Source organism: Schistocerca americana, chromosome 2, assembly GCF_021461395.2.
Source record: "Schistocerca americana isolate TAMUIC-IGC-003095 chromosome 2, iqSchAmer2.1, whole genome shotgun sequence".
In the NCBI taxonomy this organism is placed as follows: Eukaryota; Metazoa; Arthropoda; class Insecta; order Orthoptera; family Acrididae; genus Schistocerca; species Schistocerca americana.
Window position 1 is genome coordinate 341927983 of NC_060120.1, and position 66031 is coordinate 341994013.

General features: G+C 43.3%; 1 protein-coding gene and 1 non-coding gene across 2 annotated transcripts; one reads left to right on the plus strand and one right to left on the minus strand.

The window, feature by feature from the left end:
• The first annotated feature begins 13994 nt into the window (after window positions 1-13994).
• On the plus strand, window positions 13995-52570 carry LOC124595246. The gene is made up of 8 exons (XM_047133907.1): window positions 13995-14130; window positions 29582-29722; window positions 38658-38981; window positions 48425-48661; window positions 50365-50460; window positions 50556-50675; window positions 50843-50926; window positions 52088-52570. The coding sequence occupies exons 2-8, from the start codon at window positions 29615-29617 to the stop codon at window positions 52298-52300; spliced, it is 1182 nt and encodes a 393-aa protein (XP_046989863.1). The 5' UTR covers window positions 13995-14130; window positions 29582-29614; the 3' UTR covers window positions 52301-52570.
• Trnae-uuc lies at window positions 46645-46716 on the minus strand. Its single transcript has one exon. It is a non-coding gene; the product is annotated as a tRNA-Glu (tRNA).
• Window positions 52571-66031: the final 13461 nt, after the last annotated feature.

Genomic DNA, 66031 nt, shown 5'->3' on the forward strand with positions numbered 1-66031 from the left:
AGCACAAATGTTTATTAAATGTTTTGAAAACCTTTTTTCTCCTACCTAGTGCATTGTTTTACTATGGCCTCAATTTAATTTCAAATACCTTGATACACTAATTATGTACGGTATTTGAAGATGACCTTTTTTATAATCTGAATTCGTCACGTCATTTTACTTCCATATGAAATTTATACCACAGCAGTTGATCGTTACGAGGAATACACACGGCCGTGAATTGTCAGCACTGGAAGACAAACTAGAACACATTCCCCTCACATCGCAATGACTGATCCATCTGCCTCTGCACCCAGTTTCGCCTTTGAGGTGGCCAGTCAAGTTTATGCACGCCTGTAATAATTCCTGCAGTACACTTTTGATTCGACGAAAGAATCAGGTACAGCCAACGGCACCAGATGGTAAGTATTTTTTATTCGCCGGTTTCGGATATACGTAAGTCCTTCTTCTTCAGAAGCTTCAATTAAAATTAAGAATTTCTTAAAATATCACTGTCTCTGCAAGTATTTTCATTTGTTACGGAGCTGGAAATTAATTCTATTAAGAATCTCTTAGCATTAGTTGACGTTTCGAATTCGAAATGGTTCAAATGGCTCTAAGCACTATGGGACTTGACATCTGATGTCGTCAGTCCCCTAGACTTAGAACTACTTAAACCCGACTAACCTAAGGACATCACACTTATCCGTGCCCGAGACAGGATTCGAACCTGCGACCGTAGCAGCAGCGCGGTTCCGGACTCAAGCACCTAGAATCGCTCGGCGACAGTGGCCGGCTTCGAATTCGACTATTAGTTTCTACACGCATATTACTGCTGAGAACTGCGGGCCGCATGAGTATATGATTCGGATTGCAGTTTGAGGAACACTGACTGAAGAGGCAAAAGACTCGACGTAAGCACACAGCATACTGATACTGCTGTGATACAGAGGTCTAGTAAAGCACCTCTTTCATCCTGTACGCCTGCTGTGGGCGCAGCTCACCTAACCACATGGAATTTCTCTCTCTCTCTCTCTTTGGAGGGCACGAGGGGAGCAGATGGGGGCCGTCGGTCATCGCAGCAGAACATTGCACCAGTCTCATCTGAGAGTAGGACCTACACCCAATTCTGAGATGTTGAAACTTCCCGGTAGATTCAAACTGTGTGCCGGACCAGGACTCGAATACAGAATGTTGCCTTTCGCGGACAACGCTCTATCGTCTGAAGTATCCACTTACGACTCACAGTTTCACTTCCGCCAATTCCTCTCGGCACAGGCTGCTTACTTGTAGGAGGGTAACAACAGTTTCTGCAAACAAAAGGTAAACATCGGGAACAGTATGTCTGCTATGACGAGCAACCTCTGCTTACAGGATGATGGAGCTCACAGGTACACCCTTGCAGATGCGCGAACACAGCTAATCATTGACTATGGATGTCGTTGGATGGGACGAGCAGGAACCATTGCGAAGGCGGCGCTTTCGTCTGATTTGATGCAGGGTTATATTTTTCTTTCGAATTGGGGGGAGAGGGGTTTCAAATGGGTGGTACATAAAAACACATTTTCCAACAGAGCTGAGCTAACGACCGAACTAACACGAAACAGTATCCCTCCATTGTTGATTGAGTTGGTCTGTCATTGTTAAAAAGACATCGATAATTTAATGAGGCTCAGGGAACACTGTTTTAACATTTCATAAATTTCCTGAATTTATTCAACCCTATCTTTAATTAAACGTAATTTGTTTGAATCACTTTTATTCAGTGTCAAAAATTTCAGCGAGAGAAATTTCAGAGGGGCATCCCGTACCTAGGGCCACGTTTAACGATGTTTCTATAAATGAAACGTCAGGGGAACAACTAATACAATTATCACTCTGCTGTCACTAAGAAATTAACTCACTGAGACCACCGATAGCTGAAGCATACTGCATGAACCAGTTGTGAGATCCTTGTCAGCTGTTGCAAATGCATTCCGTTGCAGCTCATGTACAGCTGTATGTGACAGGAAGATTGAAATTTCATTGTCGTGCTTTAGTCCGTAAGGCTCTGTTCCGAAAAAGGAAAGTGATTGTGAGAATCATCTCGCTGTCGTCTCTCACAGCGTCAATAGACGATCCACACAGGCTCCATCTCTGATTATGCACACCGTCCACAATGTGCTCCACAGAGAGCTGAAAAATGACATGTGTCTACGGGTTAATCATCACCGGCCATGAGGTCCTTTCCAAAACGATGCCTGACCCACATGCGTTTTAAATGATAGCGAAAACATTATGACCGCTGCCCACAGTGACGTTCGATGCCGCCTGGTGGCGTTGCGGGCACATTACGCGGTAACGAAAGTATGTAAGCGAAGAAGACTCAGACGGGGTATCACCCCAGTGAAGATAGGGCTGCAAATGGGGAAAATCCATTAGATAAGCTACTTTGCCAAAGGGCAGAGCATCTTGAAAACGGCGAAGCTGGTCGATTGTTCACACGCTACTGTCGTCAGCGTCTGTGGAAAGAGGCAGAAGGACAGTGGAATTGTCACTTGCGCTAAAAGGTTGGACGTTCACGATTCATCACAGAACGTGGGCTTCGGAGGCTTGGCTGCTGGATGAAGTAGGACAGATGGTGATCTGTGGCAAAAGAACACAAAGCTGATACACGCACAAATGTTTCGGAGTACACCGTTCCTCATACATTGTTGAACACGGAGCTTCGCGGCAGAGCACCTCTACGTGTTCACATGCTGACACAACGACATCGTCAGTTATGATTGGAGTGGGTACGGGACCATCGGGATTCGACCGTCGATCAACGGAAACATGTCGGCTCTTCGGGTGAATCACATTTTTGCAACACTAGGTCGATGTTCGTCTCTACAAACGCCGTTCTCGAAGTGAATTGTGGCTCGAAACGCGCAGCGCGCCATGAATGCAGACTGGTGGGAGCTGTATTTGCAATGGGAGACATTCTCCTGTGCTTGCATGGAACCTTTGGCAGTAATCGAAGACACGGTGACAATTGCGAACTATCTGCATCCCTTCACACTTGATGTCTTCCCCATCGGCGATGCGATGCCACCTTTCAACAGTAAAATTGTCCGTGTCTCGGAACTAGAACCGTGCAACAGGGGTTTGAGGAATATTAAAGTGAACTCACGTTGATGTCTCGGCGACCAAATTCGCCTAATGTAATTCCTATGGAAGCCATATAGGTCGCTGACGGGCACTGTCACCGTGTACGCAAATCAGTGGCCTGTTATTTACGCGAATTACGTGACCTATGCGTACACATCTAATGGCACATACCTCCACAAACTAACAAACTATCAGATCCCTCATACACAGAGTCAGTGCAATATTTCGTTCCAAAGACGGACTAACAAGCTATTAACCAGGTGGTCAAAATGTTTTGGCTCTACATCTACATCTACGTGATTACTCTGCTATTCATAATAAAGTGCCTGGCAGAGGGTTCAATGAACCACCTTCAAACTGTCTCTCTCTACGGTTCCACTCTCGAACGGCGCGCGGGAAAAACGAGCACTTAAATTTTTCTGTGGGAGCTCTGATTTCTCTTATTTTATCATGATGACGCATTTCTCCCTATGTAGGTGGATGCCAACATAATGTTTTCGCAATCGGAGGAGAAAACTGGTGATTGAAATTTCATGAGAATATCCCGTCGCAACGAAAAACGCCTTTGTTTTAATGGTAGCCACTCTAAATCACGTATCATATCTGTGGCACTATCTCCCTTACTTCGTGATATTACAAAACGAGCTGCCCTTCTTTGTACTTTTTGATGTCATCCTTCAGTCCCAGCTGATGCGGATCCCACACTGCACAGAAATACTCCAAAACAGGGCGGACAAGCGTGGTGTATGCAGTCTCTTTAGTAGACCTGTTGCATCTTCTAAGTGTTTTGCCAATTAATCGCAATCATTTATGCACAACAGTGTATAAACACAGCAACATACTGATTCAAGGGCAGTCTTCATCTACTCAAGTGGAAAAGGGTAGTTTCGTGGCTAAAACTGTCGTTAGACGGGAAAAGTTAGAGCACCGTTCACGTGGTGCTCTAAGACTTTTGTGAAGTCACTTCCTGCTATTTCATGTGAAGAGCCATTTCCTCGCGTAAAACACAAAATAAGTCCTGCGATACTTCACCGACGTGCCACCTAGAGCAGAACCAATAGGAAGCAAGAACGCTCCCTACATCACAAGCGGAAAAGGAGATGCTATATTATACTTGTCGTGTTCTGTAGAAAGCCATAATCGGTGGGTTTTATGTTATACCTTACACTGTATGAATATCTGCTGTTTCTAAGCACCAGCACATTGATTGTCTCGAGAACGAGTCGTTTTTGGTACGATTTCTTGTAATAAAAAGATGGTAAACGTCATATTAGTGGTTAAGGCAACAGCACTTTGAAGATTCATGAAAAACATGCCGTTCTTGTTAGGATTCGTTATAATCAAATGTCAGTTAATAACATTCCGGCGATAAAAGCCTTCAGAAGACCGTAACATAAAATGCACTGTCTCTTACTGTACAGCTTTCGTATAGTGTAGTTTATACAGGTGCCACGCTATAGAACAGAGGCAACGGAGTTCACGTTCTGCAGTAACAAATTTTTTTTCATATTTGCATTTTCGATAAGGTAGCGTGACTTTCTAATGAAATTAATAGAAATAATATTGATGTTGTGCGCTCTCTGTCAGAAATGAGATTTGGTGAACATTTATAAGCTTATGTCGTTATTGACACGTGAGCCGTGCACGGCTCGTGTTCTTGCCATTTATTGTTTGTCATCTTCTATTACGGTACTGCCACTTCGTTTTCTTATTCCATTAGCTGGCGTCACTAACTTCCTGCCTTACTTGCTCGTGAGCGGCGGCAGCAGCAGCAGCAGCAGCAGCATCACGTATCGATAAGTGCACAGTCTCGTGCTGGCGGTCGTGGCGCTCGCTTCGCTCGCCAGTGCGCAGACGCCCGAGGCAAAGTTGTCGTTTTCGGCGAGGGGGCTCGCTGCTGCTTCACAGCAGACTTGCCGCCGTCGCTGCTGCGGCCGCTGTCGCTGCCGTCTGGCGGAGAGGTACCGCTGCTGCTTCGCCGGCAGCCGTCCACCACCGCCGCCAGCGGCGCCGCCTTCAAGGAGAAGCAAATTTGTCGCTAGATTTGTCTCTCGCAAGTAGGGGTAGCGTCTAGCAATTCCGGACATCTGGAATTTAGGGCTGGTTAGAGTTAGGGTACGCTGTAGAGCCAGGGCCCCCTGCTGCGGCGGGGTCAGCCCGCGTTCTGCCAGGCCAGGCCAGAAATTAGGGTTAGTGAAGATTCTCGCGATCAGGTGTGTCCATCTCCACTGTTAGGGTCTACCAACCACCTCAATGTAATGCCCAAATACATGCCACCACGTGTAATGGAAGAAACGAGGAGCAACCAGACCACTCAGAAACCACCAGACAACACCGCAGTAACACCATCCCCAAGCGGTAACGACCGATCACAGGAAGGGGCCGAAGGCGACTGGCAAAATGCCAGATCACCTAGGCGTAGGCGATCATCCACATCCTCTCCGGAACCGGTTCGAAACTGAAAACCTGTACAAGGTCCTTGACCTAATAGAAGAGCTCCCTGGCGTACTGGCCACACAAAATGAGCCCAAAGAGGGAAACCAGTCACCAAAAACTACACCACAAGAGGAAGTACCACACGATAGTGAAAGCCATATCCCACACACACGCTTCTCCAATATACCACCGATCATTGTCCACCAGCCGTGTGATTATATCAAACTAAACAAGATCCTGAAAACAAAACTAAAAGGCCCCCTAAAAGCAATCTTCCGTGGGGACAACACCAAGTATCACTTTGACTCTGTCGAAGATTTCCGCGCTGCGGAGAAATTCCTCAGAGAGGAAAATGTTCCTCATTTCACACACCAGCTGGCCACAGACAGACAAAGGAGATTCGTGATGAAGGGCCTCCCCCCGCGGACGCCCGAGGAAGACGTAAAAACTGCACTTGAGGAAAAAGGCCACGAAATAGTATCAGTGTTTGAGTACAAGAAAAGGAATCATGAAACGAGGGAGCTGATTCACGAAGGAACTTATCAAATAAACACACCACCCAGACCCGAAGCCGACCGCCTGTATGATTAGCGCTTCCTCCTGGGGATGAAGATTCGTATCGAATCATACAAGCCCAGAATTGGACCAAGGCAGTGCCGCCGCTGCCAAAGGTTCGACCACACGGCGAACTACTGTACTCTTCCCGCCAGGTGCTTGATTTGTGCCGGACTACACGAGGCGAAAGATTACACTAAGCCGCGATCAGTGTGCGCCAACTGCAATGGTGCGCACCCTGCAAACTACAAAGGCTGCGAAGTATATCAAAGCAAGCTGAAATCCTTCCTACCAACTACACGAACTGTACAACACACACACCCACCAAAGCGGGCTAGCCAGCTCCAAAATACAGTGCAGCGCCAAGGAGCACCTGAAACCACAGGAACCCAAGAGGCCAGGCAAACTACCACCCAAACACCACAACCAGAAAGCAGCAGGACTCAGCAGCAACTCGATCAAGCAACAGCCCGCACATATGCAAGCGCAGTCTCACCGAAGCAACTGACACCAGTGCACACCCAGGTGGAAAACAGGGATAATACCAAGACGCCAATTCAAGGGCTCTCGAAACCACCGCCTACCCCCAAGCCTAGGGAACATGTGCGAATCCCGAAGCCAAGGGAGCCAGGACACCGCCCAAAATCCACCGAAGTCGAGCGTGTGCCACCATCAACAACTGAGTCAACACAACTAGAAACTACACACCTCCAAAGAAGTCATCCAGCGGAAACCACAACAGTACCCAATCAGCCAACTGCTCCTGAAACTAAACAACCTACCACCCCAGAAACCGAACAACCAGCACCACCTCAAAACACCGAACAACCAGCACCACCACAAAATACAGAACCAGGCCTAACTCCCTTTCAAACTGAACTGGGAGCAGATATAGGCGAAATACTCAACACCCTCAAGCTCTTTGACAAGCAGCGACTGCTGAACACAGTCAAACTCACCGCCCAAAAACTCCGAAAATCAAATGACAAGGCCACCAAAGCGCTAATACTGATGGAGGCAGTATTCACCATCATGGAGTAGCTATGGCGGGCCGCAGATCACCCAAACGGAACATGACATTATGCATCTGGAATGCCAATGGCATTAAAAGCAAAAAGACTGAAGTACAAGCATTTATCACTGAAAACGACATCGATATAATGCTCGTAACTGAAACCCACCTACGTGCACCTAACACCTTCCGATTAAGAAACATGGCTACTTACAGAACCGATAGACAACACCAGAGAGGCGGTGGCACGGCGATCTTTATCAAAAACAGCATTACCCACGACACAGTAGAAATCCCTGCACTAGAAGAAATAGAAGCCACCTTGTTAAAAATAAACACAACCCTCGGAGTTCTGCTGGTTGGGGCTGCGTACCTAGCTCCAAATAGAGAACTTCGGGAAAACGAGCTACGCCAGATATTTGACCTCCATCCAAGGGTGATACTCGGAGGCGACGTAAATGCAAAACATCCCTTCTGGAACTCCCGAGTGGCAAACCCCAAGGGCAACAAATTAGTAAGCTTAGAAGAAGCACTTCAGATCACAGTCTGGGGTCCTGACGACCCCACCCACGTCCCGCTACTGCCACAATAGAGGCCTGACGTCCTGGACATCGTTGTGGCCAAGGGAATTGCAGACAACATCCACTTGGATGTGCAGGACGAACTATCCTCTGACCACAAGCCTGTATTGGTTAATTTCCACAGACTCACGCCAACTCCGCCACCACAGCACCAATCATTCAAAACCGACTGGGACTTATACCGAATTTCCCTAACGGCGACCATCCGCCCAGATATCCAGCTCAGAACAACGGACGACATCGACTCAGCGATCGAATCACTCACCACACAGATCCAAACAGTTTCGCGCCAGTCATCAACCATTACAAACCAACCTAGAAATGAGTTCGAACTCCCACCCCTCCTTCGTGATCTCCGTCACATCAAAAACAAAGCCAAAAGGCGCTGGCAACAAACTCGCGACCCAAGAGACCGTACTACTGCAAATCAACTAATGCGCGAACTAAATAAACGGTTAACGGAGTGGCGTGCGGAAGTATGGACGGACAAAATGGACTCATTTAACCTTCAAACAACCGACGAGTGGAAGGTAGTAAAGAACTTAAGAGCCACCCAACCACCCAAAAGGGCCATGATAGGTAACCAGGGCACAATTTACGACGCCTTGTCGAAGGCCGAGTTACTCGCTGACACCTTTGAAGAGCAAAACACCCTCCCATCCCACGACGTACAGACACGCGATGACCAAGACCTAGAAGACAGCATCAAACAGACCATCGACACGTTGAGGAGTACCCCACCATCTGCAACACCGCAGCTCACCACCCCAACTGAGATCAGAAGGGAAATACGAAAGAGAAAGGGGGGTTCTGCACCTGGTCTCGATAAAATATCGCACATGCATCTAAAAAATCTTCCACGCAAGCCAATAGTGCTCCTGACCAGGATTTTCAATAAATGTTTGTAACTGTCGTATTTTCCCTCCTAATGGAAAATAGCTAAACTAATTACCATACCGAAAGCTGGCAAAGACCCCAAAATCCCCTCAAACAACAGACCTATCAGCTTACTACAAACCATGGGGAAGCTGTTCGAGAGGATCTTACTACAGCGTCTCCAACCATCCCTGACTGACAATAACACACTAAGAGCCGAGCAATTCGGTTTCCAAAAGAAGGTGTCAGCGGAACTCCAAGTGCTCCGCGTCACCGAACACATCGCTGCAAACATGAACCTGCAGAAGTCTACCGCAGCTGTGTTCCTTGACTGGGAAAAAGCCTTTGACAAGGTGTGGCATGACAACTTAATCTGGAAGATACTACATCAAACATCTATCCCAGACGTCTACGCCAAGCTACTTGACAGTTACTTAAACGAGAGGCATTTCGTGGTCGAGGTGGATGGCAAACGTTCCTCTCGTCGCCAACTGAAAGCGGGCATCCCCCAAGGGTCTGTCCTGTTGCCGACTCTATTTAACATCTACGTCAACGACATTCCCTTGGAGGCAGGAGTCCACATCGCCCAATTCGCCGACGACACGGCGTTCTACACCAGTGAACATCGGCAGAACATATCCATCGACAGACTACAACGACAGATCAATAGCGTGGAAAACTGGTGTAGAGCAAACAAACTTCATCTAAACGCTGCTAAAACAACCGCCATCTATTTCACCCGAAAGCGACCAGTCCTGCAGAACCATCTGCGGCTTAACGCCCTGGAACTACCCTGGAGGGACGAGGTCAAGTACCTTGGCGTGACGCTGGACAGAAGACTGTTGTACCACCATCACATCAGAGAGAAGAAGACAAAAGCCCTGAACCTAGCCAAGGCGCTCTACCCTCTCTGTAAGAGCAAGAACTTGAAATCAGAAACAAAACGGACACTATATAAGACAACGGTGCTGCCCACAATGACATATGGATGCTCATCATGGGCAGTAGCTTGCCCAACAAGGAAATGTGAACTGCAGGTAGTACAAAACAAGGTGCTCAGGTGGATCCTAGGAGCACCCTACTGGACTAGAATATCCCAACTACATGAACAGCTGGAGATGGATACACTTGATCAAACAATTAGGAAACTGACTACAAAAATTTTCCAAAAAATAGACAACATGAGAAATAGCTGCAGACACCTGACAGACGTAGGCACCAAACGACCAAAAACCTGGCACAAACAGAGTGTGCCACGATCTATCACAGAGGACCCCACAGATTAAATCAGGAAATACACCCCAACACCCAGTCAGAAGCAAAATTCAACCACACAAACCACCTTAAACCAGACCAAGTAGATCGTATTGCGAGAGACAATCTAGCGGCAAGCAGACGCCGAACTACCATGGACAAAGAAGAAAGCGGCATCCCAGCCGCAACAAATACCAAGGACCAAGAGGAGAGGAAAGGAAAATCAAACACCAAGCCTTCTTGCAAGGCGCAGTACCCCACCAAGGGCAGCGGATTGGTGAACTTTTAAGTTCAAAAATCACAATCCTGACCCCCAAAGTGAATAAATGGTGCCCCAACAGCACTACCTAAACACAACTACATCAATACACGGAAAATCGGCGAAGCCGATAAGCCTGTTCAACAACACTGTGACACTAAAAACAAAACTGTCGTACCATCTCTGGAGCGACTGATAGTATTTCCGGATCGTCGTGTGTCTGGCAGTCAGTTCGGGACGGACCAGCAGTGCAGTCGGGATGCAGCAGCAATGAAGTCGAGAACGGAGCGCCGGTGAGGCGCCGACAGCCAGTGCTCGGCGACGCCGACTGCTGGCGACACACATGAACTGTCCGACGGAGGGAGATTGGCGCGGGACGACCGTTGGGTGGTCGTTCGGTTGGTCGTCTCATCGGCCGACGTATTTTTCGTCCTTTCACCGTTTCCGGGCCTGGGAGTTGGTCAGTTGGCATGGAGCAGCGAGGGAATCTCCGCGGCGCGTAGTTTAGCCGGGCCCGCTGGTGGCCTCTATGCGGTGTCGGAGTGGGTGGTACTGTTCCCATTGCTACGAGGTTCGTGACTCACTGATCCTGGACATGAAAGTTGAGTTTTTGCTTAATCTACCAGCAGTCACGAATGTTCACACTGTGTCGTTTGGAGTTTGTTATTGGGATATTCCCACGAGCAACAACATGTGTGTTGAAGTTGGCAAATTTTAGACACCCTCAGGTGGAGTTTAACTGCACTTGGTTATTTGAAGCGAAGTGCACCAGCAGAGTCTTCTGCCTTGTGACCATTAGCATTCCGGTTACCTGCCTTGGCCATTGACGTAAATTTAGGCAGTGTATTTTCCTCATCGTGTTGTCGCTGTCCAGCATGGTGTGTAGCTTGACAGCTCAGTGTATAATTGGTTGTGGCCGCCAATACATTCTACGTTGTTCCATTGAACTCCCTGTTTGGTGCTGATCGGGTGAAGCGGAGGTTATCTTGTCGGTGGGTCTGTTGACTGTCTGTCGCTTGGGTTGTCGTCGGATCGACAATGGTTGGGCCAACTGTCTGTCTCACTTAAGCAAGTGTTAGTGTTTGAAGTCCAGGCCGACCCTCGGAACTTCTGAGCATCCTTGGGTGTACTGCCTTTTCTTGTTTGTTCTTGTTGTTTGTACTGGTATGGCTTCTAGCCAATTTTTAAATTAAGATTGTTTTGCCCTTAAGGTGTCAGACGGCTTGAGCCTTCAGCCTAATTTAAGAACTGTTTTACGTAAAGCCTTTGGCAATTTTTTAAATTTCTGATTTTGGTTGAGCTTTAAGTTATTGGCTTTCAGCCGTTTTAAATTAAAGTAATGCCATTAAGGCATGAGATTGTATGGCGCATTCAGTCGCTAATTAAGTTCCAAAACTAAAGCTGTGTTTTTTTTAATTTCTTGGCTTTTGTAACGTTTGATCAAATAAAAGGTTGTATGTTCCAGTGTAAAGGAGAACCACTCATTTTGGCCCCTTTCCACAACTTAAACTACCTATCCTGTCCTGCGGGTTTAGTAGGACGTTTCAGCATGAAACTTTCCTTTTTGTCTTATTACACGTACACGGGTACTGGAGTTTTTATTCATCTACACCACAGACAGAACCACGTAAGTTTTAACAGAGCTAGCGTAGAAAGTTTACGTGCGTCTGTTTTCGTGAGCTAAATGTATGATTTGCGAGCCAAATAAAACCGATAACTGCCGATGGAGAACACTGAGAGAGCAAAATCATGTTAACCGGCTCGTCCCGTGTGCCAACGAAGCTGTCTCTCACGACGTTGGATTTCCCCACTTGTGTACACGTCAACGTTATCAGTCTTATCCCGTGTGACGACAGCGTAAGTGTAGGACTACATACACTACGTGATAAAAGTAACCAGACAAGTCGCTGAAAATGACTTACAAGTTCGTGGCGCCTTCCATCGGTAATGCTGGAATTCAATATGGTGTTGGCCCACCCTTAGCCTCGATGACAGCTCCCACTCTCGCAGGCATACGTTCAGTCAGATGCTGGAAGGTTTCTTGAGGAATGGCAGCCCATTCTTCACGGAGTGCTAACTGAGGAGAGGTATCGATGTCGGTCGGTGAGGCCTGGCACGAAGTCGACGTTCCAAAACATCGCTAAGGTGTTCTGTAGGATTCAGGTCAGGACTCTGCGCAGGCCAGTCCATTACAGGGATGTTATTGTCGCGTAACCACTCCGCCACAGGCCGTGGATTATGAACAGGTGCTCGATCGTGTTGAAAGATGCAATCGCCATCCCCGAATTGCTCTTCAACAGTGGGAAGCAAGAAGGTGCTTAAAACATCAATTTAGGCCTGTGCTGTGATAGTGCCACGCAAAACAGGGGTACAAGCCCCCTCCATTTAACGCGACCACACCATAACACCACCGCCTCTCAATTTTACTGTGTACACTACACACGCTGTTAGATAACGTTCACTGGGCATTCGTCATACCCACACCCTGCCATCGAATCGCCACATTGTGTACCATGATTCGTCACTCCACACACCGTTTCTCCACTGTTCAATCGTCCAATGTATACGCTGCTTACACAAAGCGAGGCGTCGTTTGGCGTTTACCGGCGTGATGTGTAGCTTATGATCATCCGCTAAACCATGAAATCCAAGTTTTCTCACCTATTGATGTGGAGTACCTGGCAGTAGGTGGCAGCACAATGCACCTAATACAAAAACATAGTGTGTATAAAGGTTTGAAGTTGAATCCTCATCAGGTCGATCCGTCTCACAATGAGACGATTTTTTTTCTGCCAGCAACGAGTCTTTAAATCCTGACCTTTTTTCCCCTCTCTCCAAAAACTACCCTACAAGCTCCTCCCGTAAAAGTGACCGCAATAATTACACCTCGCAAAGACGCATATAAGTAACCATTCGTTTTTTGGTCTCCTATGACATTATTTGGATGTCACTATGGTGGAACATAGGGTATCTCAACGACGTCTCGGCCGTTAATACCGGCTTTTCCAAACCGGAGCCATTTCTGTTACTTTCAGTTGATCTTCAGCCATTCTTCAGTTTTCCTCCGGAGGTTAGATACACCTCATTGTAGTCATTTCCCCTAGCACGAGAACAGCATCTTGACTTGTATAACGGTACCTACAGCTTAACGTGGAATCCTGTTCAATGTGCAACTTGGCATATTTCACTTGTACAAATCATTGAAAGGAGTAGTAAATGACCGAAACATGGAGGAAGACAAAGACATACCATCTCCAATATGACTATGCCTAGGAACGCAGTGTGAGGCTAAAACCAACCTTCAAACTGTAGACAGTTTCTGTTAGTAGTCGTTTTAGTTTGGACTCGCTTTGGTCGACCGAAAAAACGGTTGCAGATGTATGTGAAATCATTTCAGACGTCAGCACGCTTGTCACACTGTAGCAACAAAATACAGTCGGACGTTTTCTGTATTGGCAGGATAATACTACTATCCAACGACCTTCGCATATAGTTCCGAAAAAATTTAGATGGATCTCCTAGACTGGTTTGCTTAAATTTCCAATCTCCAACTCATGGGACGTCTTTGAAGTAAACGTCAGCGTCTGTAGCGTCCCAGATCCATTTTTCCTACTAGCCCAGCAATAAACGCCGTCTTCAGTGTTTCAGAACTCGGTAGGAAGTATTATCCCGAAGATGAAGCATTGTAACAGAAGCGAATGGAGGTCCCACAAGGTAATAGCCGTATGACTAACGTCTCTGGAACCGAGAGGAACGGGTGTCCTGAGACGTGGGTCCCCGTGCTGTGGACTCCTGTGGAAGGAGCGTGAGCTGACGGCCGCGGGCCCCGCACGCAGCACGCCACGGTGACCCGCCGAACGGCGGCCGCAGGTGGGGGCTGCGGGTGAGTCAGTCACCCCGGCTGACCGCTGTTACCTCCGCCGCTTCGCTTCTCTTCTCACGACGGAGCCACCACGACCCGCTATAAAGCGGCCGCCGGCGCCCGCGACGCCAGTTTTCAACCTGAGTGCTCCGCGGACGGCCGGCGCAGCACACACACACAGACACAGGTAGGCGCTCCTGCTCACTGCCTGCGCTTGTAATCACTTGTCAGTCCAAGATCCTAGTCGCCTGCAGTTCAGAGCTGCATAATATCAAAAATAATCGGCCACGATACTTCTACACCTATTTATGCAACCGGATCACCACGGTTCCTAAAATATTTTAGGAAAGTCATATTCACCGAGATAAGTTGCTGGTTGGACCAATGATTTTGTTTACAATTAGTTTCGATTCCACAGATAACCACCAGGTATTAAAAGATGTTACTTCTGCATATTTAACAGATAGTACTTGTATGGCAATCACACATTCGTGAAGTGAATGTGCGTCTTGAGTGTACAGGATTTGAAGATTGACAGTAACAGATTCGTAATAAACATGTTTCACAATTTTTAACGTGACGCCATACGACTATCACAGCCATGATGCTGTTTGTCGTTATTAGTTAAAACAGAAATCCACAGATTATATTCCGTTATTGACGACAGTTGAGTATTCTGGATTGGTATGTTGATGTGTGTAATGGATACGGGTAACTGATAAAAAATAAAAAAATAAACCCTCTGAAGTCTGTCTTGGCGACTATGGCAAGCTTCAAACGTCTGTCTAGATTTCTTGCCCGACAGCTACGGAACTGTGCATACAAAAGGGTACCCCCACTGATATTTATAGGGGGTGATCAAAAGTTTCCGTTTGAAGGCTTTGCTGAAGCTTATATGCAACGTAGCGCGACTCCTATGCCGATATGTAAGCACTCACGTGGCGACAAGGGATTACTGTAGCATTCGGGTCTTTCTGATATGCGTGCGGTAAATGCGGGAAAGTGAACTATGCCGACGTTATTACCAAATGCGTCCAAACGAGACCAACGTGTTGCTCTTCTCTTCTAGGCTGTCGGAGAACGAACACCGGTAGACATCCATCGGAGAATGAAGAATGTGTACAGGGCAGCATGTCTGTCGGAAACCGGGAAACTGTGACATGCTCCTTCGTGATAACGCACCTCCCCATATCGCCAATGTTGTAACGCGGAAGTGAGGTCAGCTCAAGTGGGAGACACTCCAGCACCCGGCCTATAGTTTTCATCTCTACCTATACGGTTACCACCACTTGGTTCCCTTAGGAAAGACCTTGAAAGATCGATCATTCCTGTCAAACGATGACTTCTTCACGCAGCACGGCACGATATTTTACCAAGAAGGTATCTTCAACCTAACTTTTTGTCCGCCCCTTATACATCAGTCCGTCTTCGCACACTACTATGGCTGTTGTTTAGATGCAAACAATCTCCTGCCCCGTCGTCGCATAGCAAATGTTAAGTTATCCATTCCACATCAGCAACAAAGGATTTATCACATTTATCCGAACCTATATGTAACAATCTTCGTGTTCGTACTAGACACTTGACTTGCCAAGTAATTTTTTTTTTTTTTCCTTGGTGAGACAGCAGCAGTATGCTAACACAGTTTCCTCCATACTGACGTCCAACTGGCGCCGTAAGAGATCATGAGACGAATGGCTACTTATAGCATTTAGTCGTCTCCCATTCAAAGGAGCCAACCCAGTATTCGTCTTACTAGCTTTACACAAGAAGCGGAAAACCTAAACCTGGATGTCAGAAAGCAGCTCTTCCCGAATGTGAGTTGAAAAACTTGACGAAACAGTCATCGCCATCAGTTGATTTCTTAATCAAAACACGTCCTCGAAATTTTGAAAGTACTTTTCAATGAAATAAGCGGCATACTTCTTGACGCGCTTGCATGTCCAAATTTTAAACCGTTCCAGTGACATTTTACAGGTAAACATCGGGTCATTCATGATTTCCTTTGCGTAGGTATAAATCAGCTGTGTGACCAAACTAATATTCATCTCACACAAAGTGAGCAGTATTCAAATACAAGTATTATGATTTAGTGCAATTTATTTCCTACATGAATTACACTTCCTCATATCTTGCTAACGAACTGAAGACTGCCAATTTATCTATTGTCAAACCTGGGTCTTCATCCCATTTAACAAATTTTGCTATTATATACGTGAACATCATGAATGATTTCCGACTCGCTGGCACTGTAGCTCTAGACTACTAACATGTGGCTACTAAATTTCCACGCGAACTTCCTGAAATAGTTACCAATGTTATTAAGATACGCCAATATTATTAAGATGTTACCTTATATTTAGACAAATGAACGATATCAAATTCATGTGTTCGCATATTAAAAGAGAGCACCAGTAAGCAGAAAAGGATAAGACAGCTGCAAAGGGTACAAAATCGGCTATGAGTTTGTTAGGGAATCAGTCAACCACTCGCAAGAAGTTATTAGCGAAAGTACGACAACTCTACATTATGAGCATGGCTTCAAGGGAGTAATAACTACTGCGTCAATTCCACATTCAGACATGTCTGTAAAACCAAGTAAAAAATCTTTTTATCGACAAATCTTTTTTATTTCGCTACTTATGACTGGTTTACTTACGAGTAAGGTGCGACTTTTACAGCTTCTGCTACTTCTATTACTAACATCAGGGGGGGCGCCCCTAAACAGCATAAAAATATAAGTTCATTTGCACACAGAAAATGTGCTGTGACACCCCCCCCCCCCCCTTTCCCTCTCCTGCTCATTCTATGGGCAACCACGCTGTATACGCGGTTGACCCGCAACGACCTACGACTTCGCCATCCTCTGCTAAAAAATCACATCTCGCTGGGAAACGTACAAACAGTGAAAAGCGAACTCTCAGATGCTGCATTGTAGATGGTATGCGACTGACGTCTTCATCAATTCGGACGACTGCTATGCCTCCTGGACGAAGTGCCAGTACATTCATATGCACATGGAACCGCTCCTCAGCCGTGAGCAATGCATATCAACCACCATAAACAGGACTGTTCCAGCGCACGACTGATGGGCAGAACGGATTCCGTACCGGTATGACCTCCAAAGGTCGGTCAGTGACATCTGCGGTGTCAGCGCAGCAATGGAATACAGTTACCACAAGGTCCTCTCCTTCAGCAAACATTACACTATTAAGGCTACCGCTGACTACTAACGAGCAACATTTTCACCACCAAGAGTACAATGGAGTACTGCCAAAAAGTTGTATTTCTCGCTAGTGTGTCCTTCAGTTGGTCATCCTACGTTACATGTGCTGATTTAACATCAAATGGAAAACTTTCCAGCGAAAGGCAAAGGTCCCAAGTTCGAGTCTCGGTCTGGCACACAGTTTTAATCTGCCAGGAAGTTTCACGAACAACATACTTGATCGCAGCAGGGTGTGAGAAGCAATGGGCCATAGGTTATCCATGACATCATTCTGAATTTCATGTGAAGCGATTACGCGCAACGACACTGATCTTCGTCTCTAGAACGAGAGTAGACCTTGGTCACAGATACTGGCTGCCTATACAGCGCTTCCCACATTAAATGAAGGTTGTTCAGCGGCCAAGACCTTGCTTAAGATTCAGGAGCCGGAGCAAACACCTGGCGTGTTTTGCAGAGCGCCTTGGTCACTGACTCGGCAGGCGACGCTACGTGCGCGGAAAGTGGTAGGCAGCGAAAAAGCCATCACGTTTGGCTCAGACTTTGTGCCTTCCCTGAACTCTTGAGTAGCAACTGTTTAATGGAAGAGACTGTGACGATTGCTTGTAGTGTTGATTTGTCTTTATTGTGGCAATGGCAGAAGTTGAAACCCCAGGCCAGCATACAACCTTTTCATCATGAATAATAACCGAGACTATTGAGTTAAATGTCCCCATTCAAAGGAACGGTCTCTCCACAACATATTACGGAAAGATTTGTAGTTCAGTCCAGACCCTTGGCGTGATGTATGGTGGCAAAAGCTTTCCGACACAATTTATCCTGCACTTACTGGCCAGATACTGGTTAAAGTAGTTTTCTCCCGCAATGAGGATACAATTGGGCAACCAAAAGGACGACTGCCACAGCACTAATGAGTGTTAAAAACCTCAGCTACTTGTAGCGACCAGTTGTGATTACGGGCAGCAAATGTCTGTCACCAAACAAACGACTCTTCCTTTAAAAAAGTTTCCCTAAGAGCGAACCGTGAGACGTACGCGCACTTCATCACAAAAACAATTACCTGAAAACATACAGAAATAGACCGTTGCGAAAATTATTTAAACAACTTAATTACCATGATTACAACAGCACTTTCGGATTTCCTGTTGCGAAGTTGGCCACAGATGCTCGATAATAGTCAATTATCAATTTCTGGGCTGGTCACGTGACCTAGTCAAAATGCGGGCACAGGTAGCTCTGTGATTTGGGACATTATCTTCTTGGAAAACGATATGTTTGATGTTGAACACCTTCCTCTTAAACTTGACTTTGTGGCACATGATTCTCAAAAACAAAAGCTAACCTGAAAGGACGATGATTTTGTACAGATGACGAGTTTCTGCAGGCATAGTACGATGAATGTGTGTATCTACAGAAAACAAATGGATAAAAATAGTTACGATGAAAGAAGGAATATGTTCAGTTTAGTAGAAAATTTCTTACAGAGTAACGTAAATTTAGTTGTACTGCGAAACTTCTCTAGTACCCTCTGCACAAATGCAGTTTCAAAGTTAAGTGATAACATTTTTATTAAAACGTATTAATTACTCCATTTTCTGACACTTGCTGATGCCGGTCAGGTGTCCCGCTGTTTCAGCCTTTTAATCACAATCGAAATGTCGAACATATCCTATAGTCGCAAAAGTTGAGACTACGGAATGTTGGCCACGTATGTGACATGTTTGGAGATCATTAATGTAAAAATTGTAGGTTACTAATATTGAGTGGCTTAGAAACAAGTTTTGCGTTTCACTACATCTTCATAGACAAGGTCCAATCACATTAATGTGAACACCTGTGTTCGACGTCAACCTGTGCAATAACCGCTCACAGATAGCAGCAGTAGCAGTAGAGGACACACAGAGTGTCTGGGGACGCGGAAAAAAGTGCACTGGTTGTAATGCGGAAACGGAGCGATTTATTTGACGCCTAAAAGAGCGTGATCATTTGCTTTAGGGTCAAGGGTGGAAGCATTTCCGAAACGGCTAAATTTGCAAATTGCTCGTGCGCCGCATGGTTAAGGTATAACGTGCATGGGAAAATTGCGCTATCCAAAACCGGTGCCGAGGCAACTATGGTGCACACTGGATCCGTAGATGACAGGGGTGAACGACGGTTCCGGAGTAGTGTATGTGCGAATAGACGTGAAACTGTTGAGTAACTGATCGCCCAAGTGAACCAAGGGGCTACGAAGAGTGTCTCCTCAACGACTGTTCAGCGAACTTTGCCGCATATGGGCCTTCGCAGCGAGCACCTGAATTATGCACCCATGCTGACTGCTGTTCGTCGTACGCCAATACCACAACTGGACGTCCACTGAGTGGCGACACGTGATATTTTCAGACGAATCGCGTTTTATGCTCCGTCGGGGAATTGGCCATTGGTGTGTACGGCGAGAAACGCCTGAAAGGAAACACCCTGCAACAATCGCCGTACGGGTCGAGGCCGGAGGACGTAGCGTCATTGTCTGGGTAATATTTTCGTGGCATTCTCTGGGCGACCTCGTCATTCAGGAAGATTCAGTGGATCAACACAAGTGTGCATCTCTCCTTTGGGATCATATTCACTGCTTCACGCAGTTTGTTTTTCCTCGGCACGATGGCATCTACCATACAGTTTGTAGTGTACGTGGCAGTTCGGAGAGCACGGCGATGAGTTTACCGCACTCTTCTGGCCACCAAACTACCCAGATTTTAATCCAATCGAGTCTCTGTGGGACCGCTCCGATTGGGCTGTTCGCGCCATGGATCCTCAACCATGAAAGCTAGCACAGCTGGGCACGTTACTCGAATCGGAATGGCTCCATATACCTATCGATACCTTACATAATTTCGCTAACTCTCTTCCTGCACGTTTTGCAGCGGTCTGCAAAAGGAGATTGTTCAGGCTTGTGACAGGTGGTCATATTAATGTAACTGGACAGTATAAATTATCCGTAAGCCAATGTACAGTGGTTCGTAGCAACATTGGCGACTTACTATCCTATTCTGTTCGATTATGGAGCGAGGAAAAAGTTATTGTCCATATATTTTTATATGCCATACATTATTCTCGTCGCCTCTACGAACAGTATACGGTGGAAGCAGTTACCCCACAATTATCCTCGCGAACATGTTGCCTGAACTTAGCCATCTGTTCCGAGAGACAGCGTCTTCTTTCTTCTAAAGGATTCTCGTTTAAGTTTCGTGGTCTCTCTGTTAAATTTCTGTATAGACTATACCAACATATTATGATCGTAGCAGTACGGCTCTGAATGCACTCGCAGTGTGCTGCCATGCCTATTTCATGAGGACTCCCAAACCTTCGAACATTACTCGAGAATTGATCTCGCTGACATCTTGTGCTGAATTTACTTGTTAAAACCACTTAATATAGCGTTTTGCTATTACTCGTATTTAATGTGTATGACAGGCTCCAGACGTTTAACTTGTGATTAGGGATTACTTATTCTCTCATTCTGCTGTGGTCCTTAACTTACATTTGTCTGCATCTTAACAGAGAAGTCACTCGTGACACTAAATGGAAATTCTGCTACGTCGTAGTGCATCTCCTTTCTATCATCCAGCAACGATACTTCCCCGCAGACAACAGTTCCCTCAGCGAACCATCTGACAGTGCTGTACTTCTGAGTTACCTACATGTTCCATAGGTCATTTGGACGATTCTTCTATCGAAATTATGTTTTAAATAGTCACTTTACAGGATCTGTATGTACTTTACTAAGAACACATTACAGTATTTTAGTCCTCCTCACGCAGCTACATTTAAAAACAAGTGTTTTTTCTCCAGGCTGTCAGTTCCTAAAAGGGAAACTCGACCACGGAATTGAAGGCGTTGTCCAGGAGAAATAATTTTAGGTTAGATTTTTAACTTGTTTTGCCATCTATCAGACAATTTACGTTACTGGGCACATGATCAAAACCTTCTGCTGCTGTGAAGTCATTTTCGAACTACCGATAGCTTTAATAATGTATAATAAATGTCATTTTTCCTCTATTGTTTTACATATGGACATTACTATTCTTCTCAAATTGTGATGGATTATTTACGACGAATTTCATTACGAACGTATGTATTGCGATGGTGCAGTCAAAATGCCATGAACAGGTGCCTACACTACATCTGGCGAATACCGCATATTATTCTTACTCCTCGGTTTTGTGTAATCAATACTTTCCGTCTAAGTGACTAGTTACCGCCGAAAATTATTCAATAAGACGATATTGAGTGGAAATATACAAAATACGTCCAGAGGTTGATCGTTTGTTTCGAAGACTGGTACTTATATGAAGAGCAAAAATACCCGTAAATTGCTTGAGAAGCTCAATAACACGCTTCTTCCAGTTCAAGTTTTCACCAATATGTACACTCCAGAATTTGGATCACTATACCATCCTTAATGACCCCTGTACACATGCATACCAGTTATTGCTACGGCTCTTTTTGTTGTGCAGAACTGAATATAGTGCGTTTTCTCAAAATTTAGGGAGAGTGATTTCAGAGAACTGCTTAATTATTCCAGAATTGCTTAATTATTCTTTGGAAAACTTCGGTAACAATCTCTTCCGTTGCTTCCTTCCTTACTGACCCTATCCAACAAATGGCTTAAGCTTACTGAGAACATTTGTGAGCCTATTTCGCGTCCTGAGGCATACTTGATGTTACTTTCCCTTTTGTTGAACATTTTTCGCCTAATACAACGTACTGCTCATGAACGAGTAACTGAGTTGCCACTCCCCGAAGTACCGGAATTCTTCACCAAGTCTAGTTTGCATGTTTACTGATATCAAACGCTTCAGTTTCCAATATTATTGTTGTTTTATTCACACGAATTTGATTCATCTGAGAGTCATTCTGTAGTGTGCTAAGTAGTTACGCCGAAAACAGGAAGGTCAAACGATGAAATAACAAACAAAACACTTGATACATTTGAGGATGGCTAGTGACTGCGTGGAAACTGGTTTTGTGACTAAAACAACATAATACCTGGCAACTGAATGCTTTAATTTCAACAAAAATCATGGACTCTGATAATCAAAAATTCTTCAAGCAAACCACATATCTATGAGCATACTCTGTACGATCATATTTTTATTATTAGTCGACAATATGGTGATAGTGTGGAACGCCTATCGAAAATCTATAGAGGCAGTACATACATCTGCTTCTGCAAGATACACTATACTTCAAAGTGGCAGACGGTGCGTTTGGCACATTCTCCCCTCACTTCCCTGTGGCATTCGCGACATGTACGTGAGAAAAACCGCTGTCGAAAAACCTTCGTATGATCTCTAATTTCTCTGATTTTCTCGTCGTGGTCATTTCGCAAAATATACAAGTATATGGGAGAAAGTAATAAATTGCGAGACTCTTCTTCGAACTACGCTCTCGGAACTGTAACAGTAAACCTCTTCGTGATACACAGCGCCCCTCTCTCATCTTGTACCGAAGGAATTTTCTGAATGTTCCCGTAACGCCCGTGAAGAAACCTGCAACTCTTCGTTGAGTCTTCTCACTCTCTTCTACAAATCTAAATTGGTAAGGGTTCCTGACTGACGAGCAGTACTCAAGAATCGGTCATACAAGTGTTGATTCTTTCATATTAGCCAGTATGCTATGGTTTGGAAACACAGTCCATGCCTCTGGTGTCGTCACGCCACACTGGAAAGCCAGTAGGTAACATGATATAATGAACATTTGAACGTACCTTGCAAATCAGTAATAAGAGTTGGTAAGCTTCGTTCCATTTGGGTTTATGAACAATGAGACAATGTGGAAATAGCTAATGCTTACCGTCACTGATCGTCCCCGCTGCCCCACCTCTGTATCAATGAGCGTCTGAAAAGAATACCAGCGATCATTGAATAGTGGCGTGGGAGAACGAGCAGTACAGCGATGACGCAGGGTTTTCGCGGCCTATTTGGTGATTCCAGGCGCACTGGCGCACTCGCACCTGCATGCCTGTGCCTGGGACGACTGTGCGTCAAGTCATTCCAACGGCGCGGCTGGTAGCGGGCCAGAAACGGAGGCCGCAGGCTCGCGGGCAGATTCTTGAGACACTGCCACCTTACCATTAGCATAGCGCTCGTCCGGGTTCGTTAGTCCGTAACAAAACAACTGGGACGGAGATCGAAAGCCCAATGCTCGCACGGAAAACGCTACATCAAGCGGGAACCAACAGCTTCCAGGCAAGTGGGTCAAATATGGTTAGAGAGCGAGTATTATGCACTGATTCTCATTCGGATCCTTAACGGATGCTTTCTTCCTAGTAATGCACCCCGTGTAAAGCTCTCGCGCACGAAATTTGAAGCTTCTTGCTCACAAAACGGGGAGTCTGGAGTTTTCAGCTCATGACTCCAGTTAATTTGGCGGCTACCATTTCCTTGTGCAGTTAATGGTGAATAGATGTGGAAGAAACTATTTGTTTGTGGATTGAACACAAGCAGATGAGATATCGAAGAATAGTACCACTACATTGTGTTCACCCATTTTTAAGAAGCGGAGTTCCTTTAAACTTTACCTTTTAATTTTAATCAGGGTTGGAGAACTACGAACCAATCCCTTTCAATCGCTTCAGAAAATCAATAAAATTTAAATCTATGATATACGTTCGCGTACTGTACGAGATGCAGATAAGTTTCGAGCTTGATTTTTTCAGATTATTTCATGTATGAAGGAAAAGTAGAATGATATCATAAGAGCTGGCCACGTCCATTAGGCGTTCAGAATAATGCTTACTAACACATACTGCACGCTTCACGCGGATAACACAAATATACATTCCAAATCTTTGTATGGCCTCAACGAATGTCGTAACTGGGTAGCTGCGGTACGACCACGACTAACAGAACGTATCGTGTGTGCGACGATGAAATTATTTAGTCCCCTACCTACAAGAAGACTAAAGGCTTCCTCCTACACCAATTGGTATATTTTTGTAGGTTAAAGACTATACTGGGTGTTTTTCTTAGGCTTAATTTATTTGAGGGGCATCAGACGCGAGTTACTTTTAAGTATTAATTATAAAATGAATTACTTTTTCATGGTAGTGGGCGCTTAGAATAATATTAGCACTCGCTGCGTCATATATTCTGGTGCAAATGGTTCAAATGGCTCTGAGCACTATGGGACTTAACTCCTGAGGTCATCAGTCGCCTAGAACTTAGAACTAATTAAACCTAACTAACCTAAGGACATCACACACATCCATGCCCGAGGCAGGATTCGAACCTGAGACCGTAGCGGTCGCTCGGCTCCGGACTGTAGCGCCTAGAACCGCACGGCCACTCCGGCCGGCTTATTCTGGTACATAACTTTTCTTTACAGCCCAGACCGACAGGCATTGGGACACTTGGAACGTGTGCGGTGTTTTGCCAGGGCTGGCGCCATCAGAGACAGCAAATGGAAATACGCTCTAAGACAAAAAACAAAAAGACGCGCCACGAAGGAATTATCCGAATAGGACAGAAATCGGTACATGTCACATGTACAGACAAACAAATGATTGCAATTTCAGAAAAACGGATGATTTATTCAAAAAATAGAGCTTCACAAATTGAGCATGACAATAACATGCTGGTCCATCTCTTGCCGTTATGCATGCAGTTATTCGGATTGGCATTGGCTGTTACAGATAGTGGATGTCTTCCTGGCGGATATCGTGTCCAATTCTGTCAACTGGCGCGTTAGCTTGTAAAAAATCCCGAGCTGGTTAGAGGGGCCAACCCATACTGCTCCGAACACTCTCAATTACTGGGAAGAGGTCCGACGATCTTGCTGCCCGAGATAGGGTTTTGCAAGTGCGAAGACTAGCAGTAGTAACTCTCGCCGTGTGCGGGCGGGTATTATCTTGCTGAAATGTGAGCCCAGGATGGCTTGCCATGAAGGACAACAAAACGGAGAGTAGAATTTCATTGGCGTACCCCTGTGCTGCAAGGGTGCCGCGGATGACAACGAAAGCGGTCCTGCTATGAAAAGAAATGGACACTCAGACCATCACCCCTGGTTATCAGGCCACATGGCAGGCGACAGTCAAGTTGGTATCCTGGTACTCCACCGCCGTCCGGGGCGTCTCTAGACACGTTTTCGGCTTGGAATCTCATTGATTGTCTTCAATGATTAGTCCCGCTTCGAGCTGTGACCCGATGACCAGCGAAGGCATGTCTAGAGAAACCCCAGAGAGCGGTGAGATACCAACCGATCCCACACCATACGACCCGACAGCCAGGAGTGATCGTCTGGGGTGCCATTCCTTTTCATAGCAGGACCGCTTTCGTTGTTATCCGCAGAACCCTTGCAGCACAGCGGTACGTCGACGATATTCTACGCCCCGTTTTGTTGCCCTTCATGGCAAGCCATTCTAGGTTTACATTTTAGCAAGATAATACCCGCCCGCACACGGCGAGGGTTTCTACTGCTGGTCTTCGTGCTAGCCAAACCCTATTTTGGCCGGCAAGGTAGCCGGATTTCTCCCCAATAATTGAGAACGTCTGAAGCATTATGAGCAGGGCCGTCCAACCAGCTCAGAATTGTGACGATCTAACGCGCCAATTGGATGGAATTTGGCACGATATCCCTCCAGATGACATCCAACAGCTCTAGCAATAAACGCAAAGCCGAAAAACTGCTTGCATACGGGCCAGCGGTGGACTAATGCGTTATTCACTTGCTCAATTTGTGAAGCTCTTTCTCTTGAATAAATCATCCAGTTTTTTCTAAAATTGTAACCATTTGTTTGTCTGTATATGTAAGTCAGATCTATCAATTTCCGTCCCATTAGCATAATTCCTTGGTAGCGCGTCTTTTTTTCTTAAAGAGTGTGTAAGGCAAACGCTCTTCCCAGTATACAATTTGGCATCAAATAAAACTTATCAAAAGTTTGGTAAGAAGTGAACCATTTGGAGTTATTTCTATTTTACTGCTAGAACACCAATTAGCCAGAAAAAGCTTCGCCCACGACACACCAATTCTACGAACCGCATGGGTTCTAAGAAATTATGTATTACTATGTTAGGAGGCACTCCTCCCACACAGCTCACTGCTGTCCCATACAAACGCGCCATAAATAGTAACGGTGCTACAACAGTACTTTCGTGCCTTTAAAGTAACTGTGTGACTGACGTAGCAAACTTGCTCAACGAGAATGTGTGTGTATCGAGTGAAAAGAACCGCTTTCTTCACTCACAGTTCAGATATTAGGGTAAGTAAGTAACCTCGATCAACTTCATACTTCTAGAAGACTTTACTGTCTGCTTCAGGTTTTCATCCCACAATAATCAACTAAATAAAATGCTTAAATGATTCGTTTGGTTGCCCGAGTGGTTTCAGGTTTGTTTTCTTCGTGGGAGAGTAACAGAAATACTGATTTCAACTGGTAGACATTCAAAAATTCTAATACCTCACAGATTTTCAGGGCGGCACCTGCAAACATTCTCCAACCTCTGCAAACCGAATCTGTGAAAATAAAACATGAATAATAACATATTGTACAGTGGCATACAAACAATTACTATTCCCGCGGTCCACCCGTAAATGGAAGAGGACAAAAACCTTAATTTATTGTACAACAGAAGATAGCCTCTGAGACGCAATATCACATATTTCGATTCGTTAACGAAAGTGGAGGTTCCACTTATATTAATCCGCGAGATATGACGTAATTCCCTGTAGAGAATTTATGAATTACGCAACAGTTATTTCCTTCATTGTACTTATCACAGAAGCAAAACGAGATTACGACACTCGAGATTCCTTCCCCAGTTTCAAAATTTGATTTATTACAATACTGTTGCAGTCTCTTGTAGTTCCTATAAGAATTTTTTCGCTATTTTGATTCAAAAATGTGGTTCAACGACGATTGTTCTGAAGCAATTAAATAGTTAATGTCACACTTATTCTGGGTGTTTGGAGAGCAAAATGCAGGAAGACAGCACTCTTCCGGGAAACATGGAATAGAGACAATTGCCTTTCTCTGACGATGCGGTGGCTTCGAAAGCGAGTGTGTCTAGTTCGAGCTAATGGAAAGATCTGCGCCATCAATGCAAGCCCGGTGAGCAAAATGAGCCAGTACCCATATATCCTCCTCACCTGCATCATTGTTATAATCTTGAATGTAGCATTTGAAGCACCTTGCTTGACGTGAATGGATTACCACGAATGTAAGGAAACGATAATAACAAAAAATACAATGGAGAGCTCTACCATAGAGTCTCCATATCGTGGGCGATCGACAACAATCATGACTACTAAACGAAACGCTGCAGACAGGTTTGAGGTCTAGTGTAGAACAGCCTCCACGTGCAAATTCGTGAACGTAAATCTTTTCATAAGTTCTAGGTAAATAAGGTTTCAGGGCAGTGCTATCATCGGGGATTCGCTAGTAGGCCTACGAACGATTGGTGTTCTGTATCTTGAGATTCCTAAATTAGTACGATCGAGCAGTTGGTTATATATGTAACATCGAGATCACCTTGTTCTTCAGGCAAAATTGGTTGGCCCTCCCCTCCAAGTGTGCTTCCACTGTGTTCGCGAACATACACAGAATTACTCACAGTGTGACCAAATTGGCACGTTTCGTTGATGTGTGTAAAGTCTTAGCAATAATTGGATTTTATTGACGTAAGGCATTATAACACACCAGAAACATAGAACGTAAAAAAAATTCTGAAATTTCAGATTTGATACGTTCTCACACAAATAGTTAATTCGATCTGATGACACGAATAGGAAAAAATGGCAAAAGCCGACAAATCAGTAGACTTACACAGAAGCCAAGTACAGTATAATATGGTAACATAATCAAGAGAAATAATTCTTAACACAATCACGAGAAACAATTTAAGTCGTGCGCTCATATTCCTGTAGAAGACACAGTGTATAGCAATCACAGGTGCTGGCAATGCGTATTCTGCTGTACCTTATACCTAGCAGAGAAAAACGTCAACTTCTTCTATGAAGTTTGTTTTCTGAAAAACAGTTCCTTTCATGCTGAACGTATTATGTCATTTTCCACTAGCAAAAGGTTTATATTTCGCAGTAGAACTGTTTCATTGCGGTTGAAACAAGCATGGTGGTCACGTGTGGAAGCAGGTCAGCTTTGCAGGTCAGAACGTCCGATTTCATCCCTGTATCTCATACGGTGAGTCGATGTGATGCAGCAATAATAATAATAATAATAATAATAATAAGACTGTACCAGCCATTCGGAGACAGATGTTTAAATTTTGGCCCAGTTATTCTTATTATGCTTTCCAGATTTTTTTAGTGGTTTAGTACATCATGGACAGCAAATTATTTGAGATGAAGTGTTAGGGCAGCTAGACAACTATGTTAAACAGGACTGGACATATTAATGAAGCCACCACCCTGGCGTTCATCATAAATACCAGCGTGAATGCAAACACTGTGACTAGGATGACAAACAGCCGGCCGATGTGGCCGAGCGGTTCTAGGCGCTTCAGTCTGGAACCACGCGACCGCTACGGTCGTAGGTTCGAATCCTGCCTCGGGCATGGATGTGTGTGATGTCCTTAGGTTAGTTAGGTTTAAGTAGTTCTTAGTTCTAGGGGACTGATGACCTCGGATGTCAAGTCCCATAGTGCACAGATCCATTTGATGACAAACTACCCTTCACTCCTGCCCTACCTCTTACTACCACAAATTACCCTTCATAAACTATACTATTGTCAGAAATCAGAACTCCTGTCTGTGACAACCGCGCTTTCCACGGGACTGTAAGCCCAAATAAAAAGAGGCCTAAACGTAACCGCTAGTGACAACGTATCTATAACGCGGTTAAGGAAAGTTGCATTGCACCGTTAGGTGGGACACCTTAAGAGGAAGGATCAGGTGTAAAGTCGGAAAAGTTTTTTCTGTCTTCGTACACAATAGCAACTCCCGTTCGTACAGTTTTTGAATTTTAACTGCAATGACCAATAAGTGCGTGCAGAATTTAATGCTGGATTTGTTTTTTTCTTTTTTTATGACGATGAGAGAGAAGTGAGAGGGTTAAATCCTGTGCTAATCTACTTCTCTCCAACAGCTTCAAATGGACTTCCGCCAAGCTTAACGTCCCCATCCGACAAAGGAGTCACCATGCTCTCACTCTGAGACGCTACGAAGAACTTTGGGGTTTAACCCAGGAAACTGGTGCACAGAATGATACCCGCCACTATCGGCCACATACTAGCGGTGAAATTTTATTCTGAGCGTCTAACTGTGAACTGAGCGACACTGCAGTAGCTTGCGTTAGTGACCGCTGAAGCGGTGGTTTGCCATGCTGTGAATGACACAGTTTAGGAACCACTATAAACCATGTTACCTTTACAAATGCTACGAGAAAACCGACCCAAGTTAAGAACTGTAATACTGTGTGCAGGGATCCCTCTGACAAGAGCGCTACACAGCCGAGATGCAGCTGGTGGCAGCGGCGGCGGTCACGTGGTTGGCGGCAGTAGCCGCGGTCGACGCCTTCGGCGGCGGCGAGGACAGGTTCATCAGGAAGTACGCCATGATGAAGGTAAGTGGCGCATGCAAAGCGAGGCGCTGGATACAGCTCTGCCGCCCATTTAATTTTTCGAAATCCCATCAGCTGTTCGCAGTTACCAATGACTAACACAGAAAATTTAAAGACACACAAGATACATACACATTTCCTGCAACTAATAATGCTTTTCAAACAGTGTACATTACATCAATAAAGTGTGTCCAAACCCTTGAAAAATTCTAGAGAGTGCATGTTATTAATGTCCTCGAACGAGCGCTTGACAAAAATTTACAAACGAAAAATTCAAATACGAATGATAGAAAAACTAAATTTTCCAAGCGTCTTCCTAGGAATAATGCAGCTCTGTTTCTTGGTTTTTGCAAACAAATATCTGCTGCGATAATCTACCAGGACGCAGTTCCATTTGAATACAGTGGAGCCTTCTACCATCGCCAATGGTAAGGCATATTGTCCTTGTACTGCGTGTTAGGAACGTAATCAGTGCCAATGTACGCCTTTACCACATGTTCCGTTGCTTGAAAAACCAGAAATCACTGCATAATGATCAACTGGTTATGAGGCAGAGATGCCGAAACTTGTTTGCGCTCTAACAATAACAAGATACCTCTGTAAATGCAAAAGCCAAACAACAGACAAAATCTCACCAACTGGTTTTACCAACTTTCCGGCTTCGCGATAAGAACGAATTTTTGCAGTTACGTAACTTAGAAAGTCATCATCTTCCATCACGTATGTCGTCTCCGAAATTGAATCCCTGTTTGGGTTTTTCCACGAGCTGAATTCTATACGTTTTGCAATATGTGAAAGTACGTTATGTGATGCCAAACTACGTGGCCCAGCGCATTTTTAACTCTTTAGCTGATGTATACGTGGAAATAATGGTTGATATGCGCTGCGCAAATAGGATTGAAGCTCACATTACGCGGATCAACACGTTATTTTTTGCGGAACACTTCAAAGCGGACACAGACATGTGTTTTTTTCCTTGATTCTTTTCAAGAGCTGTCGAATGCCGCTAAAATTACTTCCATATTCCGATAGATAAAAATTTATAGTTATTAACTACGCTACACTTTACTTCGCTCTGCACGCACTACCACTAGCGAAAAATTGTTTCCAGTAACTTCTTTCCTCTGTGAAATATCATTGTTGTTCATGTTATGTGGTATCATGTATATCATACGAGAGTTTCATGAACAACAATGTTCTTATGGAGATTCTATCAATCATTTGTGCGGGGAGAACAATATCTGAATGCCAAACCCATGGGACTTACTTTGTTTCCTCTATCCAGTATTACCGTTGGGTTTTGCCATAGATTTTCAGTGACAATACTGACTTTTTTACGGGAACACTTTCATGGAACGAAAATTCGGGTTTAACGTCCCATCAATGATAACATCGTTAGAGACGGATTTGAAAGCGTTGAGGAATCCAGGCATTCGTCTCAAGCTATTTAGACCCAAATTTGAATGGTCAAAGGGCAATCTGAAAACCATTCCTCCCGAACGCAAGGTCAACTTTTTCACCCCTGCAGCATCTTGTTCGCATCGTATTTCGTAAGCATTTCGTATGTCTTCTATGGTAGAAGCGCCTAGGATACATGTCACGTGCTGCTATCGAAGAGTAACTATTTTTATCATTAAATCATGGCAGGAGTTGTGTGTTGCAGTCCAGCTACTTATGGCAAATAAAATTATGGCTGTCTTATTATAAGACAGGAGAGAAACTTCCACCTTCACTAAAATGTCAAAGTAACACAAGAATGTTGCCACACCTTGTGTGTATAAGGAAGTAATAACGATGCATAACTCTTCTGACAAGCTGTTACCGTGTACAGTGTAGGGAACCAGACACAGTACTTACAATGGAAGAGTGCGGGAGTCACGTCCCACTACTTACTGCAGAGTGTAACATGTTTATGTTTGTGAGTTAGTAACATTAATAATTGATGGCACTGAAAAGGATTTGAAATGGTGTTCATTTTTTTTTTTTCAGGCAATGTAAATAATGTTTCTAACTCGAGAACACCAGGAGTCCTCTCCTTCTCAACAACCAACCCATTAATATCTTAACACAAGCCTACGAACTAACTGTCCCAGCCTTTCAGATTAGTCAGACGTGATAAAGTTCAACCGAGTGAAGTGTAAACCCTTGGGTACAGCTACTTGGTTTAGTTGTGGCTCCCAAAATCGGTTTTCGTTAACTAATTTTCTAATACGCCTACTGACTGCTAATGTAAACAGTCCAACATCTTTCTTCTCCTTTTTCCTGGCCTTTATCCCATACCTACAACTGGTTCGACATGTTATTCTGGATTTGGCAATGTTAGTGGTAGAGGATGACCGGATGTCCTTTCTGTCACCAGCATCTCCCCCAGGACCAAAACTGTGTACCTCATCTGTTTGCGTCTAGTGTTATCCACGTGAAAGTGTGAGAAAGTTTTCGAAATGTTTGAGAATCGTGTAAATAAATCTGGGTGTGGGAAACAGCCCAAAAATCACATTCATGCTGGCCAGCACACCGGTCCTCGTTGCTAAACCGCCATGTCTCCCCGAAGCCCGAAAGCGGAGTGCTGACGCGCGCGGCTATCTGGACAGGTCATAAAAATTATTTTCGAAATGCGATTCTAGTTGCCGTATTTCCTCTTCCATAATCGATCTTCAATCCCACAAAAACACTCAACAATGTTAAAAACATGCTTGGATTGTTAGGTATCGCGTAATCTAGACGGAGAACTTTTTGTGCGGCGAAGGAGAATAGGAAATGCGGTGTAAGATATGTAAAAAACCGTCGCTCCACGAAGGAATTATCCGATTTGGATGCAAATCGGTAGATGTGATGTGCATGTTCAGACAAGCAAATGATTACTATTTCCATAAAATTTGATGATTTATTCAAAAAGAGCTTAACAAATAGAGCAAGCCAATAACACATTGGTCCATTTTTGGTCCTTATGCAAGCAGCTTGGCACTGATAGATACACTTGTTGGATATCCTGTCCACCTAGTGCGTTAGATCGTAAAAATGCCAAGATGCCTGAAGGACCCTGTCCATAATGCTCCAAATGTTCTCAACAGTAGAGACGACATTGCTAGCCGAGGTAGGGTGTGGCAAGCACGAATACAAGCAGTAGAAACTCTCGTCCTGTGTGGACGTGCATTATCTCGTTGAAATTTAAGCCCACGATGGCTTGCCATGACAGGCAACAAAAAAGGGCGTAGGATGTCGCCGACATAGCTCTGTGCTGTAGGGTTATTGTGAATGACAAAGGGGTCCTGCTATGAAAATAAATGGCGCCCTAGACGATTACTCCTGGTTGTCGTGTGACGCCCGACAGTCAGGTTGGTATCCCACTACTGTCCGGGACGTCTCCAAACACGTTAATCTCTCATTGACTGGAGTAGAACCACCTCACTGACGAGTCCCACTTCAAACCAAGCCCCGATGACCAGCGAAGACGTGTCTTGAGACGCCCCGGACAGCGGGGAGATATCAATTTGACTGTCGCCCGCCATACGGCCTGACAACCAGGAGCGATGGTCTGCGGTGCCATTTCTATTCATAGCAGGACTCATTTAGTTGTCATCTAGAGCACCCTTACAGCACTGTGGTAGGTCGACGACATTCCACGCCTCGCTTTTGTTGCCCTTCATGTCAAGCCATCCTGGGCTTACACTTAAGCAAGGAAACGCCTGCCTGCACAAGGCGAGAGTTTCTACTGCTAGTCTTCGTGCTTGCCAGATCCTTCCTTACCCTGCAAGATCATCGGATGTCTCCCCAACTGAGAACGTTTGGAGCATTATTGGCAGTGCCCTTCAACCAGGTCACGATTTTGAAGATCTAACACTGGACAGAATTTGGCACGATATTCCTCAGTAGGACGTCCAACAGATCTTATCGTCACATCTACCAATTCCCGTCCCATTCCGATAATTACTTCGTGGTATGTCTTTTTTTTTTTGTCTTGGAGTCTTTTACACTGGGTAAGACGTCATCCATCTCTTATAAATCATGAAGGAGGAACTGTTATCGCCCTAACCAAACTGGAAACCAGAACAGCTGCCTTCCAAGGTACAATCGTATAATTCAACTGAACGTCGGAAAACCCAGATATGACAGAGCTAGCAAAATCTGTTCAGGTCTTAAGATGGAAACACGGCAACGGAAGACAGTGACGCATCTGTAAGTACTGTCGCGCGGCTAGCTCAGACGGTTTTGCCGAACAATGAGAAATAACGCACACGCAACAGAAAGAGCGCCAAAAAATAAGAATGAAGCTGTTCCTTTTAATTTTACTTTTATGTAACCGCCGAGTCTTTCCTGGCAGGCTTGTTGTACAAACTGTTCTCGGTGCAGACGTCGCGTTAATTCCCAACGAAGATACGAGATTTCAAAAACATCCGCCATTGTTCTCCCCTCAACTGACTGTCAGACAAGAATTTACGCGACAAGCGCACCGAGAGTCATTTATATTACTTTTACACTACAGGTCAGAAGATTTAGATCACCTATCACAACTATGTATTTGTCTTTAAAACTGGGATTTCGTTTTGATGTTCTATGATATCCCAATTCTGATAATAAAACAAGTATCAACATGCAAAGACTAAGCGCCTCCGTTGTGTATTTGACTGCTTGCTCGCATAGAAGGGCTCTGATGAGTATCCACAACACCGACGTGTCTTCAGCTAAGACGGTTCCATTCGAACGGGCCTCATTCCATCAGCTCCTTGTGTCGCTATCACTTCGCATTACGCTACAGTACATTGTGTGCATCTAGCAGTGTGTTTGTATACCTGATCAGATTCATACTATATTACCTCCTGATGGGACGGAAGCAGGAAACCGGAATTGAAAAACGCGTTATAACTGTAGCTTTGCATCGGAAAGGTTACTCTAGTAAGACAATAGGAAGAAAAGTTGACGTAACGCTATCTACAGTGCTGTATACATTGCAGCGGTACAAGTAAACTGGAGCCAATGCAAGTGTTTCGCCATCTGGAAGACCGACCCCGAGTCACAACATACAGGGAAGATACAGGGTGTTTCAAAAATGACCGGTATATTCGAAACGGCAATAAAAACTAAACGAGCAGCGATAGAAATACACCGTTTGTTGCAATATGCTTGGGACAACAGTACATTTTCAGGCGGACAAACTTTCGAAATTACAGTAGTTACAATTTTCAACAACAGATGGCGCTGCAAGTGATGTGAAAGATATAGAAGACAACGCAGTCTGTGGGTGCGCCATTCTGTACGTCGTCTTTCTGCTGTAAGCGTGTGCTGTTCACAACGTGCAAGTGTGCTGTAGACAACATGGTTTATTCCTTAGAACAGAGGATTTTTCTGGTGTTGGAATTCCACCGCCTAAAACACAGTGTTGTTGCAACAAGACGAAGTTTTCAACGGAGGTTTAATGTAACCAAAGGACGGAAAGCGATACAATAAAGGATCTGTTTGAAAAATTTCAACGGACTGGGAACGTGACGGATGAACGTGCTGGAAAGGTAGGGCGACCGCGTACGGCAACCACAGAGGGCAACGCGCAGCTAGTGCAGCAGGTGATCCAACAGCGGCCTCGGGTTTCCGTTCGCCGTGTTGCAGCTGCCGTCCAAATGACGCCACCGTCCACGTATCGTCTCATGCGCCAGAGTTTACACCTCTATCCATACAAAATTCAAACGCGGAAACCCCTCCGCGCCGCTACCATTGCTGCACGAGAGACATTCGCTAACGATATAGTGCACAGGATTGATGACGGCGATATGCATGTGGGGAGCATTTGGTTTACTGACGAAGCTTATTTTTACCCGGACGGCTTCGTCAATAAACAGAACTGGCGCATACGGGGAACCGAAAAGCCCCATGTTGCAGTCCCATCGTCCCTCCATCCTCAAAAAGTACTGGTCTGGGCCGCCATTTCTTCCAAAGGAATCATTAGCCCATTTTTCAGATCCGAAACGATTACTGCATCACGCTATCTGGACATTCTTCGTGAATTTGTGGCGGTACAAACTGCCTTAGACGACACTGCGAACACCTCGTGGTTTATGCAAGATGGTGCCCGGCCACATCGCACGGCCGACGTCTTTAATTTCCTGAATGAATATTTCGATGATCGTGTGATTGCTTTGGGCTATCCGAAACATACAGGAGGCGGCGTGGATTGGCCTCCCTATTCGCCAGACATGAACCCCTGTGACTTCTTTCTGTGGGGACACTTGAAAGACCAGGTGTACCGCCAGAATCCATAAACAATTGAACAGCTGAAGCAGTACATCTCATCTGCATGTGAGGCCATCCCGCCACACACGTTGTCAAAGGTTTCGGGTAATTTCATTCAGAGACTACGCCATATTATTGCTACGCATGGTGGATATGTGGAAAATATCGTACTATAGAGTTTCCCAGACCGCAGCGCCATCTGTTGTTGAAAATTGTTAACTACTGTAATTTCGAATGTTTTTCTGCCTGAAAATGTACTGTTGTCCCAAGCATATTGCAACAAACGGTATATTTCTATCGCTGCTCGTTTAGTTTTTATTGCCGTTTCAAATATACCGGTCATTTTTGAAACACCCTGTAAGTTCATTTGTGTGCAGAGTAAACGTCAGAGGACTCGCACTGCACCTGAAATTCGAGAGAAAGTAAGTAGTAAGGGAGCAGCTCCAATCTGTCTCAACAGTGTAACGCTATCTTAATGAACAAGGTTTAAAGGGGTGTACAGTGGCCACAAAACGTTTATTAAGCAAACCAAAATACGGTTTTGCAATGGGCGCAGCAACGTAACAACTGGAGCATGTGGCAATGGTCCAAGGTGTTATTCACTGACCAAATCTAAGTCTGAAAAATTTGGAAGCCGACGGTGAAGCATGGTGGACGGTCGATCATGGTGTTGGGAGGTTTTTTGGGTGATGAAGTTTGTGATACAGTAAGAATTAATGGAACATTATAGTAGGAAGGATGTCACAGGATGCTGATCAACAATGTAGTTCCATCTGGCAAAAAACTTCTTGGTCGTGGGTTTGTACCGTAGCAGGACAATGATCCCAAATATGCTTTTAAATTGTGCACAGTGTGTGTCAACAGAAAAGAGAAATATGGGGTGCCGAAGAATATGATTTGAGAAAGTCAGTCAACTGACTTAAATCCCATCGAGCTCTTATAGAATGAACTCGACAGGGAAGTCAGAAAATTAAGGTTATCTAATGTTGAAGATCTACGGAATAATTTACAGGTATGTTGGACTGCAATGCCTGCAAAGACAGTACAAAACCTTAGCTCCAGAATGACAATAGTTTGTGCAGAGAGTCAGCCCAAACAAATAATGCTCATAACGTCTTTCATGCGACGCCCAGTGTCGACGAAAGTGACAGTTTGTTTCCCGTTACAAAGAAAGTTAATTTTAAAACGGAATTTTACGTGACCATTCGTTTGAGCGCTCCCAAATTAGACCAGTGCGATGTATGTTTTATCGATATGAATTAACACAGACAGTAAAACAGGGTCCCGCAGCGACTCAGCAGCGCTGGATGCGGTAAAAGTCAGCGCACTGCTGTCGCTGCTGGAGTACTGGTTATTCATCGAGTTTTACGTCCCTGTTGATACAGTTAGACGAAACATATATCGCCTTAGTCTAATGGGACCGCTCGTTCGAATGGACGCGTAAAAATTTCGCTTTAAAAATCATATCTTTCACGGTAAACAAACCGACGCTTTCCGTTGACAATGGGCGTCGCATAAAAGACGTGACGGGCATCATTTGTTCGGGTTGACTCAAGCTACGCAATGCAAAAACGTAATTGCAGAATATGCGCCTGGCGACTCTTTAGAGAGACACCCTGTATTGTTTTTATCACGAGTGATCGAAAAATTTTGACCAGAAGTAGTGTCATCAAATATTTGTCTTTATTTCCCCCACGATATCTACGTTAGCCGCGCGGTCTAGGGCGTCTTGTCACGGTCCGCGCGGCTCCCCCGGTCGAAAGTTCGAGTCCTCCCTCGGGCGCGTGTGTGTGTGTGTTTGTGTGTGTGTGTGTGTGTGTGTGTGTGTGTGTGTGTGTGTCGTCGTCGTCTATACCGTAAGTTAGTTTAAGTTAGATTAAGTAGTGTGTAATCTTAGGGACCGATGATCTCAGTAGTTTGGTCCCATAAGACCTAACCACACACATACACACATACACATACATACATACATCTTCTTAACCCTAGAGCGGGCTCTAATTTTCGTAACAGGAACGGGCGCTTGACGTGCTTTGTACACAAGTGAAAAATAGCTGTTTTTATGTTACCAAGGTAAACATGTACGAGTAAAATCACAGTTTAACTAAACAACAATAAAATGAACTTATTTGAGCTAAATCGTTGTTGAATTAAACAACAACAAAATAAACTTTCATTATGTCACACTGTTGCCGCGTACAAGTGTTACCCCACAGTAATGACCCACTCGAAGCATTGAACGGCGTAATTGCATCAGGTCCCAGCCAAACGCTTTTTCAGTTTCAAATTATCTCGTAGGCAACTACCTCATTATGGGGTTGTGTTGCTAGCTCGGAATCTGGGGCATTTTCTTGCACGTTTCGCGAATTTTTTCTCACAAAATTCGTTATTTATTTTATATTACTACTGCTCACTTGGATGTATGACAACGCCACCTACCATTGAGTTTGATGAAACAATAATGAAGGAATATATATGGGCTCACAATTGTAAAATAACAATGGAACAGTAAACAACTTTATTTACGGATAGCGCGCTTTATACAGAAACACGCTGCTCGAGGTTACACATTTGCATTCTTTGAACCCGGCTACTCTATTTTTCACTTGCGCTTTCTTCCCTACAAGTTCCTCAATTCGACGCAGAGCTCCACACGCGCTTTCAAGGCTGCCACCTCCCTATACAGTTTCCAGTGCAGTCACTACTGTAGTGCTTGCAGGTGTACGAGAGCTGCTTCGGGGCCGACGTAGTGCGCGAGGTGCGCCAGGAGATGCGCGCAGCTTGCGCCAAGTGTGCGTCCATGGCGCAAGGCTCGCCAGCGCCTGCCGCGGCGCAGCAGGAGGCGCGTCCGCCTCCACCGCCGCCGCCGTCGTCCGCCCCCACGCAGCGGCCCCCGCAACGCCCAGCGCGCCTTCCCGTTGCAGTCCCCGCCCCCGCCGTCCGGCCCCAGCTGCAAGCTGAGGCGCTGGAGGCGGCCGCTGCCGCCATGGACGCCGCCAAGTTCCAGCATGCCATACTAGCTCTTAGCAAGCGCCTGGGCCCGGTGAGTTACCCACGTCGTGAGTGGAGGTTCACTTGTATTGTCGAGTCGCTACAGACCACTATATAAACTACTGCAGCGGTAGCATCTTTGTGTTCCACAATACACAGCAAAGTTAGAGGAAGTTTATCACAAAAGTTTAAAAAAACTACACAACATAATTTCTGGAGCAATGTGCACTAACGTGTTACAGAACACAAATAAGGATCTACGTAACTTAAAATTAAATTAACTAGATACCACAAATTACGTAAATGACAATGCCTTCAATGTTAGAACTATGGAACTGAACTTGCTTTCTGACTACAGGAATCAGTACAGTGAGCTTACATCGTACCACTAAAAGGTCCTGCACACGTTCAATATTTATTGACAGCACTAGTTTGTCAAACCTTCAAGACACAGGTGATTCAAAAAGAAAGAACAGATTTCAGCTCTTTATTATACAGAAATTATAAAAGAAACACATTGTGTATGGTAGAAGAAGCTTCAAATTTTTATGTTCGCACAGACACTATAGCATACACTCAACATGAGCATCATGCATTGCTCGAGAAACATCGAGACAATAATCCATTTCATTCCGCACATGAGTCAATGGGTCTCTATTTATTTAATCGACAGCTTCAACAATTCGATTATTCAATTCTTGAAGAGTAGCTGCCATAGGTGGGACAAAGTGTCTTTTTGAACCCCAACATGGGAAAAAAATATCGCATGATGTGAGGTCTGGTGACCTGAGAAGCCAAAAGCAATGAACAAGATCTTGTGCACCTCTTACAACCCAATGTTGCAGTATGGTGCTGCTAAGGTAATGCCGCACTAAGAGAAAGTAGACAGGACGCCATCGTGCATAAAAACGAAATCATTGGAACATGTCCTTATATGACATTCGTGTCACAGTTTCCTCCACAAAAATGAAAGGTCCATAAATTTTGTGAAACGGCGCAAAACACGTCATTTTTTATGCATCTCTTTTATGTGTGGCGATGGCGCCATGATTTTGTGACCCCCAAATTCTTACATTATTGCGGTTTACTCTACCCAATGAACGAAACGTCGATTCATTCGAAAAGATGAGTCGTTGAAGCTGTCTATTCAATAAACAGGGACCTGCTGATTCCCGGGATGTTTCTCGAGCAAATCATGGTGCTCATGTTGAGCGTGCGCTATAGTGTCTGTGTGAACATAATACTTTGAACCTTCCACCATCATATGCATATGTCTCTAGCTTTTATAATTTCCCTGTAATAAACAACTGAAATCCGTTTTTCTTTTTGAGTCACCCTGTATTTTGAAGGTTTGACAAACTAGTATTGTCGGTAAATACTGAAAGTGTTCAGGCCCCTTTACTCTGTACTGAATTCCTGCAGTAAGAAAGCAAGTACAGTTCCATAGTTCGAACATTGCAGGCATTGTCACTTACATAATCTGTGAACATAGTTAATTTAAGTTACTTACATCCTTATTTATGTTCAGTAAAACGTTAGTGCACATCGCTTCGGAAATATTTTGTGTAACTCACACTATACACTCGACATTTTCATCAGAAGTGCATGGCCGCCCAGTGCTCTTCTCTTCGCTTATGCAACCAACGTCCAAGCGTTTTGTATGCGAATCATAAACCTGCTTGTGCTGACTTCTTAGTGAATCGACGACGGAAAAAGCATAGCAGTTTAACAATGGTTTGACTTCGCGCCATGTTGCTACAAACAAACAACAGTGCAGCTGTGTCTAAACCTTGAACCTTCTATCAAATGACATGCGCAATGCGTTACTATCTTTTATAGTTCGTCTGTAATAAACAACTGAAACCTGTTCTTTCTTTTTGAATCACCCGATACTGAAGCGACCTCACACCATCAAAGACACTGGCCAAAATTTCAGTTGACAACGTAGTTTTACAAAGTTTAAGATATCTAACATCCAAAACAAAGCGTGTGCTCCAATTATATTAACTATAGCTTGCTAGCAACAGAAAACAACGAACAAGAAGAAATGGGTCCGAGAGTGGTTGGAAATAAGAAGCGACTGCTCAGATGTTATTTTCCTGACTGAAATGAGAACCACGGACCCGAAAGATTTCATCAAATATTATCGGATGAGTCCTGCACCATACAACAGGTTATCTATATCGATACGAGATAAAAATTGAGAGGCAGAATACGTTAATAAGAGAGGCAATCACAGTCGACGAGAGGTTAGGTGAAACTTCGATGTTTCTGGCGACAGGTAGAATGCTCGCAGTTTAGTTCTATAATACCAACGAAAACAATTATTAAAATTCTATGGAAACCCGTGAAGCACTCTACATCTACAAGAATACTCTGCAAATCATATTTAAGTGCCTGGCAGAGGGTTCATCGAACCACCTTAACCACAATTCTCCATTATTCCAATACCTCGAACAGCGCGCAGAAGAAACGAACAGCTGTATCTTTCCGTGCGAGCTCTGATTTCCCTTATTTTATTATGATGATCGTTTCCCCCTATGTAGGTTGGCATTAGCAATGTATTTTCGCATTCGAAAGTTGGTGACTGAAATTCCGTGAGAACATCCCGCCTTTGTTTTAATGATGTCCACCCCAAATCCTGTATCATGTCAATGACACTCTCCTTATTTTGCGATAATACAAATATTGCTGCTATTCTTTGAACTTTCTCCACGTACTCCGTTAATCCTATCTGGTACGGATCCCAGACCGCGAATCAGTACTCAAAAACAGGACGACGAGCGTAGTGTAGGCAGTCTCTTTAGTAGAACTATTACATTTTCTAATGTTCTGCCAGTAAAACGAAGTCTATGGTTAACATTTTCTATATTTTTCTCCAGTTTAAGTTGTTCGTAACTGTAATTCCTCGGTATTTAGTTGAATATTCGGCCTTTAGATTTGACTGATTTACCATGTAACCGAAGATTAATGGATTCCTTTTAGTACTCATGCGGATTACCTCACACTTTTCATTATTTAGGGTCAATGGAAAGCAATCGTATCTTCCTGGCAAGGATATGTTCAGACAATTACCGTACAACATTATCTTTCCGTTTCATTTCCCCATTTGCAACTCGTATCTTCTTTAGAATGATTCCCCATTAAATTCCCCCATATGGGCCGCAGGTTGCCAGCGGTACAATCATTACTCTCTTCAGCCACATACTTTAAAAGTATAATCGAAGACGAAATAAATATGATTAATTAGTTCAACGTTCCCATTCCTCTCTGCCCCACTTACATGCTTTCCTTACTGTCTCACGTGCCCGCAACGCCACCAGGCTGCCTCCAATCTCCCGGTGGGCAGTGGTCATAAGGTTACGGCTAATCACTGTGTATTCTTGCGTGTCAAGCCAAAATTCACAAAATCATACAGACGAAAATACCTCAAATAAAGGTAAAACACATGCTTTTGTTAAGAAAATGTCAAATCAAAACACTTTCATCCATATAAATTGCCAGTTTTATTTTATTTGTGCAACAAGTTTCAGCATTACATTACGCCCTCTTCAGGCCTCTGCCGACGTGTGGGAAGAATCCCACCTCTTGTCTACTAGAAACAGGGGCCAGCATTTAGTCATTGTTATCTATAAATTTCTTCTTAACACAGCGATCCCTTCGATCATCGCTTGCAGACTGTTGAAGATGGCGTGATGTAACACTGAAACTAGTCGCACACATAAAACTGGAAATTTAGACTGCTGAAGGTGTTTTGATTTGACATTTTATTTTGAACAGCCTTTTATAAAATGGACATACAGATATTTCTGTTAACAAAGTTGTTGTTATTCCCTGTACCACAGTCGTATTATCCGATTTTCAGCTATTCTAGGAATCATACCCTTTTGCCGGAGAACGATGTCCTCTTTCTGGATAACATTTATTTTGGCTTGCAGCCACACCAACACAAAACAACGAGTGCAACAAAATTGTTGCTTACAATATCTGGTAAGGACAGACTGGGTACCTGTTAATTTGGTAAAGTGTTCACAATTACTATTAGGCGCGTCATCAGAAGAATCCGTCATAACATTTTCCGTTAAGAAAGTGGCGGCCATCTAATCTATGGTATGGCACCTTTTCATAGTAATATTTATAGCAATACAGACCACTTAAACTTCAACTTCGTATTTGCCATTACAGCAGCACTTAAAATTTCCCCTCCAGTAACAGTTTTGCGTGTTTTTTGTTACTTAGCTCTGAAAACATAAATTTGCTAGACTAACCTTTTTTGTTCCATGAGTTAATGTATGACTCAACACAACTTCCTGTGAAAAATGGTCAAGTGTTAAATCTGCAATCGAGCCAGTAGTTTCATGGCATTTGTCTTTTTCTGCTCCCTTTCGCTCACCCGAAAACCTACTCAGACTAGTTCTGGCAACTTCCTGGCCTTGTTTTCGCCTATATTTTCCTCGTTTTCATCTTGTGGTAGGCACTAAGTTCAAACCTCATCGTGGCAACTATTTCTAACATTATTGTACTTCCTCAACCACTGTGTGGTAGAACGTTTTGTTTCATAACAGCAGCACATAAAACTACTCGGCGCAACAGAACTCATGTCATGAAGCATGAGTAGCATTTTTAATGAGTAACGGAAAAGATAAAATTTATTCCCATGCCAGGAATCGAACCCTGGCCTGCTGAGTAAAGAGCTATCGTATAGACCACATTTGGTATCACAATAAATAAAATGTTCCGCACTATTATGCCGTGGTCTAATGGATTTCACTTTAAAACCCGATTTTTCGTCCCCTTCTGCGGAGGGCATTTTCAAGAGGGATCGTAGCTTTGATGAATGTCCGATTCACACTCCGGCTCGCTAATGGCTACAGCAACATTCCGCTTCCGCGCAGTGGCGTGACATCGCGCGTTTTGAATACGCGAGCACAATTGGTCATTGTCAATTAGCGTCGTTCGCTGTTACTATCATCCCATGGTGGACGACTTCTTCTTCAGCACCAAAATACAAATGTCACTCAATTTCACGCCCTCCTCCTTGCTATTGAGATTCCTGGGGTGTTTACAATCTCTATGGCCTTTCTGCCTTGCGTTGTGTCGGCTTGTGGCTGCCAATACTTGAGTCCAATCAAAATGAATGTGGTGGTCTCCTGTCTCCCCTCTTCTGCAATTGGCGTTGTGCTCTTGTAGTCGTTTTTTGACGGTTCTTTTTGTCGTACCCACGTACATCTTCCCCAATTACACGGAACCCTATAAATACGAGCTTTTCCCAGCAGTTGGCGAGCATCGTTAGCCAGTTTTAGGTGACCTTGTATCTTCCATGTAGGTATGTAGATTACTGGGATGTTCCACTTTTTTAGGATTTCTCCTATGCAGTCAGTCACGTCCTTAACGAATGGTCGGAAAACTTTCGTTTTCACTGGCACTTGAGCATCGCTATAATTTCTACCCTGAGGTATCAACGCTCCTTTCACCTCAGTGAACGAATAGTCATTCTTCAACAATGCAGCCGGCCGAAGTGGCCGTGCGGTTAAAGGCGCTGCAGTCTGGAACCGCAAGACCGCTACGGTCGCAGGTTCGAATCCTGCCTCGGACATGGATGTTTGTGATGTCCTTAGGTTAGTTAGGTTTAACTAGTTCTAAGTTCTAGGGGACTAATGACCTCAGCAGTTGAGTCCCATAGTGCTCAGAGCCATTTGAACCATTTTTTCAACAATGCCTTGGTGAGATGTTTTATTTCTGCGTCAAGCAGCTCTGGTTCGCAAATTTTCCTTGCTCTATCCGCCAACGTTTTTATGATGCCTCGCTTTTGTTGTGGGTGGTGGTTCGAATCCCGCTGCAGGTAACGATCTGTGTGCGGAGGTTTTCTGTAAACCATGCGACCCAAGCCACAACCTTCTATTTTGAATTTAATCTTCCGCCTGCCTCCTTCTCCTCCTTCGTAAATTGAATCTTCGGACCGACGCCGTTTCGGATGTTTGTGAAAACAATCCATTTCCTCCCTGCCATGCGGCCACAGAACAAATGTATCATCCTCGTGGTGGAACCAGATGTTCGGTTTCTTGTTCGCAGTTTCCAATGCCTGCTCCTCGAATTTTTCCATAAAGAAGTTCGCTACACCTGGGGTTAACGGGCTCCCCATTGCGACACCATCCATCTGTTCATAGAACTGTTCGTTCCATTCGAAAGTTATTCCTGTTATCCTATACCCATTCTTTCAAAAACAATTGGAGGTATGTTTCTGTAGTTCCGTTTGGGACCTGAGCACTTCATAATTTTATATAATTTGCACTTCATACATATGTGGAATTCAATTTTCCTGTCATCTCCCAGATCACTAATGACGTAGTTCAAGTATTACCCCACGAACCAATGAACGACACTGTTTTTTAAAATGGGGAAGGTATGGAGCCTGCGACCTGCAGAGCATTATAGGTACCTATAGGCCTGTTGAAGATCTTATTAGAAAAGCTAGCTCTTCTCTGAGCCATTTCCAGTTTTGTATATTGCTGGCACATTTAAACCTAACCTTTCATTTATGTTGACTATATTATTTACAGTTTTATACCATGCTGTACATGTTTCACACGAAAGACTGCCCATGTCGATATTTTTCCATACATCCCATTCGATATTTTTGCATTTCCTTTCTATTTTGTTTCTCCCTTCATGTTTCTTTCTGTGCAATACGTCTCTGGACGTTATACGTTGCGAAGTAGCGATCTCATTGTTGAGAGACCTATTTCCACAAAATACGCCCTTTCATGCAGTAGCCAACGGTTTATTTTTTTGCACATCTACCGACCTTTGGATACTTTTGAGCTTGGGAATTTCAAATAATTTAATTGCAATGTTGTCTGCATTTTCTTTTAAAATAACTGTGGTCCTTCTGTGCAGAGGCCTTGTTTTTTATGGCAACTAATCCTAAATCTCCGTTTTTGGGATCCAGAGTGGCTGTTCATGTGTCTACACTGAATACCTCTCCTTTCCACAGGTACTTGGTGTTGGTTGACATAAACTTGCTGGTTATCAGTTTGGGTAACGGAAGCAGTTGCGCGGATTCATTTTATCCTCTGCACTTGGTTTGTATTATGGTGTACATACACTCTTGTGACTCCCTGAATTTGTCCTGAGGTATTTCTCCAATTGATAGATATCATCTTCAGTGGCCAAGAGGTCAGCGTTATTTGGTGAGCCCCGTAAATTTAAAAGTTTGCTTTTATTTTTATTGGTATTTGCTCCAGACACAATTTCTAAAGTGCTAATATCATCATAATTTCTCAGTACAACCGCCACATCATCGGCATACGCTCTTACCCTCTTTGTTCTATGAGTTAATGTATTACTCAACACAACTTTCTGTGAGACATTGTCAAGCGTTAAATCTGCGATTGAGGCAGTAGTTTCATGGTTTTTGTCTTTCTCTGCTCACCCTTTCTCTCACCCGAAAACCTACTCACACTAGTTCTGGCGACTTCCTGACCTTATTTTCGTCTATTTGTTCCTCCTCGTTTTTATCTCTTTGTTCCTCATTTTTGTCTTGTGGTGCGCACTAGGTCCATAGCTCTTCATGGCAACCATTTCTAATATTATTCTACTTCTTTAATCAATGTTTGGTAGCATGTTTTGTTCCATAACACTTTCAGATGCAACTGAACTCATGCCACGAGGAATATGCATCACTTTTAATGAGTAACGGCAAAGATAAAAATTTGTTCCCATGCCGGGAATCGAACCCGGGCCTGCTGGGTGAAAGCCAGCTATCCTAGCCACTAGACCACATGGGAGCCACGATCAATACCAATAAGTGCAAAATATATCAATCCGTAAGTACTTGCGTAGTATGTACTGAATACCTAAAGAATGAATGTTTAAATGACTTGCGTGCTGTAATTTGACCTAAATTCTATTTAATCAGTATAAATAGTAACTACAAGATAAATTTCGTTCAAATATGTTACGACAATATCACGAATATAAATCGTCCATGACGTATCTCTTGGCATGTTTACTTTTAAGTTAGGGTATTTGTTTCACATATTCTGTAATTTCTTTTTTGTTTTTCTTCGTATTGGTGCTTCGGAAGCGGCGGAAAAATATCTTTTACTAATGAGACAAACAACGACTAAGCTCTATTACTGAAATGGAATGCAGACATAAACGCAATTAAAAAAATTTTCCTCATTTTTCTTGTTTTATGAGTATACAATAAAACAAAAACACTTATATTCATGACCTTATGGTCAATACGAACTGAATCTCTCACTTAAAAAGTCAGAAGGAAGCAACAGGCAACATTCAACACCAAGAAATCATGGAATCGGATTATCTGCCAATCACAAAAAATTTAGAAAAACAGCTAGTAACATTGTTACTGTTATAGCTGCTGGCATCAGAGTTGAAAGAATAGTCAACAATACTTTGAAATGGGGAGGGGGGGGGGGGGAAGTTGAGCAATTTTTATCTATATTTTCAAATCTGAAGCTACACGTTTGGCAATTTTTTGTTTTCTGCTGCTGTCAACTACCTCTTACTTTCGATTCAGTTCGTTAGAATCCATATATCACACCATACACAATAATATATTATTTGTCACAGATAATAGCACGTGACAAAATTTTGCACTTATATGATACGAAGTCTAATAAAATACCGAATGTATAGCACAAATTCTCACATATAATAAGACTAAACACAATCTATTGCCAGACTGCATCAGCATAATGGGTTACATTACACAAATCTCCATCATTTACCAATGACAAAACATAGAGTAAAAAATTAATGTGACAGGAACACATCTAAATTTACATTTTTACTATGTGTGTCACTACAAAGGATTTGATGCAGAGAACTGTATGCCTGCTCTCTTTAACTCCTGTCATTCACAGATTCTACATGGGAGTGCAGCATCTTCACCCCACCGTAACATAAACATCCAAAGTCGCTAAAATATAAAATGAAAAGAAATGCTCAAAACTCCCAGAGAAGGAAATGTTCTCAATATTTTAACAGCATCTGTTCCTGTGTTGTATAACAGCTCTCTTGTAAAGTATCTCACTGAATGTAGCTTGATAATTCCTCATACTATCTAAATAAACCCATCAACATTATGCATCTCTCTCCATCAAACTGAAGAGGTAACGAGCAATAGATAGGAATATGGAAACCATGAAATATTATGAACAAAGCTTCCTCCTCTCTACTTAAAACGTCACATTAAATTTTTACAGTGCAAATATGCATTCAAAGATTTGGATAAAGGTATCTATTGTTGACTTCAAAATATTAATATTTGCAAATTACAAACTTTCCACCAAAAGAAAATTACACACCAGAAGATTATGTGACAGACATTAAAAGATGGCTATTTAAAATAGAAACCTTTCATTATTTAGAATAAATGAGTTAATACTAAAATTTTAATAATTTACAGTTAGGAAGTGGCCATCAAATTGAAGCAAATTAGGTAACTGAAGTTAATCTTTTTTCTAGCAAACCTCTCCACAGATTCCACAAGCGTTTGGGTACCCAAGTTACTATCCCAACAGCCAGTCAGTTGGAGCAGCAACTGCTTGGTCACCGCAGGCTGCATTCAGCTCACCACCTGGCTATCTGGCATACTATCAGCCTCCCACACCACAATTTGCTGCCTACCAAGGAGGTTACTACACCACAGGGCCAAGTGCAGACATGTACCCACAAGGTCGTGCCATCAACCAGCGCAAATCAGTAAGTGTAACGCTCGATTTTAAGTGGAAAACACACACACACACACACACACACACACACACACACACACACACACACGCGCGCGCACAGAGTGAGTGTGTGTGTGTGTGTGTGTGTGTGTGTGAGAGAGAGAGAGAGAGAGAGAGAGAGAGAGAGAGAGAGAGAGAGGGTGTTTAAATTTCATGCAAAGCATTTACACAACTTGTGATTCTAATTTCTCACAAAGCACCCACCTGAACTTTACCATCAGGTGTCACTTTACAATGGATTGTGAAGGTATGGAGGTATGAACTGTTATTACGAACAGTGAGAAATAGATCTCACAGACTGCTACAAAGTTTCTGAGAATACCATATTGTGTTGCAGTGAAACAGTCATTCACATTTCACCAATAACGAATGAAAAATGTTCAGTAAATCTATAACTTACATCCATTTCTGAACATATTGCACATAAATCCTTATTTTAAACAGTCATGAATGAACCACTTCCAAGTCACATTTTTGTTTGTCCAGTGTCTCTAATTTATCAGTGTTTCACCTAGAGAAAGGGATACATCCAATGACTACTAAATCAAAACAATTTATGGTATATTACTCAAATGGTCCACGAGTCTTAAAGTACATTACTGTAGACGTCTGTTTGTAGTTCTTCATACTTGAAGAAATGAAACAAGATGAACTAGACTGTTGCAGCTACATGCATCAAATCCAAGTCAACTACACTGTTCTAAGTATATAAAATCAATAGCAAACAAAAAATAAGTAAACAACAAATTCATAAGCTAGAAAAACAACAAAAACAGGGTGAGAATTGAAACATTTATGGCTCCATACAACTGCACAACTCACTGTCAATAAGTCACTTATGAATTCTACAGAGAAAAGCAGGGAAACCAATACAAAGGAGTAAATATGAGATTTGAATTTCTGAGAATTGAATCAACTGTTAGTGAAGAAATAACATCGGAAAACCAATTATGTGTAATACATGCACAAGATGGATAAAACAGAGAGGGGAACGGAAAACACAATTACAAGACATAAAGTGAGGGAATGTATGATAAAAGCACAATGTAATGATGAGAAGCTGTTTCAGTGAAGGATTAAAGATCAAAATCAGATGAAGAAAATGAGAGAGACGTGAAAGATATGCCGAGGTTGAAGGTAACAAACTATAGCCAAATAGCGCATATTGTAGAGTTAAGTGAAATGCTATAACTGAGATGTTGTATTCAAATGGTCTCAGTAATGAAGCTGGAGCCCAATGTTTGCTTGTGTGTTTCAAAGAATGCTGTGCAGTCTGGTACAGGATGAGGCTGGCATGCACATTTAAGTGTGAGTTTCACAGGTGTCAAGGATGGAAAACAAACGAATTAAATTTTTAAAAAAAGGTCAAAATTTTTTATTCTGTTTCCATGACATATTTTTCTGGTTTTCCCAGAACTTAAGATTTCCTAACTTTTCTAATAACTCATCTACATCTATTTACAATCAGCTTACCAAGTACAAGTCTGGGAATGGGCTTTTCAAAACTGGTATCTTTCTCATGGATAAAATGAGAGTAGTTTTGACTACATTATTTACTATCCTGAAAAATACCTGTAAAATTTTCTTTCCTCACAGAAACCATATAACATAACTGTCTGCATATGTGTACCCAATCACGGATTTTAAAATCAATGAATATTTGTTTTCTTTCAGCGAGATCTTGATCTTAGAGGACAGCTAGAAACCTTGACATCCAGGATTAGTGGAAAAGTCAAGAACGTAACATGTGTAATGCAGGAACTGGGATATGTAAGTAATTTATTTAATATTAATAAAATTAATGAAATGGCATCGGTGGAAGTAGTTTTCAACAAAAACTAATGAAAATATTCATTCTGGATTAGCTTGACGAAAACCTTGAACCCAACTATGCAAAAATAACTGAAAGGATAAATCAACTGCCAATCAATGATGAACTAAAGAAAGACATGGTAGATGGAGTAGAATACTGCAAGCAATTCTCTGTAAGTACTGACTGTTCACTATTCAGGTGTAAAAATGGTGTATACAATTAGTGAAAGTTTGCTAAATTGACTCAATTACTTCAGACCCATATCTGAGTTTAGAACTGAATTAAATACACTGTGGTTCATCATTTAGGCTACTTTTGAACTGCTGTGTTTTGTTTCAGCAATGTGTACCAGAAACAAAGAGAGATAAATTACCTTTATCGAGAGAACTGGCAAAACCAATGTTTTTCTTCAGATGTTACAAGGTGCGTACCTACTGCCTGTACATTTTAAAAACTATTAAATATAGTAACTGTATCTTAATGAATCATCCACTCCTTTCTTTTTCTGGGCACATATCCAACAGCACATGTTATACTACCAGTTCATCATCTTCCATGTTACCCACATATATTATTTATTTTTTCTTGCAGAACTGTTGTCTGTAGAAACTAGAATTGACTTGTAACCAGATACCCACAACACTGTAGATTTCCTTGCATACAGAGTAACACAGCTGTGTACATCTCGGTGTCAGCAATTTGGTGTCTTTCTGCATGCCTGTCAATCCAATAATTTGTTAATGAATTTGTTAATGAATGATACATATGAAATAGCTGACACATTACAATAAACTAACTGACAGAAAGTTTTGAATCATATTCATTATTTCATCTACTGTTAATAAAACTGTGTGTTGGTGAACTGTTACACACATGAAGGGTGTGAATATAGGCTATGTCTTTTGGTACAGTGGTAAAGCATCTGAAATATGAAGCCATCTTATACTTCACATAATGAACAATTTACCAAAGAATCATATTAATGTGAATAACAAAAAATTCTTATGACTGTCAAAGCTTCTCCTTAGGTATCTTTTGTGCTCATCAATGAAACATCCATGAAAATTTCAATATATTGGTACAATGCTTTTCCTCGACAATTAGTCCTTTTGTTTTATAAATAATTCCGTAACCTATTTATATTAGGATTCCTAATTTGGTATATTTCTATCCATGTCTTCCTCCCTCTCTGTTACCTTCCATACTCTTGATCTTTTTTGTTCTATTTAACGTTTATTGCCACTTGTATGTCATCAGCTTGGCTTTGCTTCTTCTGACCCAGCTCTGATGTTTCTTTATAATTATTACCCTACTGACACTGTCTTTTGTTTCGCAGTAATGTTTACTATGAAGTAGGGGGTGTTGCTTTATTTAGAAATATCATTTTCTGCGTCAATAACAAGGATTTGTAACCATTCTACTATTTTTTCACTCTCATTGAATGTTACCATGTAATTTACTGCACATTCACAAACTGGAGTCTTTTTATCAAATGGCTCTCCATGTAGTTACAATGTCTTCTGAAGACATTGACCAACTGATGTTGATGAAAATTTGTAATAAGACCAATAACTCTTATTTCAGCACAAGAAGCTGGAAGCGTGTGTCATGAAGGATGTGCGAGAGAGGTACAGTCAGAATGATGACATGTCTGACGTTGACAGTATGTCTGGTGGTGAGCTGCGATCCTTCTCATCTGCACAAGAAGTTGACAGGGATGACTACGAAGACATGGCTCTTGCAATGTATGAGTTCATGTATGGTGGAGATGGAACTGACTTTGATTCTGTAGCATAAAAGTTTTTCATGTAATTCCTTGAACAGGATATGATCCACATTGGCACAGCTCTCTAATAAGAATTGATGCCTAGGGCGTCAGGGGGAAATGCTGAACAAACAACTGTTAAAGTGTAATTAAACTTTGTTCATGAGCCACATTTTATCACTGAATCACAAAACATTTTCTCATTCCTTAATTACAATGTGACAATAACATTGGCTCATGAATGAAAATTGTTTAATTGCTTATTACTGTTTTTAATAAAATATATATTACCTTAAAAATAATTATTGTTGTTTTCCTTCTATTTCAATTAAAATAATTACTTATTTAATTATAGAAAATATTTTCATAATTTTTATGACAATAAAATTCTTGGGCATGATAAAAATTCTTGGGCATGATAAAAATTTGTGAAGTGTAGCATGGGCACATTTGTTAAATTCTTACCAGTGCACCAGTCAGGCTGTTGACAATGAAACATACACAACAAAATTGATAAGGCCAAGTGCTAAATAAAAGATTTTTTTATGACTCATTATGAAAATATTATTTGGAGATACTGCAGCATGTGTAAGATTTCATTCAGTAAAATAAGTTTGATATTGGTCGAATGCTAGACTACGGACTGTGGAAATAATTCAGAACATTAGATTATAAGGGAAAGCATATGAAATAAGAAGGAGAAATTATGCCATTGCAACAAGAATCATTCTATAACAGAAGTTAGATGTTTCCAGCATTAATGGTGCAACAAATGACTAGCTTACTTGATATGATTTACAGAGAGTATCTGATTTCAGTACAGGGAAATTATGACTGGCATTATACAGCTTTTGGCCTCAAATCCTCTCACTTTCATTACTACACTGCAATAATTTCAATGGTTACAGGACATCCAAGAAAACGCTAACCCAGCACCAGGAACCAGGTGACATGCGTTTGGGACTATTACACTAGGAAAAACAGAACATGCTCAATAAATTCACATGATAAAATATTTAACTGGAAAAATTATATTGTGGGTATTCTAAAATAACTAGATTCAGTGTATTTTGTCATCAGAATAATTTCTTACAACTCCCATACTGTACATCTTAACAGACCATTTGTAAGATATTATTGTTGTTGCAATCGCTACACAACCTTAAATGTGGGCATGATGACAATACTGTTACAGGATAAAATGCAATGAACTTCAACAGTATCGGATTCCAATTCAGATGAGGCTTTTCTGGTGAGAACTGTCACTTCAGCAAATCCAGCCATCATTCCGGCCTCCTCATTTAAACTTCCAGTATTTTCAGTCCTCCACTTGTTCTTGGGTTATTTCACTCCCCGAACCCTGTTTCCATCCTATCCAATTCTTATCACTCACTTCCTTTGTACTTCAACACTGTTTCTTACTTTGTTTTTAGTGTCTTCATGCTACTCTGAACTTGTTGTGTCCTCCACCTTCCACATTATTTTCTCAGTGGTTTCCCAGAATTCTAAAATCATCATACTCCATCTACCATTCTCCCTGCTCCTTACCTCTTATGAGTTTTCGCCTCCAGTCACCCTGAATACTTCTCTATCCACCTCAACTTTACCTGTAGCTGCCTGGAAGGCAGTACTGGTAAAAGGGTATTTGTGCATGATAAGGCACCTTTAAGAAACACTACTGCATTCTCTTAACCATATGTGTGAAATGCTCTGTCTAAGCATTCCAATACGTATTACTAAATGACCATGTTTTCCACTCATCTGCTGTGACTCACGCTTAACAATTACTTTAATTTTATATTTAATTTAATATGGACAGAACTGCCCATTTTTTTAAAAAGCATTGTTGTAACACAACAAATTTTAGTTTAGATTCTCTTCCGATACAGAAACAATGACTAAAGATGCCTGTTGCCCTTCCCTGGAATTAAATGATGATTTGTCTTGTCTTTACTTATCACTGTGCATGTAATTATTGCGTTCTTAAAGGAAAAACTAATAGTAAGCACCTTGTAATAAAAATACTGCTCTTAATGGTAAGGATGTATGTCTGCTTTAGAGTTGGATTTTTTTTCTGAAATTTAGAGCCATTATCAAGTTTATTGTAACATGGGAGTTTAATTTCTCAAATATGTGTGAAATATTCCAAGGGCGTTCATTTTCGTCACTTTAGACATCAATATGCACTGGTAAGTACAGCGTTGTTTATTTCTTATTTGGTCTCTTGAGGTATGGGCGCTTCAATTCCAGAATTATCCTGGTATAAAAGCCTGAACAACCACTTTTTGCAGAATAGACCACTGCAAAATGTTCAGGAATAGAGTCCATGAGGCTCTAGAAGACACCAATGGAGATGTGGAGGAGTGCTAACTCCACTATGTTTCTCGACTGAGGATCCATGCTGTGCACAGTCTGATCAAGGTGCTGTCACAGATTCTCAACTGGGAGCCCAGGGAGTGTGGTGGCCAGTGAAATACAGTATACTAACCCTAGTGCTGTTCGAGCCACATACATACACTGAAAACCATTACATGTTACATTGTACTGTGGATAGGTGCCCTCAGGCCAAGGAAAAACAAACTCCATGTAGGAGTGCACATGGAACCCAAGGATAGATTTATACTAGGGATGACCCACTGTGCCTTTCAGTATCACCTAGAGAATGCCACAATAATATTCCCCGGACATAATGCTCCCTCCTCCAGACTAGGTGTTTGCTTTCAGACATTTCACACCATACACGCCAATGGCCACCTGTCCAATGGAACATTAAACATCATTCACTTAAAATCACCATTTGTCACCACTCAGTGGGTTTACAGTTCTAGTATTGGGGTGCAAGTTCCAGCCTTCGTCACCAATGAACAGCAGGCAGCATGGGTGTATGAACCAGGCATCTGCTGTGGTGAACCTTACACACCACCATTCATTGAACAGTCATTGAGGAGACGCTGTTGGTAGCTCCCTGGTTTATTTGGGCAGTCAGCTGCACATCTATTCACCAGTACACATCTCCATAGCAGTCATTTATGGGCTGTGGTGCCCCACACTTGCCTTGGCGCCGATTTTGGATAGCACCATTTTGCCATATGTGGTACACTTAAACCACAACAGCACATTTTTTATTTTTTTTAAGAGATTACAAACTTAGTCATTTAGGAAAAGCTTCCACCCTTGTCCTGAAAGACAATCACCATGGCCTTTTGGACGTCAGGTAAATCACTCTCTTTCTGAATTACAACGATGCACTGTTTTCCGCCTCCCCCCCCCCCCCCCCCCCCCCCAACATTCTTTATATACCCTCCATTGCTAGTGCTGTCATCTGCGAGTGGTTATGGAACATTGATGTCGAAAATAGGCAGTGGCCACATTAATGTGGCTGGACCACGTGCAAGTCACAACTGATCCATCAGCTGCATATAAAAACAGGCCCAACCTGACTACCACAGGGAAAGTTTAAACAACACATCAGCATACACAACCTAAAATTTTTACAAGTTCTCGAAGATTGCAACCAAAACATCAGCATGGTCCAAGAACCCCCAAAATGATATAGACTCAACTCCAAAAACTTGACAAGTACTGAGTGCACACACACAAAAAAACTAAATTCAAACCAAAGCATGTGAGTGATATGCCATACAGTCCGTTACAGGTAAAGGATCCATAGTGGTTGAAAACTGAAAGCTGTTTCAGCCTTTAGCCCACTCTCATACACTGTATGACTGGACTTTCTATAATTAACAGCTATCAGCCTCAGAATTTGCACCAGTACAATATTACAGTTTCTGTATACTCAATGGTACCTTAAATGTCATTACACATGGGTGATGCACACTTTCATGACATTTACTTAGAGATGTCACTGTGAGCTTCAAGTCAAATAGTTCTCACACAATTAATTAAAATATGATATGCAAGACTGCTCGATTTCACTATATTGTTATTGTGCCTAAATTTACATTTCACAAACAGGTGCATGTAATTCTTCTAGAAACTGTTTTCCCATAACTTTGACAGAATTCAAATTACAAGCAATTTTAGTTACAAAAACATTAATCAACTCAAAATACCCAAATAAATAATAAAATATAACATAAAGATGATGTGACTCACCAAACGAAAGCGCTGGCAGGTCGAAAGACACACAAACAAACAAAAACACACACACAAAATTCAAGCTTTCGCAACAAACTGTTGCCTCATCAGGAAAGAGGGAAGGAGGGAAGGAGAGGGAAAGACGAAAGGATGTGAGTTTTAAGGGAGAGGGTAAGGAGTCATTCCAATCCCGGGAGCGGAAAGACTTACCTTAGGGGGAAAAAAGGACGGGTATACACTCGCACACACACACACACACACACACATATCCATCCACACATATACAGACACAAGCAGACATATTTAAATACAAAGAGTTTGGGCAGAGATGTCAGTCGAGGCAGAAGTGCAGAGGCAAAGATGTTGTTGAATGACAGGTGAGGTATGAGTGGTGGCAACTTGAAATTAGTGGAGATTGAGGCCTGGTGGGTAACGGGAATAGAGGATATATTGAAGAGCAAGTTCCCATCTCCGGAGTTCGGATAGGTTGGTGTTGGTGGGAAGTATCCAGATAACCAGGACGGTGTAACACTGTGCCAAGATGTGCTGGCCGTGCACCAAGGCATGTTTAGCCACAGGGTGATCGTCATTACCAACAAACACTGTCTGCCTGTGTCCATTCATGCGAATGGACAGTTTGTTGCTGGTCATTCCCACATAGAATGCATCACAGTGTAGGCAGGTCAGTTGGTAAATCACGTGGGTGCTTTCACACGTGGCTCTGCCTTAGATCGTGTACACCTGCCGGGTTACAGGACTGGAGTAGGTGGTGGTGGGAGGGTGCATGGGACAGGTTTTACACCGGGGGCGGTTACAAGGATAGGAGCCAGAGGGTAGGGAAGGTGGTTTGGGGATTTCATAGGGATGAACTAACAGGTTACGAAGGTTAGGTGGACGGCGGAAGGACACTCTTGATGGAGTGGGGAGGATTTCATGAAGGATGGATCTCATTTCAGGGCAGGATTTGAGGAAGTCGTATCCCTGCTGGAGAGCCACATTCAGAGTCTGGTCCAGTCCCGGAAAGTATCCTGTCACAGGTGGGGCACTTTTGTGGTTCTTCTGTGGGAGGTTCTGGGATTGAGGGGATGAGGAAGTGGCTCTGGTTATTTGCTTCTGTACCAGGTCGGGAGGGTAGTTACGGGATGCGAAAGCTATTGTCAGGTTGTTGGTGTAATGGTTCAGGGATTCCGGACTGGAGCAGATTCGTTTGCCACGAAGACCTAGGCTGTAGGGAAGGGACCGTTTGATGTGGAATGGGTGGCAGCTGTCATAATGCAGGTACTGTTGCTTGTTGGTGGGTTTGATGTGGACGGACGTGTGAAGCTGGCCATTGGACAGATGGTCAACGTCAAGGAAAGTGGCGTGGGATTTGGAGTAGGACCAGGTGAATCTGATGGAACCAAAGGAGTTGAGGTTGGAGAGGAAATTCTGGAGTTCATCTTCACTGTGAGTCCAGATCATGAAGATGCCATCAATAAATCTGTACCAAACTTTGGGTTGGCAGGCCTGGGTAACCAAGAAGGCTTCCTCTAGGCGACCCATGAATAGGTTGGCGTACGAGGGGGCCATCCTGGTACCCATGGCTGTTCCCTTTAATTGTTGGTATGTCTGGCCTTCAAAAGTGAAGAAGTTGTGGGTCAGGATGAAGCTGGCTAAGGTAATGAGGAAAGAGGTTTTAGGTAGGGTGGCAGGTGATCGGCGTGAAAGGAAATGCTCCATCGCAGCGAGGCCCTGGACGTGCGGAATATTTGTGTATAAGGAAGTGGCATCGATGGTTACAAGGATGGTTTCAGGGGGTAACAGATTGGGTAAGGATTCCAGGCATTCGAGGAAGTGGTTGGTGTCTTTGATGAAGGATGGGAGACTGCATGTAGTGGGTTGAAGGTGTTGATATACGTAGGCAGAGATACGTTCTGTGGGGGCTTGGTAACCAGCTACAATGGGGCGGCCGGGATGATTGGGTTTGTGAGTTTTAGGAAGAAGGTAGGGGTGCGGGGTGTTGGTGGGGTCAGGAGGTTGATGGAGTCAGGTGAAAGGTTTTGCAGGGGGCCTAAGGTTCAGAGGATTCCTTGAAGCTCCGCCTGGACATCGGGAATGGGATTACCTTGGCAAACTTTGTATGTGGTGTTGTCTGCAAGCTGACGCAGTCCCTCAGCCACATACTCCCGACGATCAAGTACCACGGTCGTCGAACCCTTGTCCGCCGGAAGAATGACGATGGATCGGTCAGCCTTCAGATCACGGATAGCTTGGACTTCAGCAGTGGTGATGTTGGGAGTAGGATTAAGGTTTTTTTAAGAAGGATTGAGATGCAAGGCTGGAAGTCAGAAATTCCTGGAAGGTTTGGAGAGGGTGATTTTGAGGAAGAGGAGATGAGTCCCGCTGCGACGGAGGACGGAACTGTTCCAGGCAGGGTTCAATTTGGATAGTGTCCTGGGGAGTTGGATCATTGGGAGTAGGATTAGGATCATTTTTCTTCGTGGCAAAGTGATATTTCCAGCAGAGAGTACGAGAGTAGGACAGTAAATCTTTGACGAGGGCTGTTTGGTTGAATCTGGGAGTGGGGCTGAAGGTGAGGCCTTTGGATAGGACAGAGGTCTCGGATTGGGAGAGAGGTTTGGAGGAAAGGTTAACTACTGAATTAGGGTGTTGTGGCTCCAGATTGTGTTGAGTGGAATTTTGCGGTTTTGGAGGGAGTGGAGCTGGAAGTGGGAGATTGAGTAGATGGGAGAGACTGGGTTTGTGTGCAATGAGAGGAGGTTGAGGTTTGCTGGAAAGGTTGTGAAGGGAGAGAGAGTTGCCTTTCCAGAGGTGGGAAACCAGGAGATTGGATAGTTTTTTGAGGTGGAGGGTGGCATGCTGTTCTAATTTGCGGTTGGCCTGTAGGAGGATGCTCTGAACAGCCGGTGTGGATGTGGGAGAGGAAAGATTAAGGACTTTTATTAAGGATAGGAGTTGACGGGTGTGTTCATTGGCTAAGTTGATGTGTAGGTGAAGGATTAGGCGGGTGAGGGCAATGGATTGTTCAGTTTGGAACTGGTATAGGGACTGGTGGAAGGAAGGGTTGCAGCCAGAGATGGGAACTTAAAGTGTGAGGCCTTTGGGGGTGATGCCAAATGTTAGACAAGCCTGAGAGAATAGAATTTGGGAGCGTAATCTGGCTAGGGCGAAGGCATGTTTGCGGAGGGAATGTAAATAAAACTTAATGGGGTCGTTGTGGGGAACGATGTGCACAAAGGTTAGGTGGTTGAGTTGCCGCCAAAACACTATAAAGGACGGAGAAATTCGGGAAAATTTCGAAAAAACTGCGTATAATGTATTAAAAGGAATGGTTTTGTGGTGGCCGATTATGAAAATGAGGATAACAATTGTCTGACGAAGAAATAATGACGTTAAAACCTGTGGGACGCGGCTAAAAATTATCAGTGATGTGGAAAAAACCGAAATGGAAATAAAGCGAAAGTTATTAGAAATAACCGAAATGGTTGTTTAAAAGGTGAAAGGAACTGTTTTTGAACTAGAAACGATGGATTTTATAGCAGCGGTAGTGTTGAAAGGGGCAAAAAAAATTTTTTTTGGTTATGGTTTGGAAGTGGGTTACGTATTATTGAGTATATATAGGCGGGATAAAATTGTATAGCATATTACGGTAAAAAGGAGAAGGTGAATACAAAGTGAAACTACTGGCAAAAACACAAAGAGAAAATAAGACGACAGGAAAGATTTCGAAATGCAACAGTGACAAAAACAGACGTAATTGTTGGGTTCAAATTAATGATATTAATATAAGAGGGAAACATTCCACGTGGAAAAAATTTATCAAAAAACAAAGATGATGTGACTTACCAAACGAAAGCGCTGGCAGGTCGAAAGACACACAAACAAACACAAACATACACACAAAATTCAAGCTTTCGCAACAAACTGTTGCCTCATCAGGAAAGAGGGAAGGAGAGGGAAAGACGAAAGGATGTGGGTTTTAAGGGAAAGGGTAAGGAGTCATTCCAATCCCGGGAGTGGAAAGACTTACCTTAGGGGGAAAAAAGGACGGGTATACACTCGCACACACACGCACACACACACACACACACACACACACACACACATATCCATCCACACATATAGACACAAGCAGACATATTTAAAGACAAGGAGTTTGGGCAGAGATGTCAGTCGAGGCAGAAGTGCAGAGGCAAAGATGTTGTTGAATGACAGGTGAAGTATGAGTGGCGGCAACTTGAAATTAGCGGAGATTGAGGCCTGGTGGGTAACGGGAAGAGAGGATATATTGAAGAGCAAGTTCCCATCTCCGGAGTTCGGATAGGTTGGTGTTGGTGGGAAGTATCCAGATAACCAGGACGGTGTAACACTGTGCCAAGATGTGCTGGCCGTGCACCAAGGCATGTTTAGCCACAGGGTGATCCTCATTACCAACAAACACTGTCTGCCTGTGTCCATTCATGCGAATGGACAGTTTGTTGCTGGTCATTCCCACATAGAACGCATCACAGTGTAGGCAGGTCAGTTGGTAAATCACGTGGGTGCTTTCACAAGTGGCTCTGCCTTTGATCGTGTACACCTCCATCAGTCCAATGGCCAGCTTCACACGTCCGTCCACATCAAACCCACCAACAAGCAACAGTACCTGCATTATGACAGCTGCCACCCATTCCACATCAAACGGTCCCTTCCCTACAGCCTAGGTCTTCGTGGCAAACGAATCTGCTCCAGTCCGGAATCCCTGAACCATTACACCAACAACCTGACAATAGCTTTCGCATCCCGTAACTACCCTCCCGACCTGGTACAGAAGCAAATAACCAGAGCCACTTCCTCATCCCCTCAATCCCAGAACCTCCCACAGAAGAACCACAAAAGTGCCCCACCTGTGACAGGATACTTTCCGGGACTGGACCAGACTCTGAATGTGGCTCTCCAGCAGGGATACGACTTCCTCAAATCCTGCCCTGAAATGAGATCCATCCTTCATGAAATCCTCCCCACTCCATCAAGAGTGTCTTTCCGCCGTCCACCTAACCTTCGTAACCTGTTAGTTCATTCCTATGAAATCCCCAAACCACCTTCCCTACCCTCTGGCTCCTATCCTTGTAACCGCCCCCGGTGTAAAACCTGTCCCATGCACCCTCCCACCACCACCTACTCCAGTCCTGTAACCCGGCAGGTGTACACGATCTAAGGCAGAGCCACGTGTGAAAGCACCCACGTGATTTACCAACTGACCTGCCTACACTGTGATGCATTCTATGTGGGAATGACCAGCAACAAACTGTCCATTCGCATGAATGGACACAGGCAGACAGTGTTTGTTGGTAATGACGATCACCCTGTGGCTAAACATGCCTTGGTGCACGGCCAGCACATCTTGGCACAGTGTTACACCGTCCTGGTTATCTGGATACTTCCCACCAACACCAACCTATCCGAACTCCGGAGATGGGAACTTGCTCTTCAATATATCCTCTATTCCCGTTACCCACCAGGCCTCAATCTCCACTAATTTCAAGTTGCCACCACTCATACCTCACCTGTCATTCAACAACATCTTTGCCTCTGCACTTCTGCCTCGACTGACATCTCTGCCCAAACTCTTTGTATTTAAATATGTCTGCTTGTGTCTGTATATGTGTGGATGGATATGTGTGTGTGTGTGTGTGTGTGTGTGCGCGAGTGTATACCCGTCCTTTTTTCCCCCTAAGGTAAGTCTTTCCGCTCCCGGGATTGGAATGACTCCTTACCCTCTCCCTTAAAACTCACATCCTTTCGTCTTTCCCTCTCCTTCCCTCCTTCCCTCTTTCCTGATGAGGCAACAGTTTGTTGCGAAAGCTTGAATTTTGTGTGTATGTTTGTGTGTCTTTCGACCTGCCAGCGCTTTCGTTTGGTAAGTCACATCATCTTTGTTTTTATATATATATATATATCATAAATTAAAGTCACCCACCACATTTATCTGTCTGTATGTGAAGGCTAATCTCTGAAACTACTGCAGAAATTTTGATATGGTTTTTGCTAATAGATGGACTTATTCATGAGGATTATCTGCAAGTAACTGCCTTTTACCAGCAAAATCTGATATTGCTGATATAGGAATCTGAACAGATGGTCTACCCCAGCTCTTTCACAAGACACCTTGATCCTCTGTGTACCTCATTTGGGTAAACAGTTATTAATTTTACAGGACCTATCTGTTACCTTTTGTTTAACCGTATTAATCTCAGTTAGTTTATTTGATACAGGTATGGACATGGTATCACATTGTTCAGTGTAACACATTCTTTGAAATGGTGTATTGCCTTTCTCTGTATCTCATGTAGTTCTGTAGTATCAACATATAACGATACCACAAGGAACGAGTGACCTTGAGCGTTTTATTTGCTTATAGTCTGTGACATCTAGTGTGGGCCAGTTCTGACAGGAGCACGTGGTACAGCAGTCACTTGCCTCGGCTACGGCTGCTTTGGCTAATCACCTGGAACCTTGACATATGCTGGGCCACACTCACCCTGTCAGGGGCCGAGTACATTCCATATGCATGCTTGCTCATATATCCTCTTCCATTTGATTAGAAGCCTACAAACTCATTTGATTCATCCTAAATTTCATCGGACGGGAAGCAAGATTTCTTGCAATTCACTGTGTGTCACGTAATCAGATATGCTTGATGACAAAAATTACTAAGTAGTTCTGGAGCTTCTCAACACATGCGACATTATTTCACACTTCTAACTTTTGAGGGGAGGGGAGGATGTGGTGTGTTTGGACAGCACTAAACATGTCTTCTGAATGACAGTAGTGTTCTCTATGCATGATTCTTTTCATCACTTTAATACTAGGTACACTACTTGATAATAAGCCCATGAACAGAAAATATAGACAAACCACAAAATTTATTTACAAGATAGTAATGTTATTTCTCCTTTAACATTTTTTTATACCTTAGCACAGTAAATGAATGGAAGTAGTAAACTGTGCGATCTTTAGAGTCAGTATGTTCAGATTAAATTTGATTTTTGTTTCCTGGTACCATCGTAACATTGTCACATGACCATGGAACATGTCAGTATGTAAAGCGAATAATACTTAAACAAAATGGAAAATAAGAATATAATGTGGCTCCTTCTAGTAGAATTTTGGACCCTGGCTAATGTAATCATTGTTAACACTCTGTTTAAGAATCACATTATGAAGGTTGTGTTTGTGGAAGACGTGTGAGACACTGGAAGGTTCCAGATTGATTATATAATGGTAAGACACAGATTTTGGAACCAGATTTTAAAATGTTCTGGGGCAGATGTGGACTCAGACTCTATCCATAATTTGTAGGTCATGAACTGCAGATTAAAACTTAAGATATTGCAATAGGGTAGGAAATCACAGAGATGGATTCTGGATAGTATGAAAGAATAAGAGGCTGTCTAGAGTTTCAGAGGAAGCATTTGAACAATTTATTGAAACAGGGGAAAGGAACAAAACAGAGGTTGGATGGATAGCTTTGAGCAACGAAATAGTGAAGACAGAAGTCATACTAATGTGACCACCTGTCAAAAGCCTGAAGAATCATCTTTCTCAGAGCAGATGTGCGGGACAGAATGAACGAGGTTCTGGAAGGTACCAACATGGATGTGGAGCCATGTCAATTCCAGTGCTGTGGCCAATTGCTCTAGAATTCTCAGTTGAGGATCCAAGGCACGAACAGCCTGATTGAGGTGCACTAATTCTCAATTGGGTTTAAATCCAGGGAGTTTGGTGGCAAGGGGAGTATGGTAAACTCATCCTCCTGCTCTCTGAACCAAGGCACGAACAGCCTGATTGAGGTGCACTAATTCTCAATTGGGTTTAAATCCAGGGAGTTTGGTGGCAAGGGGAGTATGGTAAACTCATCCTCCTGCTCTCTGAACCAGACACATAAACTGTGAGCTGTGCAACATGTTGCATTGTTCTGCTGATAAATGCCATTGTGCTGAGGAAAAAACAAACTGCATGTAGGGGTGAGCGTGGTCCCCAGGGATGGGTGCATACTTGTGTTGATCCATTGTGCCTTCCAGAATTATGAGATCACCCAGGGAATTTCTGAAAACATTCGCCAGTTCATAATGCTCCCTCCTCCTACCCGAGCCCTTCTGACAATTGCAACAGTGCCATACATGCCAACAGCCATCTGTCCATGGTTGACCCTAAAAGGCCACGTGTCACCACTCAGTGGGTGTCCAGCTGCAGTAATGGCATACACATTCCAGTCTCCATCACCAATGAACAGCAGTCAACAGAGGTATATGAACCAGGTGCCTGTTGCGGAGGTCCATATGTAGCAACATTTGCTGAACAGCCATTGAGACTTGTTGGTAGCCCCTTGGTTCATGTGGGTGGTCAGCTGGTCAAAAGTTGCATATGTATTCACCGATACACATTCAGGCCTCCTATCTATGGACTGTAGTGCACCACCATAGTTGCCTTGGTGCTAGTTTCTGATACTGCCATTTTGCCACGCATGGCATACTTTAAGCACAGCAGCATGCGAAGTTTACTAACTTACCTATTTTGGAAATGCTTCCACCCTTTGCCCGAAAGCTAATGATCATGACTTTTTGGACACATGATAAATTGCTCCTTTTCCACAATGACAATATCCTCCCAAGTCCCCACGACACACTTCATATATTTTCCACTGTTAGTGTTGCCACCAGTCATCTGTGAGTGGTTAGTGCATGCTGATGTTGAACATACGTTGTGGTCACTTTAATGCGACTGGATTGTGTAGAAATCTTTAGGTAACACAAGAGACACTGAATTTAACTGATGAATGGAGTATTCACACAAAATCAGAAAATGAAGCAAGAGAAAGGGAATACGTATGTTTAAAAAATGGGATTAATAGAAAATGCAAAATGGCTAAGCAGGAATGGCTGGAGGCCAAATGCAAGGCTGTAAAAGGACGTGTAACTATGGGAAAGAAATATGCTTTGGCAGAGCATTGAAAGAGTGATGTCTAAACAAAGGTCCTGGAGTAGACAATATTCTCTCACAATTATTATGATCCCTGGAAGAGTCAGCTGACACAAAACTATTCCACCAAGATATACGACACAGGTGAAATATTCTCAGACTACAAGAAGAATGTAATAATTCCAATTCCAAAGGAGGCAGCTGTTGACAGACACGGCTGTCACCAAACTATCACTTAACACGCCACGGTGCCAAAATACTGACACAAATTATTTACAGAAGAATGGAAAAACTGGTAGAAGATCATATTTGTATTTGCAAAGGCATGCAGTTGTTCACTTGGGTTTCCAAAGTTTGCAGAAATCCCTCCACCTCTGAGATACAATCCAGGTGAAATGGGGCACTAGACAGATGATTGGATACATCTGCAAGTGAAAAAGAGAGAGAAAGAAAGAAAAGAGAGAGAAAGAAAGAAAAGAAAAAGAAAAAAGAAAAGAAGAAGAAGAAGGGAAGACTGAATGTGCAAATAGAGGACTGAATGCAAAATGGCCAAAAGGACACCTTCAAAATAGCACTGCAATTAATACAAAAATGATGCAAATACACGCTTGTAAGCATTCAACATCAAAATAAAACCAGTGTGGAACTATGCCAAATAGCGAATATGGATGAAACTCCTCTGACATTTGACATGCCCAGTAACA

Bases quoted from the DNA above. Each gene is read 5' to 3' on its own strand.
- LOC124595246 (XM_047133907.1), top strand. From the start codon at position 29,615: ATGCAGCTGGTGGCAGCGGCGGCGGTCACGTGGTTGGCGGCAGTAGCC. The intron at 50,461-50,555 runs GTAAGTAATTTA...ATTCTGGATTAG, and splicing joins TAATGCAGGAACTGGGATAT to CTTGACGAAAACCTTGAACC. The intron at 50,927-52,087 runs GTGCGTACCTAC...CTCTTATTTCAG, and splicing joins TTTTCTTCAGATGTTACAAG to CACAAGAAGCTGGAAGCGTG.